The 72,089-nt window shown below is 45.3% G+C and overlaps 1 protein-coding gene and 2 non-coding genes across 3 annotated transcripts; all 3 read right to left on the bottom strand.

Annotated features, from left to right (window-relative positions):
* Positions 1-4,728: 4,728 nt before the first annotated feature.
* Trnay-gua (transfer RNA tyrosine (anticodon GUA)) lies at positions 4,729-4,818 on the bottom strand. The gene is given in 2 exon segments: positions 4,729-4,764; positions 4,782-4,818. It is a non-coding gene; the product is annotated as a tRNA-Tyr (tRNA).
* A 1,990-nt stretch (positions 4,819-6,808) lies between these two features.
* LOC126456325 (uncharacterized) lies at positions 6,809-50,731 on the bottom strand. The gene is made up of 3 exons (XM_050092074.1): positions 50,715-50,731; positions 45,052-45,671; positions 6,809-7,071 (listed from the first exon to the last, which is right to left on the bottom strand). Exons 1-3 carry the CDS (start codon positions 50,729-50,731, stop codon positions 6,809-6,811), a joined length of 900 nt encoding a protein of 299 aa, XP_049948031.1.
* A 16,604-nt stretch (positions 50,732-67,335) lies between these two features.
* Trnay-gua (transfer RNA tyrosine (anticodon GUA)) lies at positions 67,336-67,425 on the bottom strand. Its single transcript is given in 2 exon segments — positions 67,336-67,371; positions 67,389-67,425. It is a non-coding gene; the product is annotated as a tRNA-Tyr (tRNA).
* Positions 67,426-72,089: the final 4,664 nt, after the last annotated feature.

Genomic DNA, 72,089 nt, shown 5'->3' on the forward strand with positions numbered 1-72,089 from the left:
TTCCCATACGGTAAACAAAACAAAACACGTACACGTTTCACTATTATAGTTAGGACGTGTACTTAAAAACTGAAAATGGCAGCTTTCGGGTAGGAAAGGTCGAAGCTGGCATAAAGGTGGGTCCGCTAGATGACGTGCACAATGATTGTTGGTAACAGTTCGCTCCAATTACAGGTTGGAGGTGTGTCTCATAATGTCGTACGGCAGTTATTTGTGATAATGCAGCGTGGTCAGCCTCACTGGGTGAAGAGCAAGCAAGTACTACGGCGTACAAAGAAATCGACATGCCTAATCGCCAGTCTGAAAAGAAATTAGAGCGTTCCAGTTCTGTTATTGATAATTTTGTCAGGTTGGGTGCACGCTATGGCAAACATGACCGGACACGAAAACTCACCATCCGATACGCGTTTGATTATGCGCAAAGCAAAAGTCGACGGCTTGTTTCCTCCTCAAATCATTTCCAGACGCGATAGACATATCCTGGCTCAAGGCGCTAACCTGGCATTCAAGAAACGGCTCTGAAAGCCACCTTCAAACAATGCGCATATGGAGGCTCGGCCGAAGTTTGCGGAAGAACATATGTCATAGACCGCAGAATGGAACAAAGTAATTTTTAATGACGAAAAGTAGTTTAATTTGGATGACCCAGATGGTTTTCATGATTACTGGCATGGTCTCCGTACAGAAGAACACGTTCGGTGAATCTTTGGCGGTGACAGTGTTGTTATCTGGACAGCATTTTGCACTGAAGGCACGTACAACATAGCATGGCTGTACCCCAAAATTAAGTCCGATGATTATACGGAAGAGCTGGAAGCTGAATTGGTTTTTATGTATGAGGAATTTGACGATGATAATACACTATTCCAACGCGATAACGCTGGTATTCACAGATCTGCTAAGACAAAATCGTAGTTTCAAGATAAAGGTATTCTAATTCTGAGCTGGCCATTGAGAAGTCCGGGTTTAAATCCCATGCAGAATCTACGGGAGGGGGGGGGGGGGGGGGAGGGAGGGGTCCTAGCACGACGTGTTTATCGCAGAATCTACGGGAGGGGGGGGGGGGGGGGAGGGGTCCTAGCACGACGTGTTTATCGCAGTGGATGGCAGTTTCATAGTGTGGCCGAGCTGAAAACTGCAATTCGAGTGGGGTGGACTTCAGTCTCCGAAGAAGAGATCACTGCCCTTATACAATCAATGTCTACGAGGATTTTTGCAGTTATTAGGGACAATGGAGAGTCGACTAAATATTAGGTTATAGTTGTAATCTACCGACAATACCTCTCACAGTTTAAGAATATTCTCGCGGAAAATGGCATTTTTTCGAGGGTATGCCACCTAAAATTTTTCAGTACTTTCGTTACACAGTAGCTTGTCAAGCGACATTGCCAAATCGGATCACTCTCCTTTGCATAAGGTCGATGTCCTCTGTTCGTCCAACCTTATTACAGTTCAGCAGTACAGAAGCATGAGCCGAAAAACTTTCCATTTGGATTTTTTTTTTTGAGAAAAATAGCAGATGCTCAATATCCTACCAGCGAGCTATAATTTGCTTTACCTGCAATTGAACCCCTGCTTGTTCTGTCACTACAAACTGCCACTCCATAATATTTGTGTCTCAACAATCCTGCAGTGAAGTTGCCGCGCTTTTGCATTTTGTGCAGTGCCTAATCGCTTTCATTATATTAACGACTGTTTAACAATCTGCACCATGCTGTAAGTTTGTTAGTGTTTAACTTTTTAATCTTGAAGTGATTTTCAAAGGACAATTTCCTCACAGGTAACTGCGTCCTCTACAAAACTTTCTAGTCATTTGGCAGGTGCATACTTCATCACAACTACCACACTTCCGGGTATTGAATTTAATATTTATAACCTTTAATCACATTATCTATTGTGTTTCAGCCAATTTCCAAGCGTTTTAGTGACTTTAAACCAATCTCTTGAATTGTGCATGTGAAGGCATTGGCACTATTTTTTCAGAAACGTATGTTGTACGTCACTGCAACACGTCATGTTTTCTCTTCATTGTTTTTATTGTCAACTCATAACAGATGTCTGAAGATTTGTCGTAAATGCCCGCTTTTACTTTCTTATCCAACTTGTCGATAATATTCGACTGATAATTTGCTATTGCGTTTTTGAAAATCTTCTGCTGCCATGGGTGACTCGATTTTGCGCTAATAACTGCGTCAGTGGTAGTCTGCTTCCTACACATTCCCTACTCCTATTCTCCACTGCATTCAGTAATCATCACGCGAGGGAAATTGATTTGATGGTTTCGATATCAACGATAAATCCGATATTTGCACCTATCGAATCATCATCTTCGCCACTTCTTTAATGTCTTCTGCACTGCCTGCATACAAAGAGTCGTCAACATAACTATACTAATAAATAAGTATTTCAATAATGTGTGGGTGTGGTTTAAAAACAAAAGTTAAAGGTAATTGTTAAAAATTTTCGCTATAATACTGGCAAGACTGTTTCCTACTGCCAGCCCTTCTTTATGAACGAACATTTTCCCTCTGAACTTCGAAATGTTGCAAGAGATGATAAAACTCAAAATCTAACAGATTTCCAATATTTCCCAAGTACTCTTTTTTATGGCGAATTATATTACCTTTAAAGGATAATGTGCCAGGTTAGTGTTCCGATCAGGCACACATTTTTAGTCTGCCAGTAAGTTTCGAATCACCACAGTCTCCACTGCGAAGCCATAATTCGCTCCAGACCTTTAATGATATTTATGGTTTTGTATAAAGGTTCGTAATGTTGACATAAACTAAGCAACATGAAGGTGAAATTTTAACTTTTCTGTTCGAGTTTTCAAACCTGTGTCTTTTTGTAAGCTATGGGACTGAATGTGTAAAGTTACTTAGTTTCTTATTTTTAATTCGCGTAGAAATGCGTTCTCAATTTTTACTGCAATGCTGTTCCTCATGCAATTTTTTAACTTAGCCACTGGAGTTGCTACGTTGCCTTTATCACTAATTTTCTTTATATTATTACTTCGAGATATGACATTGTGTGAACTGCCCCTTTCACAGATAGCAGGCCAATTCGAGGTTCACAGTTTCCCTGTGAAGTAAAAGACTGTACATTTTATCCAAATCCTCTATTATCCTCGCTACACCTCATTAGATTAGCGACCACCTCTGCCCTTTAACCCCCGCCCCCCTCTTCTTAATTTCGAATGTATAATTATCGTCAAGTTATATGTGGTGTAATGACCTATCTAAACGTACGTTGCAACACAGGATAACTTTTCAGAAGTTAACTAAAGAATTACATTGAAAAAAAAACCGTACGTTCAACAAAACTTGTTTTCAAAATATTTCATCCTCTTCTGATTTTAATGATCGTTTCTAAAAATTGAATATAATACAGTAGATCGAAGTGAAAGTTTAAGTAATTGTATTTATGCAAAAAAATACCTTTTATTTTAAAATGGCCCTGAGCACTATGGGACTGTGGTCATCAGTCCCCTAGAACTTAGAACTACTTAAACCTAACTAACCTAAGGACATCACACACATCCATGCCCGAGGCAGGATTCGAACCTGCGACCGTAGCAGTCACGCGGCTCCGGACTGAGCGCCTAGAACCGCGAGACCACCACGGCCGGCTTTTATTTTAAAATTTTTATTTCGTATAACAAGTATAACGGCGCCACAATCTCCCAGTAAGGGCCAATAGGAGGCAAACGAAAGAGAGTACACAACAAAGAATCGAGATTTTTTTCAGAAGCACAGGCAGGAGGAAACTGAATCTCCTTCTGGGCTCGGACGCTGCCGGCGCGAGCCGAATCATGATGAATAACGGCAGGTACTTTTCTCAGTTGTTGAATTCTTACACTTGACAGTTTCTTGTGAATATCGAGACCACGTTGGAATACAAAATTAACTGTTCCTCCTATGGACCACCACTCCATAATTCTCTCTACAGCCTTGGGAAGGACACCTATCTTTCTTATGATCTGGCCGTGCGGTTAAAGGCGCTGCAGTCTGGAACCGCAAGACCGCTACGGTCGCAGGTTCGAATCCTGCCTCGGGCATGGATGTTTGTGATGTCCTTAGGTTAGTTAGGTTTAACTAGTTCTAAGTTCTAGGGGACTAATGACCTCAGCAGTTGAGTCCCATAGTGCTCAGAGCCATTTGAACCATTTCTTATGATCGGGATCCTCCGATGTCGGACACCAAATTAGGCCCACTTCAGTGATAACTGAAAGCAAACGCTGTAATGAGCACTTTGCAAGAATTGCAGGCTGCACTGAGTGTACAGCAAGTTATTTTGAAAATGTGAGATAAGCAAGACGGTGGTGGGACTTCAGTGGCAAGGAACCGTAGTTGCGGCTTCAGCCAATGGTGTTTATCAGCCATGTCTGTATAGTACCTGTGGAAGATTTACCATTATTTATAATTCGACCCAATTCAAATGCATTCTTTAACAAATGTACGTAAAAATATCGTGTATCATTCATAAATACACAAAAGCTGGATGATTTCATATTTTTATATCAATTTAATGATATTTGTGTTTTAGTATCCTACGACGATAATAAAGATAAAATGGAAACGTCACTTTAGCGATGTAAATGTACGTAGCATTTCCCAGCTCAGAGTTTCGTCTAGAAATTCATAATCATTTAGCGCAAATGGTGATACTGAAATGTGTCTTTTACTGAGCAGAAAGGAAGAGTCTAGCACATAAAAAAATTAAAAATATTCCTTCGGGCCGGATTTGAACCAGCGACCTATGGATTTCCGCATTTCATACCTCTACAGTCCACCGCTCTACCAACTGAGCTACCGAAGGAGTGTAGTGGTTGCGTCACATACAGAGCAATTGTGCAGATTCAACATTATGAAGTGTGATATTCTTATTGGTGGGTGGAGCATTTAGTGAGAACGTTCTTTTGCTTTATAATCTCTCAAACATATTATCGACGATTGTATTAAGAAACTTTACCGCCTGGTAAAGTTTCGAAACATGAAACGTGCAGTATATTTAACCTATCTATAGTGTGCCACGGGTTATTTGTGATTAAATGCATAATGCCACTGATGAATTTTGCCCATAGATTAGCCTTTTACTTAGCTTTTTTTAACGATGAATCAGTTTGAACTTTAATATACTCCATTCTTCCAAATATGTGAGGTAGTGTTGCATAAACTGTTAGCCAGTGTTAGTCTCAAAGTCTGTTTTCAGTTGTCCGAAAACACTAACTTGAAATCAAGCATAGGAACCTGAGGTGGTCAAGATGAATGGCACTATTCTTTCTTCTCTTCCGCAATGAAGTTTCAAGCACCTCTTAGAACGACATATTTAAAATTAGAGTTAACACGACTTGCAGACAACGAGACTAAACAATACTTTTCCGTTAGCTTGAAGTGGCCTGTCGCCATGAAGGTCACCCGCCAGAGAAACAAATGAAACGGCACATGCACGATGTGCGGGTGGGGAGGGGAGGGGAGGGGAGAAGAGAGAGATAGAGAGAGAGAGAGAGAGACGGGGGAGCGCATCCAACAGATTAAAAAAAACTTAGGGAAGGAGCGATGTATATACGTTCCAGGATCTTTCATTCAACATACACATATTTTATTAACAATAAAACAGAAGTAAGCTATCACGTATATTATTTGAATATTTAAAGTTTTTTATTGATTTGGTCTTCACAAACCCATATGTGATTCATTGGTATGACTTTCCCGGATTGTTACAAATTCATATTTTCGACTTTACTATAATTTTACATTAATATAATATGAAATACGAAACGTGACTATAATTCTAAGTGGAGCATATTAAGTAAGTTCAGAGCACAAGGGGATTAGTGAGCTTGTTAAAGAGAATACTCATTAGGCGAAACACAAGCAAGCACCTCTTCATATCAAGATTGTTTCTCTGGTGACATAGATAAAATACTTGACATTAAGAAACTGCCACCGTATTTTTCATTGTTTGTGGGTATTCAACTTTTTTGTAAATGTAAGACTAAATAAAAAACAACATACACAGAAAATTGCTTTACAGACTTATTTAGAGGTTAGAAGGAGGAGAGCGCAAATCACTAATTTAACAAATGGATAAGCATGAAACAATACATAGATGTGCATATCTAACTAAAATAGCTCTTCACTGGCTACATGGTGAAAACAGTAACTGGAAAATAACGAGAAAAATAAACTGAAAATCCACTTTCTGCGGCTCTCTTCACAGTTCCCCATCACTATCAGTATACACACTGTATACATTCTTCTTGTATCGGTGTTGATTAGTGGCTGGAGGAGCAGAGTGGGGTGGTAGATGTCAGCTTCAACTGCACGAATTTGGGATGGTGGTTGCATGGCTCCATCTGAAGGGATTGCTGTCTTGAATGTTGCCATGGATGTGTTTGTAGTAAGTTTATGAATTCTTGTCGGTGGTTTTGGCAATCATGGCCTTCGCTTCTCTTCTCGTGACACATCTAGTGCGCACACGACACGACGCACTTCGATTATTTCGCGCCGCGAAATGAAATAGTGCACGGCCCCTTCTATTGTGTGTACTCTTTCCTTAGCGAGTAATGATTAGTTTTAAAGTCGCATTGCACAGTTTTCTTCCTTACTGTAAGTGCACATTTCTGCTCTATTACGGTATGAGAAAGATAGACCTGTGAATTTTCACTGTTTCTTTTTATTTCCTTTTCTCCTCTTCCAGTGTTCATACTCATATCTTTTGACGGTTTCAATATTTTCATCAGTTTTGTACAAGTTCATTGGTGCACTGCTCGTGGTTCTGTTCTGATGTGTTCACTTTCTCCGCATCACATAGAATGGTGAGTTATCGCTAGTGACTGTATCTGCCTTGCAACGGCATGCACCGGCACGGCCTCTGAGCGGTTCCTTTTTCCCTGGCAGCCTGGTGCGGCGGCGGCGGCGGCGGCGGCGGCGGCGGCTTTTGACACTGCAGGTAGAGCTGCCGCCTGCCGTGTTGTCACGTCTGCGTCTGCCGTGCAGGGGCCCGCCGGACCGTTGCTTCTCTTCTGCTTACCGCCCGTCGCCGCTTTTACTCCCAGGGCCGGCAACTCTGTTTCCGAACACATCATGGCACTGGCGAGTGCTTTGTCCCTAGCGAGGCGGGCAGACCGTCTCCGCGGGCACATGCTTCGCATATGATCAACGGCGTCACAAATGGAACAGGTTGGCGGCTGCCCACTGTATTTAATAAAAGCTCGGTACCCACAGATTATTTTGAAAGACGGGACGTGTTTTCTTAAATTGATTTTCACGGTACGCACACCATTTTCAACGGGGAATCTGAATGTTTTAGGCCACTTATCTCTTGTAACTGTCAGAACCCTGCCGTACATGTTTAAACATTTGCTAATTTCTTCATCCGGTATTTCGAATGGCAAGTTAATTACCTTTATTTTCCTAATACCAAAACCTACGAGCATTACAACTACATCGCTCACCGCACCGTCTATATGGCGAAATTTCAGAATTCCATTGCTCTCTCTGGCTAGTTCCTCGCACTGTATGGCACTAGACAGTTTTAGGAATAGAGAGTTCTGCGCGAAATCAAATCGGACGTCTTTCACATTTTTTTTCTCCAACTTAATTTCTTCAAAAATCCATTTGTGAATTTCGAGAGCAGAAGGCGTTTTAAAGTTCCTATCGAACGCGCACTGGACTGTGTTCACAATGCTATCAGCTGACATTGTATCAGAAAATGAAATTCAAATCAGTAGAAGGGTACTCGCCAAGGCGACGACTGTGTAGCCTGCAGGTGTCCTGTGCGTCCTCGGTCCCGGCTAACTGGCTCCGCACGCGATGGTCACAGGCTGGCCGCCAGGCAGCTACTGACTCGCGCACCCTCTACCTGCCAGAGCGGAGGAGCGGATGAAAAAATTACGTCGGCCTTTTACTTAAACTTACACTCTTGTCAAAAATTAAAGTAACAAACTGCTATTTACCCGTCAAGTGTCTAACTCACGATACTATCATACAGACTCTCAACACATGTCTGTACGATCGTTTTCTGCACGGAAGACGGCAATCCGGTCAATAGACAATCACGCCAACGATGACGTCATGGCACCTACCAACGGGCTAGTGTTTGCAGCGTAGCCCTACATCCACAATCGCTGTGTACACACTCATAGACGGTGCTGTATGACAGAGAAGACGCCTACCACACATTCTGCGGTGGAGGGCCATAGGAAGAATAGAAGCAGGGCAGTCGCAAATTCATGTGACCCAATGGCTTAATATGAATCGTTCTCTTTCTCGAATGTGGCAACAGCTTGTAGAGACCGAAACCGTATCCCGAAGACGAGGTCAGGGCCGACCACGCATGACATCAGAAACGGAGGACCGTTATTTGGCTGTAAGGGCACGATGGTACAGCCTTAGCACTGCACGGCAACTAGCATCTGACCTTGTAGCATCCACTGAACGTGTTGTATAGAAGCAAACGGATTACAGAAGGCTTCGGCAAAGCGGCCTTCATTGTCGGGAACCTACTGTATGTCCTCGCAGAAGTGAGCGTCTAGAGTGGAGTCATCAACATGCCACCTGAACGATCGAACAGAGGGCCAATGTTGTTCTGACAATGAGTGCCGGTTTGGTCTTGAGAGTGACTCGGCGGATTCGCATCTGGAGGGAACGTGGAATAGGATTTCGGGACCCAAACATTGTAGAAAGAGACCGATATCGTGGAGGATTCGTAACGGTGTGGGCAGGGATTGTGTCGACCACTAACATCTCTTCATGAAATTGTATGGGTGCACTTGCAAGGTTTAACGGCTGTCAGTTATCGTGAGGAGATATTGGGACTTCCAAGTGCGGTTATTGAAAGATACTGTGGGCCCAGACTTCGGGTGATACCCGAACTCAAGAGCACTGGTGGGTGATGTTTTCTTGGAAACTGAAGATATTGCACGCATGGCGTGGCCTGCTTACTCTCCCGATTTGAATCCCATATAGCACGTCTGAGATGCCCTAGAGAGACGGGTAGCATCATGTCAGCATTCATCAACCACTCCCCTAGACTTGCAAGCAGCCCTGCCGGAAAAATGGGCATTATTAGCTTAACACGTGGCAGATGACGTCATTCACAGCATACCCCGTCGTTGTCAGGCCTGTATTGCTGCCTGAGGTGATCACACCCATACTGAGCACATTAATCAGTTGCCGGAATGTGTGTGCAAACCCGAAGAACATTTTTGCCTACCTTGATGCACGTTGCAGTTCACGTTCTGAATTCTTTACATTGTTTCTACCTTACTAACGTTTGTTGCTTTAATTTTGGACACCAGTGTATTTACTAAAATAACGGAAAATGCTAAACAATTTTAAGTGTATTGTTGAAACAATAAGTAATTTTATTCACACGACCATTTCATTTTCAATCTCTGTTGGTTGTTATTTAGTATTCTTTGTTTTTGTTTCTGCCGTCTTTATGCGTTTATTTCAGAGAATACATTTAGGAAATACATCAAATGCATACCAGGCAGGCCAAGTTATGCTATAGAGCAATTAATATATGAAGAGTGTATTCCAAACGCGAGGGAGGGGAAAAAGCAAAAGGATGTTCGACATATATAGATACACTGTAAGGTGACTATACTGGCACCAAAACGAAGATAACAAGTCTAAGTACTGAATTCGGTCTTCCGAAACTGTTTCACCGGAGAAGATCGTAATACGGCCCCTCCTCTCAGTCACAGTTCGAACGTCGAAATGGCATACACTGAGAACCGACTGCGGAATAGAAAAGCAGTACACTCGCTTGGTAGTGGAAAGGCATCAGAACTAGATGAGATACCTCTAAGACTACGCAAAGGAACTCGCTCGCCATCTAGCTGCAGCTTAATGTTAGATCGCTGGGGCAACGAAGGGTACCAAGCGACTGGGGAAAAAAAAAGAGCACGTCATTCCAGTTTTCGAGAAGGGTCGTAGGACAGATGCATATAATTCTAGGCCTGTATCGTTGACGTCAATCTGCTGTAGAATCATGGAACATGTAAAAAAAATTTAAAAAACGAGCCTACCGAGTATTTAACAGATTTGCGACTACACGATATTGCAGTGCCTGTGTTGTTAAGATAGACGCTGCAATATCGTATTTCTCCGCTGATACTAGACAGCGACTTTCAGTTACAATGTCCTCCCCTGTATGGAAATTATATAATGTGTGTAGAGCAACTGTTTCAGCGTGATGATTCAAAAATGGTTCAAATGGCTCTGAGCACTATGGGACTCAACTGCTGTGGTCATAAGTCCCCTAGAACTTAGAACTACTTAAACCTAACTAACCTAAGGACAGCACACAACACCCAGCCATCACGAGGCAGAGAAAATCCCTGACCCCGCCGGGAATCGAACCCGGGAACCCGGGCGTGGGAAGTGAGAACGCTACCGCACGACCACGAGATGCGGGCTCAGCGTGATGATCGGCCTCATCTTAATGCTGCTGTTGCCTAGTTAATATGGGCGTTGATGGCGGAGACATGGCTCACTCTGCAGTGGTGCCAGATGAATCAATCAATAAATCTAGTTCCACTAAGCATGGCCCGCCCTTCAATAAGTATGGGACGGGGAGGCTGACAAAGCTTATAGGTGACAGTAGTGGGATCACTCATGGGAAATTCCTGTTGTAGTTGGTGTTAAGACCTGCACGCGTTTGAGACTTAAGTCAGCTGGTAGGTATCGCTGCTTGAAGGAAGTCCCTCTAATAAAGGAATCGCCTTCAAAGGAGGCCAGATATCCAAGTAGTGAAGGAATTAGCATATTTCATCAAAATGTAAGAAGTATTAGAGATAAAGTAAGTGAACTGCTTACAAATGTTGACTGACATTCTTGGTATACAGGAGCACCACTTAAATAATTTGACAATTCAGAGGCTTCCTTTACGGTACAGATTAGCTGGCTGTTTTTCGAGTTCTTTGTGGAGTGGGGGAGTGGCAATGTACCGGTACGTAAAAAACAGTATTCCATTTGGTCCCTAGACGTATCTCGGCACTGCACTGAACAGGTACTTGAATGTTGTGCAGGGGCAGTTGAATTTAGTGAAACTAAACTTCTAAATGGCTCTGAGCACTATGGGACTTAAAATCTGAGGTCATCAGTCCCCTAGAACTCAGAACTACTTAAACCTAATAACCTAAGGACATCACACACATCCACGCCCGAGGCAGGATTCGAATCTGCGACCATAGCAGTCGCGCGGTTCCGGACTGAAGCGCCTAGAACCGCTCGGCCACCACGGCCGGCAACTAAACTTCTAATTGTTGCTAATAGGTCCCTAACTAACTTCAGAGCACTTCTGCTCAAGCTAGAGAGGGTTCTTGATCCGCTTTATCGGAAATACCAGAAATTAGTTACATGTGGTGACTTCAACATTAATTTTAAATGTGACCGTGCAAGAATAAGAATGTTGGAAGATCTCCTAAATTCATATGATCTAATGTAGATTGTGTTTTTCCAAACAGGATGCAAGGGAACTGTAGCATAGCAATAGACATTTTTATTCATTCCTCATTACTAGATGGTCAGTCTCTTAGTAAAAGGGTGAATTTTTTCAGACCATGATGCACAAATTTTAACACTAAAAGGTTTTTGTACTCAAACAACTGTTATATATAATTACAAATTATGTAGGAAAGGTAATGCAACGGCAAGAGAGAGTTTCATAAGCCTCGTTAAAGAACAAGAGTGGCTGGATGTTTATAGTGCCGATAACATAGATAAATATAATGCTTTCCTTAACACATTTCTTACGCTCTTTGAAAGCTGATTTACATTAGAACGTTCTAAACAGGGTGCTAGCAATAAAAGGCAGCGTGGGTGGCTGACTAGTGGGATAAGGATATCATGTAGAACAAAGTGGGAATTATATAAACAAGTTAGAATTAGTCACAATCGACCTGCAGTAACCCATTACAAACAGTATTGTAAGATGCTTAATAATGTTATTAGGACGGAAAACAGTATGTGGTACGCAAATAGAATAGCTAATTCACAGGATAAAACTGAAATCATATGGTCAGTTGTGAAGGAAGTGTCTGGTCAGCAGCACAAGGGCGACGATATAAAATCAGTTCGTAGTAAAAATATTTCTGTTACTGATTCGTCAGGTGTATGTACAGCATTTAACAATCTTTTCTGATAATTGCTGGTAAATTAAATAAAAACTTAGTTTCTACAGGGAATCATGTAACTCTTGTAAAATGCCTTTCCAAGACTGATGTCTGAAATACTCCTCTGTGATACTTGCAAGGGGGAGATTGAGTCAATAATTAAATCAATGAAGACTAAGGACTCTCACGAATATGATGGAGTACCTTGCACAATATTGAAGTACCGTGCTGCAAATGTTAGTCCTGTACTTAGCCATTTTGTAATGTTCCCTTTAAGAATGGTCAAATAGGTGGTGCCCAGGGATTTATTTATATAAATGGTATGCCCCCTAGTATTACAGGTGATTCTAAAATACATACATTAAAAAAAGTTTTGCATCACCCCGGTTCCCAGAACTCGGAAAGATAGATGTTGACTGTGGATACTGTATCACAGATACAGTCCCTTTGACTGTTCAGATATGTCACTGAACTCACCCAAAGATGTAAACAACCACGCATGAGCAGCGCCTATTAGACGAAAGGGGTCCGACAGCTGATCAGTTCCAGTCATTCCACCAGGAAGGAGGTACACAGCTCGTGTTGCCTGTACTTCAACCATGCCTAGACGGTAAATACCGCGGTTCGATCGCGTCCGCATTGTTACTTTGTGCCAGGAAGGGCTCTCAACGAGGAAAGTGTCCAGGCGTCTCGAAGAGAACCAAAGCAATGTTCTTCGGACATGGAGGAGATACAGAGACAGAAACTGTCGTTGACATACCTCGCTCACGCCGCCCAAGGGCTACTACTGCATTGGATGACCGCTGGCTACGGATTATGGCTCGGAGGAACCCTGATAGCAACGCCACCATGTTGAATAATGCTTTTCGAGCAGCCACAGGACGTAGTGTCACGGCTCAAACTAAGCGCAATAGGCTGCATGATGCGCAACTTTGCTTCAGATGTCCATGGCGAGGCCCATCTTTGCAACCACAACACCATGCAGCGCAATACAGACGGGCCGAACAACATGCCGAATGGACCGCTCAGGATTGGCATCACGCTCTCTTCACCGATGAGTGTCGCATATGCCTTCAACTAGACAATCGTCGGAGGCGTGTCTGTAGGCAAGCCGGTCAGGCTGAACGCCTTAGACACACTGTCCAGCGAGTGCAGCAAGGTGGAGGTTCCCTGCGGTTTTGGGGTGGCATTATGTGGGCCCGACGAGCGCCGCTGGTGGTCATGGAAGGCGCCGTAACGGCTGTACGATACGTGAATGACACCCTCCGACCGATAGTGCAACCATATCGGCAGCATATTGGCGAGGCATTCGTCTTTATAAACGACAATTCGCGCCTCCATTGTGCATATTTCGTGAATGACTTCCATGAGGATAACGATATCGCTCAACTAGAGTGGCCAGCATGTTCTCCAGACATGCACCCTACTGAACATGCCTGGGATACATTGAAAAGGGCTGTTTATGGACGACGTGATCCACCAACCACTCTGAGGGATCTACGCCGAATCGCCGTTGGGGAGTTGGACAATCTGGATCAACAGTACCGTGATGAACTTTTGGATAGTATGCCACGACGAATACAGGCATGCATCAATGCAAGAGGACGCGCTTCTGGGTATTAGAGGTACCGGTATGTACAGCAATCTGGACCACTACCTCTGAAGGTCTCGCTGTATGGTGGTAAAACATGCAATGTGTGGTTTTCAAGAGCAATAAAAAGGGCGGAAATGATGTTTATGTTGATCTCTATTCCAATTTTCTGTACAGGTTCCGGAACTTTCGGATCGGAAGTGATGCAAAACTTTTTTTGATGTGTGTATTTCTGTTTGCTGATGACACTACCTTGATAGTAAAGGATATTGTGTGCAACATTGGCACTGTTTCCAATAGTGCAGTTCGTCACATAAGTTCATGGGTGGTAGAAAATAAATTAACAGTATATCACAGTAAGATTCAGTTTTTACATTTTCTAACACGCAATTCCACAAAACTCGACGTTTAATGAAACTGAACAGTTCAAATTTCTTGGTGTTCAGATAGTAAACTGTCGTGGAAAGCCCACGTTTAGGATCTTGTTCAGCGACTTAATGCTGACATTTTTACTATTCGAACGGTATCTTAACTGACAGTTCGACACGAAAAGTAGTCAACCTTGCTTATTTTCATTCGCTTGTGACATAGGGTATTATGTTTTGCGTAATTCTTCCCTGTCTCAAGGGTCATTTCTGTCTCAGAAACAGGCAGTTCTAGCAATAAGTGGTGTCAATTTGTGAACCTCTTGTGGGCCCCTGTTCACTAGTCTGCGTTGTGTGTCACGGAGAGGTCTACTGTTGAAAATTCGAGTGTGCATTTTCCGAGAAGAATCGGACAACATATTACTTCCTCCTACACACATCTTACGAAATGACCATGACAAGAAAACGCGAGATATTAGAGCTAATACAGAGGCTCACCGACAATCATACTTCTCACGCGATGAGAAAGGTATGAACGAAATTTTCCGAAGCAAACACACACTCGGATAGCCATGAGCGTGGACTCGCAAAAATTTTACGTTATGGGCATGTTACAAACGCATCTAGTTACGTGAAACCAGGGGCATCTATGCACGAAATTACAAAAAGCATGGGACCGGAACTTCTTCAAATGCAAATGAATGCACAGTGATAGTGGGGGGGGGGGGGGGGGGGAGGGGGGGGGAAGCCAATGATGTTCACAAAAATGAATTATCGAGTGCCGTCAAAAACAAAGGAAATACTGGATACCAATAAGAGTAAAACAATGATCATCATTGTAATTCCGCATAGACACGACCTCATTAAACATTCGTGCGTAAATAAAGAAATCATGAAAGCCAACAAACAGTTCGAGGACATATGCAAAACGCGTGAAAACTCTCAATTTCTGCCAGTTAACCACCTAAGAGAGAGAGAGTTTTACAAGACATGGTATGCACTTAAACGGAAAGGAAAAGAGACTTCTCAGCTCTAAAATTATGGAGATGTTGATGGCAACAGCAGAACCAAGATTACCATGCAATAATAATAGTACAGCAACCACCAACAACTATAGCAGTGAACCCATCAAAAACTATAGCAAAAAAAACAACAAAAAAACACTATCAACATCAGAAACAAAACCACCATCACCAGCTGATACAGCACAGCCCTTACCAGCGACAGAAAAACTAGCATCGAATGAAGCAAGACAGTCCTCAGATGTGGCAGGAACTACAGATGCAGCAACATCATCTCAATCAACAGCAGAGCCACCATCACAGACAACAACAGCCGCTATCACAAGTAATGGCAGCTTTTTTTTTTTTTTTTTTTTTGGTAGGGTTTAAGGGCGCTCAACTGCTGAGGTCATTAGCGCCCAGTCACTGGTGTTAGAGCACATGGAATCTGCTAAAACTCAAGGGGATGGGGGGACACCAGAAGGACCTGACAAAGATGAAGATAAAAGAAGTAAAAAGGTTAGATGTCTTTGGACAAACCAGTCAAAGTTATAAAACGCAGAATACGAGCAGCTGCTCGAGCGTCATCAGCTAAAACATCCGGTAAAGTAGATGGCAGGGACAGGATAACACGAAATTGACTAAAACGGGGACACGACAATAAAACATGGCACACTGTTAATGCCTGACCACAAGGGCACTGCGGGGCTGGGTCACCGGAGAGCAGGTAGCGGTGGCTAAACCGGCAATGCCCAATCCGCAACCTGGTCAGAAGGACCTCCTCGCGCCGAGATGGTCGGGAGGATGTTGTCCAAGCAGTTGGGAGCGGTTTTACTGCTCGGAGCTTGTTTCCTTGGAGGGATGACCAAGCATCCCACCACAACGACACAAGCCTCTTACATACATCCCCACGAACGTCAGATGACAGGACACAATGGGAGGCTGGCCGAGGTAGGAGGACTGCAGCCTTGGCTGCAGCATCCACAGCCTCATTCCCAGGCACTCCTACATGTCCGGGAACCCAGAGAAAGCTGACAGAACCACCATTATCAGCGAAAGAATGGAGGGACTGCTGTATCCGTTGAATCAAGGGATGGACCGGATAGGGAGCTCCAATGCTCTGAAGAGCACTGAGTGAGTCAGAGCAGAGTACATACGATGAATGGCGGTGACGGCGGGCATACTGAACGGCCTGATGGAGAGCAAAAAGCTCGGCCGTAAAGCTGGAACATTGGTCGAGGAGCCGGTATTTAAAGGTGGCGGCCCCGACGACAAAGGCACAGCCGACACCATCGTCAGTTTTGGAGGCATCAGTGTAAATAAAGGTGTGACTGGCAAGTCGAGCACGAAGTTCGACAAACCGTGAGCAATACACTGCAGCCGGAGTACCCTCCTTCGGGAGTGAGCTGAGGTCGAGATAAATAGGAACCGGAGCCTGGAGCCAAGGTGGTGTCGGGCTCTCACCCTCTCTGAAGGTGGTAGGGAGGGCAAAATCCAATTGTCGAAGCAGGCGACGGAAGCGGACTCCGGGGGGCAGCAGGGCAGACACATACAACCCGTACTGACGGTCGAGAGAATCGGCGAAGAAGGACTCGTAAGAGGGGTGGTCGGGCATAGCCAACAGCCGGCAGGCATACCGACACAGCAGTACGTCGCGCCGGTAGGTCAATGGTAACTCGGCAGCTTCAGCATAAAGACTCTCCACAGGACTAGTGTAGAAGGCTCCGGTCGCAAGACGTATCCCCCGATGGTGGATGGAGTTGAGCCGGCGTAAGAGGGACGGCCGAGCGGATGAGTAGAGGAAGCTCCCATAATCCAGCTTCGATCGGACTATGGACCGATACAAGTGAAGCAGGACAGTGCGATCCGCTCCACAAGATGAACCGCTAAGAACTCTGAGGCAACGGGCCGCCAAATAAGAGACATGTGGAGACCAACACAGTTTCCTGTCCAACGTGAGCCCTAGAAACTTAGTTGTGTCCACGAATGGGAGAACAACGGGACCGAGATGTAAGAATGGCGGAAGGAACGCTTTATATCGCCAAAAGTTGATACAAACTGTCTTCTCTTCAGAGAACCGGAAGCCATTTGCCACGCTCCATGAGTAGAGGCTGTCTAGACAATGCTGAAGGCAGCGCTCCAGGAGGCATGTTCTCTGGGCACTGCAGTAGATCGCGAAGTCATCGACAAAGAGAGAGCCTGAGACATTAGGTGGAATGCAATCCATAATTGGATTGATCGCGATGGCAAAAAGGGCTACGCTCAAGATGGAGCCCTGAGGTACTCCGTTCTCCTGGAGGAAGACGTCGGACAATACGGAACCCACACGTACCCTAAACTTTCGATCCGTTAAAAAGGAATCAATAAAAAGGGGCAGGCGACCGCGTAGGCCCCACCTGTGCATAGTGCGGAGGATACCTCCTCTCCAACAGGTATCATAAGCCTTCTCCAAGTCGAAGAACACGGCTACCGTTTGGCGCCTTCACAAAAAGTTGTTCATGATGAATGTCGACAAGGTCACAAGGTGGTCAACAGCGGAGCGGCGGCGACGAAAGCCGCATTGGACATTAGTAAGTAGTCGTCGAGATTCAAGAATCCAGACTAACCGAGCATTAACCATGCGCTCCATCACCTTACAGACACAGCTTGTAAGAGAAATGGGGCGGTAACTAGAAGGAAGGTGTCTATCCTTCCCGGGTTTGAGTATAGGAACAACAACGGCGTCACGCCAACGCATGGGGACTTGACCTTCGGTCCAGACACGATTGTAGGTACGAAGAAGGAAGCTTTTGCCCGCCGGAGAAAGGTGTGCCAGCATCTGAACGTGAATGGCATCTGGCCCCGGAGCAGAGGACCGGGACAGTGCAAGCGCATGTTCGAGTTCCCGCATAGTAAAGGGGGCATTATAAGTTTCCAGATTCAGCGAGTGGAAGGAAGGTCGCCGAGCCTCTTCTGCCTCTTTCCTGGGAAGGAATGCAGGATGGTAATGGGCGGAGCTTGAAACCTCCGCGAAAAAGCGGCCAAAGGCGTTGGAGACAGCCACAGGATCAACAAGGACCTCATTACCTGAGGTCGGGTCAGGTACCGAGGAGTGGGCCTTAATGCCCGACAGCCGGCGCAGGCCACCCCAAACGACAGAAGAGGGAGTAAAACTGTTAAAGGAGCTGGTGAAAGAGGCCCAACAAGCTTTTTTGCTGTCTTTGATGACTCTACGGCATTGCGCTCGGAGTCGTTTGTATTCAATACAATTCGCCAACGTAGGATGGCGGCGAAAGGTACGTAAAGCACGTCGTCGAGCACGGATAGCGTCCCTACAAGCCTCGTTCCACCAGGGGATGGAAACGCGACGTGAAGAAGAAGTAGTACGAGGAATGGAACGTTCGGCAGCATTGATGATAACAACCGTGAGGTATTCGACCTGACTGTCACAACTGGGAAAATCGTGGTCCGGAAAGGTCGCCAGGGAGGAGTAAAGTCCCCAGTCAGCTTTCAGTATGTTCCAGCTCGAAGGACGTGGGGATGGGGTGTGGTGCAGGAGACGAACGACACAGGGGAAGTGGTCGCTCGAATAGGTGTCAGAAAGGACATACCACTCGAACTGACGGGCAAGAGTGGTAGAACAGATCGAGAGGTCCAAGTGGGAGTAGGTATGAGTAGAGTCCGAGAGGAAAGTCGGGGTGCCGGTATTGAGGCAGACAAGATTGAGATGGTTGAAGACATCCGCCAAGAGTGAGCCTCTTGGACAGGACGCAGGAGAGCCCCAAAGGGGATGATGGGCATTGAAGTCGCCAAACAATAAAAACGGCGGGGGAAGCTGAACGATCAGGTGCATCATGTCAGCCCGACTAACAGCAGATGACGGTGGAGTGTAGATGGTACAAACTGAAAAAGTGAAAGCAGAAAGAGTAATGCGGACAGCTATTGCTTGGAGTGGGGTGGTCAATGGGATGGGATGGTAATAAACATCGTCCCGAACGAGCAACATGACCCCACCATGAGCTGGGATACCGTCCACAGGGGTGAGGTCATACCGCTCCGAGGTATAGTGGGTAAAGGCAATACGATCAGTCGGGCGCAACTTGGTTTCCTGGAGACCAAGGACGAGCGGACAGTGCAGGCGGAGGAGCAGTTGTAATTCCTCTCGATTAGATCGAATACCTCTTATGTTCCAATGAAACAACGCCATCGCTAGTCAAAAGGTTGGGGGAACGAGACGGGGGAAGAGCTGGTCACCTCGACGGCCGCAGAGGGCCAGGTTGCGAGGGAACTACGCTACAACCGACGGGAGGCGGATCCGGTTCCATCGACTCGTCGCCAGCTGCGGCCGCTGTCCCTGGTTGTGTAGGACGGGCCGCATCATTTGCCGACGAAAGGCCGGCGAAGCGCCTGGCAGCAGAGCGTCCCGGCGAAACTGAGGACGGCCGGGAGCAGCGACTCACGGATGGAGCGTCAGACGAAACGCGCCGGGGTGGAGAGGGGGATAGAGACTTCTTCTTGGAGGCCTTCTTGGAAGGCCGAGGAGGCACAGGGATGGTGGACTGGATCCGAAGAAGGTCCTCACACGCGGGGTCCGTTTTGGAAAGCCGGACCTCGGAAGCTGGGGTCCGGAACGTTTCCCCGATGGACGCCTGAGAAGAGGATCTCTTCTCAGGTGGCGTGGGGGGAGGAGGAGAAGGAAAAGTGGCCCCTGGGGCAGAGGGGGTGGGGGCCACGGGGGAGGAAGATTTGGAAGGGAGGGATTTGGGAGGCGGAGGCAGAGCCCCCTGATGGGCGGAGGAGGCAGAGGGGGGACAGGATAGGGGTGAGGATACTGCGGAAGGAGTGGACACAACTGAGGCAAACGAAGTGTTCAACGGCACGGGATGGAGGTGGTCGTACTTCTTCCTGGCCTCAGAATAAGAGAGCCGATCCAAAGTTTTGATTTCTTGTATTTTCTTCTCCTTCTGATATGCGGGGCAGTCTGAGGATCTAGGCGAATGGACGCCAGGACAATTAACGCACCGAGGTGGTGGGGTGCATGTATGTTCCTAACGAAGAGGACGTCCACAATCGCCACAAAGGGGCTCAGCCTCACACTGTGACGACATGTGCCCAAAGCGCAAACACCTAAAACAGCGCATAGGAGGCGGGACGTAAGGTCGCATGTCACACCGGTAGCACATCACCTTTACCTTCTCCGGGAGAACGTCCCCCTCGAAGGCGAGGATAAAGGCCCCGGTGTTGATGCGACGGTCTTTGGGGCCGCGCTGGACTCGCCGGACGAAATGCACGCCTCGGCGCTCCAGGTTGGCCCTGAGCTCCTCATCAGATTGTAGCAGGAGGTCACGATGAAAAATAACCCCCTGCGTCCTATTTAGTGCCAGATGTGGGACAATGGATACTGGGATGTCCCCTAGGCGGTCGCACGCCTGCAGCGCCGCCGACTGTGTGGCGGAGGTGGTCTTGATAAGGACAGACCCTGAACGCATCTTGCTGAGAGCCTCGATTTCCCCGAAGACGTCCTCAATGTGCTGAACAAAGAACATGGGCTTGGAGGTGGCGAACGTCCCCCCATCGGTTCGAGAACAGACCAAATAGCGGCGGAAGTACTTCGCCCCAAGCCGGCGGGCCTGTCCCTCCTCCCATGGAGTGGCCAAGGGGGAAAGGGCAGGAGCACCAGAACTAGAAACGGTACCTTTTCTTTTGAAAGACTCGGCCGCAGAGCGACCTGATACATGTTGACGTTTCATCTGCGAAACGTCTGCCCCGATACCACCCACTCCGACCAGGGGCTGTCCCCACGGGCGCCACCCAGCCGCAGCAAGGGCCACCTGGCAGGATGACCATTGCCGGGAGTCCTGATGCCCCAAGGAGACGGGCATCTACTCCTTGGCCGACGTGGGGAGGGTGCAGCTCAGGTATCGGCAGTACGATCCCTGTGTTGTCAGGGGGCTACAACCTAGAAGGTACATGACGACCCCACCACAACGGGCTGGCTACCGTGCTGGATTTCTGGTGCCATGGAAAGTCCATCATGATCGCTGGTGCAGATGGAGATGCACTATGGGCGTAACTTGGACAACCCATCAGGCGTTTAGGCCCAATTTGAGGAATAGTGGGTATGGTTACAACGCCGTTACAATGCTGAGTGCCAAGGTCTTAGTGCACTTAGGACCAGTGGTACACCATGTAAGGTGTCCTTCCCCAAAAGGCTCGTACTTCTGTAGAATTTTGAAAAATGGAGGTTAAACCCCAAGGGGGACCATTACATGGAAGGCCGAAACGGTTGAAACTCCTTCTAGTCGCCTCTTACGACAGGCAGGAATACCTCGGGCCTATTCTTACCCCGGACCCGCAGGGGGGGGGGGGGGTAATGGCAGCATCAGCATTGGCAGAATCAGGACTATCATCACATGAACAAGCAACAAGGGAAGAAGCAACAACAGAAGAACGAACATCAACATAACAAGAGAAAAACTTCACCACCATGCCATTTTAAGGATTTTTTTAGTAGAAACTTGGGAGAAAAAACATTAAGATAAGCAGTCTACAAAAATTTGTGTCTGGCCAGGTTAGAGCAGACAATTTTGATGACATCACATCTAGAATAGCAAATAATAATCATATTATGCATTTGAATATTGGAGTTTTATCAAGTAATCTGGTCAGTAAGCTTTACGACTTAGAAATATTTATAGAGAGAACAAAATGGTCTGTAAAGGTTGTTTACTTAAGTGAACAATGGCTCAGAGATAAAAATATAAATTTATTGAACAAAGCAAAATTTCAATAATTTAAATGAAGAACGCACATTGGAGAGTTGCTACATAGAACTCATCATATATCGTACCCCTGGATACTCAATCTCCCGCAGTTTTTTGGTCAAACTTGAAAATTCACTCCAACTCAAAGCTGAAAAGTTATGTAAAAAATTGTTGTTTGTGCCGATTTTAATATAGATGAGCGAAAAAATGACAAATTTGCCTTTAAGATGAAGGAGGTGATGTCCACACATGGCTTTATTCTAAATTTTGTAGAAATGACGAGGGTAACTGCTTCGTTGGCATCCTGCATAGATAACATTGCTAGTAGCTTAAACTAAAGAGTAACAGAAAAATGTATAGAAAGCTTAGGAATCTCAGACCACAGTGCTCTATTGATGCCATTGCCCTGTGTTAGACCAAAGCACACAAACAAGAAAATCAGAAATTTTAGACAAGAAAATATAGAAATGTTCGTCAATAAAATCAGCCCCATCTCATGCTAAGGCCTCAGTAAATGAAAATTTCAATAACTTTCTGGAGGCCTTCTTGATGGTGTTCAATGAATGCTTTTCTTTTATAACTATAAAAACTGACATACCTAAGAAGGGTTAATGGATAACAAGGGGGTATTCAGATTTCAAGCATGAGGAAAAGAGAACGTCATATGGAGGCAAGTCAATCGAGACCCAGAATTCGTAAATTATGTAAGGCAATATAAGAAAATCTTTGATAAGGTTGTCAGACAAGCCAAAAAATTGGAGAATAATAATTACATTTCAAACGCTAAAAATAAATAAAGCAATATGGACCATTGTAAAGAATGAAATAGGTATAAAAAAAGGCAGACAACGGAAATTTGAGCTGGTGGTTCAAGGTGAGACTGTTTGGGACCCTACACAAATCTGTGAAGCGGTTAACAGCCACTTCATATATCCATGTAAAACTGATGAACTTTCACAGCCAACCGTGCACCCTGTTTCCAGTTTACGTAACTCCACTAAATTTAAATTCACCCATAACATCCTACTCTGAAGTAGCTGATATCAAAGTCCTTGAAGATTTTAAATTCTGTAGTCTGGCATGAAATTCCTATAAAAATAAAGGCGGTCACCCATGGTGTTGCACATCCTCTGTCCCTTCTAATGAATCAATATTTCGAGGAAGGATGTTTTCCCGATAGACTGAAGTACGCTGAAATACGACCCATTTACAAAAAAGGCAGACAATGAAGTGAGTAATTATCGACCAATCTCATTGTTAGCAATATTTTCCATAATATTTGAAAGAGTTGTGTAACCAGATAGTTAACTATCATAATCTGTATAATATTATCCAGAACAATCAGCATGGTTACCAAAGAGCACACTGCACTGTGCAAGCCATTAATGAACTTATTAAAAAATTAGTAGTAATCTAGATAAAAATATGAATGTATCGGGCATCTTTTGATCTAAGTAAAGCCTTTGACACAGTAGATCCGCAAACCACTACTTCACAAGCTACAAGCACATGGTTGTAGTGAAAATTCGCTGAGATGGATGTTATCTTACCTATTAAACAGAAAACAACGAATAGTAATAGGAGAAACTGGTAAGAGATTCTTCTCAAGTTGGAAAAAGAACAAGGTGTGCCACAAGAACCTATCCTTGGGCCAATATTGTTATTGTATTATATAAATGACCTTTCAACTAACAATTTCAGACACTATTCTTTATGCAGATGACTCTACAGCAACAGTCTGTTGCAAGAAAAGTGAAAATTTAATTAGTCATCTTCAGCAGTCTCTGGCTGAAATTGAGTCCTGGGTGAGAAATAATAGTCTGAAATTAAGCCTAACAAAGACACAAATCATTCACTTTACCACAAAACATGCTGTACATGATATACTAGAAATACCATATGAGGACAATCACCTTGCCACCACAAACTGTACCAATTTTCTAAATGTAACGCTGAACAAGAATTTGTCATGGATACACCATGTAGATGCCATGTGTCACCGTCAAAATAGGCTAATATTTGCAATGAATGTTATAAGCAGTATAATAGAAACACCAGTCAAAAAAACTGTACATCATGCGTATTTTGTATCTGTGATTAGATATGGTATAATTTTTTGGGATCAGAGAAGACAAACTTACAGGGTGTCTTTAGGCTAGAGAAAAAAATCATTAGGGCTATGGGAGGTGCAGAAGAAAGACAAACGTGCAGACCTCCGTTGATGTTACAGCTGTTCCTGGCCTCTATGAGACAATTAAGTTTTCTAAACAAAACACGCAACTTTTTGAAGATACCCTGTTTAAGCATGATTATGAAACAAGAAACAAATATCAGTATAAGTTACCAACTCATAGGCTAAAACTGCTGGAGAAGACACCTTACTTCATGGGTATGAGGATGAGAAAAAGTCTGAAAAAATTAAAAATTATGAACCAGAAGAATTTGAACATGTTAAAAAACACCTAGCAAGTGAATATTATTACAGCGTAGAAGAATTTACGACTGTCTCAAATAACTGTCCTGATGTTAACATTTTATTCTGTCATGCTAAAAATGTACTCTAAGTAAATACTTATTCTTAATTTTACTTTATTTTCAACATGATTATTTTAAATAATATTTTGGAACTTAAAATTGCAAAATACCTGTAATTATTCTGTATACTTACAATTAGAAATAGCTTAAAACTTATGAGTCACCTATGTCTCAATCATCTGATTGTATATGACATGTTATGTGACAAAATTTCTATTCTATAAAAAGTCCTTTTGGTACCATGCATTTTAAAGAACTTGTGACTAAGCAGTGTACTGCAGCTAAACTACTCAAAACAAATTTGCAACACCTGCTGATGTACAAATGGAGATAATTCCAAGGTGTGCCAGAGAATGAAAGAACAAGTCTTATGAAACTAAAACAAATCTTTGCTGTGCAAGCAACTATGATAAAGGCAGTCTGTTCGAAATCGCATATTTGTGAAATCAAAATATGTTGCTGCATAATAATCGATTCCGTACTGCGTCATCACATGCATCGTAAAATGCTTGGATCCTCCTTAGCATACCTCCCACAAGATGGTCGACGCTTGGCTGCTGACTCTTGCTCTGCTCTTTGACAGTGGCCCTCTTGAGGTGATCTATCATGTGAGGAAGGTTTCTGCAACGGCGCAGTTCAAGTTTTAACTGGTCACAAGCATCCTATATTGGGTTCAAGTCGGCAGATGCAGCAAACCATTCTATTACGTATACTCTTTCTCCTATTCCAATATAGGAACCTAATAGGAACGAAAACCGATATTGGTACTATGTACTCCCCAACTAACACTGTACAGTGGCTTTCTGAGTATGTATGCAGATTCTGATGTTCGGTTGATTCCTGCCTCATGAAGGAAGATGTTCACAAGGTGGATGGAGGGTGCTCTAACGCATCACCAAAATGTTGACCGCAGGGCTAGACAATAGTTGCACGGGCCTGCCCAGGTACAGTACAGCCTATAAATTCCCTCGATAGTGACTAGAGGCGTCCGACACCTGTACAAGAGTCCGGCCCACTACGAGACTGAACTAACTCCTTACCGATTGTGGGGCTGCACACCAGTGTCATACATCTGTACCCGACCGCATCTACTTTCTCCGACAATCGCCAAGTTTCAGGCAAGTCTTGCATACGTCGATCAATACAATCATCGTCATCAATCGAGGTTCCAGTCAGGTGTTCCTTGATTACTTTTTCCATGAAGCGCGGTGCTGGGGTTCGCACTGTTATTCGTAATGGACAAATCGATCTTGTGGAGACCGTCTGGGGCAACGTAGCCCTCCCATTTCCCTCCAAAGAAGAAGCACGCAGTTCCCTTGCTGTTTCCTAGGCAAACTAACTTCCACATTTTCAGACAATTTTCGGAGAATAAACTAGCCTGAAAAATAATGGTCTCTAAAATGGAAAAATTCTTTAACTTACAAGGTATGTTTAAGACAGCTTGGTGCAGGGAGTGGCAATAAACCGTCGACGTCAATATAACTATTGCATATACAAAGACTATTTATTGTATGATTACACGATTGCAGAACAACCACTGGAAGCAGTTACTTTCATAAAATATCTGAAGTATGAGAACGGAGTGATTTAAAGTGGGATGACAAAGAAAACATTGGAAGAACCCTCAGGAAGCGTTGACCATCCACGAAGGAGGTAGCTTACACAAAAATCCTTCGACCACTACCTTAATACAGCTCGTCAGTCTGGAATCCATACCAGATAGGATTGATGGAGGAAATAGGGAAGATCCAAAGGAGGTCAGCGGCCTTCGTTACAGGTTCACTTAGTAAGTGCGAAAGAGTCACAGAGATGATCAGTGACTCCAATGGCAGACGCTGCAGGAGAAATCTTCACCATAACAGTATGGTCTACTGTCAATGTTCCGAGAGTGTACATAGCCAGATGAGCCAACCAATATACTACTTCGTCCTGCAAATATCTCGCGAAAAGACGATGAAAATACAATTAGAGATTCGAGTCCATACGGAGTCTTATCAGCAATCTTTCTTCCCACAAACCATTTGCGACAGAAATAGGAAAAGGGGGAAGCGACAGTAATACAGATTGTAAGATCGTTTCAGAGCATAGACGTAGATGCATATTTTGCAGTTGCCTGCCCGATGGCTTGCGCTACCTCACCTAAGATGACTACCACAGTTTTTGTATCCTAGGCGACCCGAATGCAAAGATCTTGCCCCAGTTAGAGGGCGAGGTAAGTACTGATAGCCCACTGGGATCTCACGTTGTTATTCTACCCAGTGTCGGGCAGTGGGGAGGCATGGACTGCGACCCTACTTGCAGGGAGCTACTGATTCGAATGGATACTGGGGGAAATGTGGTAGAAAGCGCAACACAAAGATTCAGAAAGTGAGACAAAGAGATGTATTCGGAAATTAGCACAGAACAACGTACTCTTGACAGAGGGCAGCCTCCACTTACAAGACAACAACATATAGAAAAAAACATTCACCTATATCTACACAAGTTGAACTTAGAACACTTCGGAGAGAGAATACTGAACCACGAGAACTAGGTTTCGGCAACAAACCGAGGGGGTGGCAGACCTCCGTGAACCTTACGGAACGCCTGCTGCTGCTCTCCCGTAGTATCGCGAAATACTCGTGATTGCCAAACGCTGAAACGACGATCGAAACTAAGCATCATTACTTGACTGTAACCGAAGTAACGAGCAGTTAAAGTTTCCGTAGCATGCCGGATAGTACTTATCGAGAAGACGTTGCGGGCGAGACGGCAACTGGGAGACCTGCCAAGACGTTGCAACTTGGACCAAAGCGTCGATGCTCAGGGATTTTGTTAGCTCGTCAGTACCTCACACTAGTGCGCCTACAACTGAAAAAAGTAATTCTGGTGCCAACTTAATGGTTGGTCAGGCGGCCAGCTGTCGCCTGGTGGGACACAGAATTCGCCGCTTCCTTTTTGCAGCAGAGGTTTCCTAACCTGGCGCAGCGCCGCCGTTAATACCGTCGTCTTTCCCGTGTTCGTGCGCGCTCATATTGAACGAATTATAATCCCTGTCATTTTTGCGGCAGCCGGAATCTGTTTACAGATTTAGGTTCCTTTGTGCGTAGGTAATTATTAAGATTTCTTTCTTTCATGCAAGTATTTAGATGCGTTAACTCGTGGCTGCATTTTTAGACACTTCGAAATCAAATTGAGAAGCAAGTTATGAATGCAGTAGCGATTTGTTCCTCATTAAAAGGTCCCTGATTGTCACCTGCTTCCATATTTATTAATTACTTGTCGACGCATCCTTTGTTTCCAGCCTTGCGCGGCCACACATGCACTCATCACGGCACGTTACGTTCTTGGGAGGGTACGTAACACGATGTGTTACAGGCTTACCTCGCGGCCTGGCCAGCTACAGGAAACATTCCACCCAAGTGAAGGCGGCCATTCACAAGTTGACTGCTTCTGCAGCCAGTAATAAATCTGCAACGGTACACAATCCACAGATTCATTAACTTACGTTAATTTTATATTTCTATTCCGAGATACCTCAAACACTAATTCCAAAGAAACACTGTGGACCGAGGAGTGTTATTGCGTGACAATCAGAAATTAGAAGTCCTGGATAACCGACAACTTTTGCCAGAAACATACAGAGGTCACGGTATATTGAACATTCAGTCACGTAATCGGAAAAACACTGTTTCCAATATGATCTAGCATGCAGACAATTCCAAGTAACGTAACTATGCTTTTGTTAAGTATATTAAAGAAGTGCACAGACCGAGTTGGGAAACAAGGAAGATAAGTAAAGAAAGAATCGTAAATATCAACCGCTAAGAAAGAAAAACGTCTCCCAAAAGTAGGTGGCAACTGCTGAATGCAGCAACCTTCCCTGTTACACACTCGCTAGGCCTATCTGCACACCTGTGTTCTTAATCTTACAGTTAGTAGTGAGATACCGATAATAGCAAGTGCACACTTCGATTTTATTATCATGTAAAACACGACTTTGTCGAAGTACGTGTGAGATCAAGCGATGTGGCTCAATGGCACAGTAATGTACTAGAAATCGGGAGGAGAGCGATTCAAATCACTGTCCAACTATCCAGGTTTAGGTTTTCCATGGTTTTCCTAATACCTAAAGCCGGATGCCAGGATAGTTGCTTTCAAAGAGCATGGCCTAACTCCTTCGCCATTCTTCCCCAGTCGCAGATTGCGATATATGTGTGGTATATTGTGGAACTGCATCCCAACACCGCTTCGTACATTGTGCGTGGCGGATACACCTTGAAAACCAATCCCGTGCATGGCATATTGTGGATCTGCATCCTGACAACACTCTGGATATAACGCTCGGCGGTACCACACTAACGTTAACTCTGGTCTACTGCAGGTCCTTCCGCAACACATGCATATGCACAGACATACGGGAAACAGAAGAACCGCTCTCCAAATGTGGAGGGGACTTGATACAATCGAGCACAGTGCTCTCTCTCTCTTTCTCTCTCTCCCTCTCTCCCTCTCTCTCCCCTACCAGAACCTTCGATGCACCGATCATGGACTCTAGAACAATACTTTACACATGATAGATTGGATATTTACTTAAAATGTATCGAACTACGTTGTGTATAAATATCGCCCCGTTCTTGTTCTTCTTAACTGTATGCTATTAAATTAAGGCACTTTGAGATCTGTTACTATAGATCGTTATGGTGTGCTAAGCTTCAAGACTTGGTTACATTTAGAGAAATGTGGTGCACTTGGAGGGGTTAGGACTAGGAAAGCTCTATTCAGCCAAGAGAGGTGGAGTGTAGCTGTATTTGTCTGCTCGGTTGAGGAATAATTGGGTAGCGATGTTGCCGGGTAGGTTGGTCAATGGCGAGGTGAGGATGATCTTTTAACATAAGAGGACTAGATAGCTCTGTGACTGCCATATGTAGAGAGATTGATCGAGTACTATGCGCGAGGTCTTAGAAAGAAATATGTATAGCGTTGTCTGGTATAATTTGATCGTCTTTATGTGTTCGAGAATTAAGTGTGACTGGACGTGCTGAGCAGTCACCTACGAATGTTCGCAATGACACTTGCAAAGTAGAGGATGTATGGTTTAGCTATGATACTGAAATTAAGAAAACAAGCTGTCACATGATTGGCTAGTGTTGGACTTACTGTAAAATTTTTCGCGATATCAACTGTGATAGATAATATTACAGTAGATCGGTGGTGTCTTATCCATCGCATCTGTGCATTGGGTATGACATAATGATTGACTGACAATGCTTGCTTCATTTGGGGGCCAAATTTTGGTTGATGGACAGCAACTTCCGGGGTTCCTACACAGAAAACGGTGATCCCGTACTTGTGTGAGGTCGTGTTTGGGGGGAAACCGAGCAGAGACTTTTGGTCGGTTTGGCAGCTGTGGGTGTTTGGGCGCGTCTGTTGCACTATTTTGCGAGCATGTCTGCGCACTGTGCTGTGCTTTATTTGGAGAGTTTAAGAGTACAGAGCTCGCCTGCTGATATTGCGTACTGCATTATTTAAGAGCTGTTTGCTATTGTGTGGTGAAATTAGGAGCTGTTTACGTGTTTGTGGGCTGTGTCAGATGACCACAGTCGGATCAGTGTGGGTGTTTTGTGACAAATATACTCCACGACTAAATAAAAGGGCTGCAAATAAATAGAGTGCAGTCCTTCCCTACTTCCCCGAGCAGCACAGCGCAGTCTGAGCGGTTTTTGCGCAAAAATGGCAATCTGGTCAGACTGTGAGTGAGTCGACAAATAACTGGACCAATTTATCTGTAGAGGAGTTACAGGTCTGGATTGGAATGAATATCTTGATGGGTGTGGCTGTGTTGCCAAGTGTAGTGCACTACTGGAGTTCAGAACCTGCCTTAGGTCAGCCTTACATATCAAAACCTATGAGAAGCAAAGTTTCAAAAATATATGTCGCAAATAAATAAAGTACATTCGTTCCTCCTTCCATCAGCCTATGCACTGAAATTATTTCCGAAAATTAGCAGGTGTTTGGCTATTTGGACATTGCATTATTTACGAGCAGTTCGCATGTCTGTAGGCTGTGGTGTGAGTTATTTTTAACTGTTTACAATTAGCAAGCATGTGTCTAGAGCATTATAAATGAGTTATGTAGGAATGTTTTGCAGGTCTGTATGGTGTGGAACATGTCGGCATTCCTAAATAAAGTAAATTAGTTCCTCTATCCATGGACCTAGTGCAGAGTGAGTCCTTTTACCCGAAATGTGTACGGAGAGGCTGAGTGCTGGTGGCTTAGTTTAGCGGTGATTAGCTTGGTTTGCAACAATTTTCTTAGGTTGGTGGCGAAAGCGCCAGTGAGCTTTGTTTAATGGCAGATTCCAAACTTGGCGCTGGTTCCTAGGAGGACGTGCCGGTCGGGTTGCTGATGTTAGTAAAAGTGCCCTTTATTTACAACAATTTTGTTAGGTTGGTAGAGAAAGCAGAAGTGACCTTTCTTTACTGCCAGAATTCAAACTTGGCGCTGGTCCCTAGGAAGAGGTGGCTCTCTGGGCCTCGAAAAGTAGTTGAAATTAGGTAGTTGAACACCTTTGCATACGTATATGAAATTGTAAATTGAATTTAATATGATTAAAAACGAAATGGAATTAAGTACTTAGGTATTTACAGAAGACTAAATGATAAACAAAAGTAAGGTTTTGCAGCCATTATCATATTGGAATTTGAATTTGGAGGGAATTTTCTAGTGGAGGCAGGTCAATAATAATAAATGATAATAAATAATAATACATGATAATAAATAATAATAAATGATAATAATAATGAATAATAATAATAATAATTAATAATAATAAAAGAGAAGTACAGTTTTGCATGCATTATCCCATTGGAATCTGAATTTGGCGCCTATTTTTTCTGGAGGCTTAGGTTAGTGGATATAACCCAATTGGTCTATTTAAATAATAATAAATGATAGTGAATGTTAATAAATAATAATCAATAATAATAAAGACAAGTATGGTTTTGCATGCATTATCCTGTTGGAATTCTAACTTCCCGTCATTTTTTCTTCTGGAGGCTTGGATTAGTGGACATCGCACAATTGGCCTATTTTCCCGCCAAAATTGAAAATTCCCGCCATTTTTTCTGGTGGTTAGGTTAGTGGACGTAGCACAATTGGCCTATTTTCCCGCCAAAATCCGCCATCTTGGGTGACATCATGAGCTGTTGCCAAGTCTACATGCCGCCATCTTGGATGACGTCATCACCGCCATCTTGAATAAATTTGGCAACAATGCAGTGTGAGCCGACACCCCCCTTGTCCCCCTACTAGAGGAATCTGAGAAAACATCGACATGGAAGCGAAGGGAATCAGGAAAGCAGTCAATTTTTTCTGTCGAAGTAGCATCTATTGAGGTACCAGTGATACAAGCGAGTTCATTGCTGTATCTGATGTTTTTCAGAAGACATAGAACCATCCACCTCTAAACTTACTTGCATCTGTGTTAAAGGATAACAGAGTGGACAGGGTGATCGACTGAGATGGAGCTGTAACGAGGTACGATTTAATGGTAGACTGATGATGCATTCTAGAGAGGGGGAAGTTGTTGCATGTCAATTTTCCACTGTTGTCAGGACGCATCAGTCACATGACATAGCCTGCATTCGTCTCGTATACATCCACGTGTTCTGTTTGTGGTTTAAAGCATTGTCTACTTGCGATCATTAACGGTAAACCTGTCGGTCATCAGAGGACTTCTGTCTCATGTGTGATGAAACGTGGCACATTCCTCTAAACGAACTTTGATTTATGCGATGTACTCCATCCCCCTGTCGTATCTTTGGCATAAAATCGGGACTGCAGCTTCATAACTGCACTGCAATCCCCATGCATATATTGCCTGACAGAGGTGCTGTTTACAGAGTTAGTGGTGAAATGACTTACCTTTCACATGCCGGACGCTGCTGCTATGAGTTTATCTGTTTCGCCGTTACTAACAATCATTTCATACAGAGCTGGTGCAGGCATTGTATAATTTCTGAACCATGATCAGATGCGAACAGTGGGCGCTATACATCTCCGGAAAGCTACATTGTGCTCGTATCATGCAGAGCATATGTTTAAGGAAGTAGTTTTTTTTCGTTTTACTGTTTGATAACATAGTTTATCGTAAAGAAACTGGGAAGAAGGATGTATGTCATCCGCTTGAAATATATTTCTTACCTTGGAATATTAACAGCGCTACAGTCTATAAGAATGATAGGTTGGAAACGCAGGAAATCTAACATTATAGTCTGTTTTAAGTGCAGAATGTTGTAGGCTTAGGAGTGCGTGTGTGTATGTTGTCTCTTACTGATACCTTCCAGGTACCGATCCTAGACTCTAGAACAATACTTTAGAGTTGATAGCTTGGTTGATGCTTTGAACTCCATCCGTCTGGAGCGCCATCGCGCATAAAAATCACACGTTTCTTGTTCTTCTTAGCCGTCTGCTATTACATAACAACACTTTCAAAACTGTTACTATACATCGCTAAGGAGTGCTAATCTCCTCGACATGGGCGCATCTTGAGAAATCTTGTGCACTTAGATGGGTGAGGACTCGGCAAACTCCATTCACTCACAAGACGTGGAATGTAGTTGTCTACTTCTGGTCGGTTGCAGATTAAATCGGTAACGGTGCTGCAGGGTGGGTTGGTCAATGACGGGGGGGGGGGGGGGGGGGGGTTCTTTCACTCTCTGATTTTACCCTAAGACAGCGAGAATGCTCGGTGACTCCCATACACAGAGAGATACATCATAAATTAAGCACTATGATCGAGGTGTTAGATATATGTAGAGCGCTGTCTGATATACTTTGATGGTGTATGTGTTCGAGAATTAACAACTGCACAGCCATCTATCCACGTTCGCAATGATACAAAATGGAGACGGGGTGGTTTAGCTATGATACTGAAACTGGGATACATGCTGTTACATCATTGGTCGGTGTTGAAATTACTGTAAAATTGCTAAAATTGTTCGCACTATCAACTGTAATGCTTATTATTAGAGTACATCGATAGTATCTTTTCCATCCCATCTGTCCACTGGCATGCTGTTGATTACCAAATAATGATTGACTGACATCGCTTGTCTGAGTTGGAGAAAGAGTTTTGTTGGATGGACAATACCTTCCAGGGTGGATAGCACCGAAACAGTGATCGCATACATGACTGCAGTATGATGAATCATCTAAACAGAACGTAGATTCATCAGCTATTCCGTGACTATGACAGATGAGTTTAAATGTAGTTTGGAAACCTATGCCAACGCCGTAAAACTCTTCCTGTTTCCTTATGGTGTAACACACTTTTATTTAAAATCATCCACTGTGTGTGGTGTGTTATGGTAGCCACAGTAACAATATGATTTACACTCTGACGTCTAGTTGTCTGCGAGAGGCCGTGGATCAGAACGTCTTAATGTCAGTTTAGAACCTGACACAGACCTCGAAGTCGTGGCAGGAAAACAAAATATATGGCAGTGTTGGTTGGTTGGTTGGTTTAAAGGCGGGAGAAGGGACCAAACTACGAGGTCATCGGTCCCTTGTTCCTAATAAAACAATGCCACAAGTAAGATAATAAAACGGACGAAACATATAACACAAAACGTAAAGAAAGGAAAAGCTACAAGAACGAAGGGGAGGCAACGAACATGAAAAGGAACAAGACAAGAAAACAACAGAGACGCTAGAAACAGAAGAGTAAAACATGAAAGCAGGTTACAGTGACTAGCCAACTAAGAGAATAAAACGCGAAAGCCAGCCACTCTGCAACACATTAAAACCTCCACCCTACAAGCACTAGGGTGGAGGACACGGAGGGACAAAGGACATGTGCTAAAACCTATATAGAAGTATAAAACCCACTCTCACCGATAAAACGTAAAACTAAAGCAGCTGCGGAGGTATTGTCGCCCAACACTGAAGCCAGGGTGCTGGGAAAGTTAAAAGTCTGCCACAGAGCGGCTGAAAGTGGGCAGTCTGGCAAGAGGTGGACGACTGTCATGTGGGAGCCACGGCGACACTGAGGTGGGTCCTCGCGACGGAGTAGGTAACCATGTGTTAGCCAGGTATGGCCAATGCGGAGCCGGCAGAGGACAACTGATTACCTGCGAGTGGCCTGTATGGAAGACTTCCACAAATTTATTGTCTCCTTAATGACACAGCTTCTTGTGTGTGCTGTTATGCCATTCCGTCTCCCAAAGCCCTGCAGTGTAAGACAGAACGCAGGTCAGCTGCGGAGATGCCTCTCTCCAGAAACGGTTTCCGCATCGCCTCTTTGGCCAGCCTGTCGGCAAGTTCGTTGCCGGGGATTCCAACGTGTCCTGGAGTCCACACAGACACCACAGAACGGCGGGAATGTTCCAGGGCAAAGATGGACTGGATGGATGCTACGAAAGGGTGGCGAGGGTAGCACTGGTCGATAGCTTGTAGGCTGCTCAATGAGTCAGTACACAGGAGAAATGACTCGCCAGGGCATGAGCGGATGTACTCAAGAGAGCGAGATATAGCCGCCAGCTCTGCAGTGAAAACACTGCAGCCAACTGGCAAGGAGTGCTGCTCAATATTTCCTCCATGAACATATGCGAAGCCTACGTGACCATCAGCTATTGAGCCGTCGGTGTAAACCACTTCAGAGCCCTGGAACACGTCAAGAATCGAGAGAAAGTGACAGCAGAAAGCGGCGGGGTTAACAAAGTCCTTAGGGCCATGCAAAAGGTCTAGACGAAGTTGCGGCCGAGGCGTACACCATGGAGGTGTACGTGAACGGACCGCAAGTAGAGGTGGTAAAGGGAAGGACTCCAGTTCAGAGAGAAGGGACGGCACGGGAACCGCAATCGTTAGCTCCGATCTGGGCCGCCGATGCGGGAGATGGACTGCCGCGGGTGGGAAAATGAGACGGTAATTGGGATGCTCAGGGGACCTATGAATGATTGCTGCGCAACTGGCGAGCAGTCGTGCACGTCTGATCTGCAGTGGAGGAACACCAGCCTCCACTAGTACGCTGGTCATCGGACTCGTCCTAAAAGCTCCTGTCGCTAATCGAACCCCACAGTGGTGCACAGGGTCGAGTAAATGCAACGCTAAAGGCGCTACTGAACCATAAACCACACTCCCATAGTCCATTGTGGATTGGACAAGGGCTCTGTAGAGCTGCAGCAGCATACAGTGATCTGCACCCCAATTTGTGTTGCTCAGGCAACAGGGGGCATTGAGGTGCTGCCCAGCACTCCTGCTTAAGCTGACGAAGGGAGCCAAGTCAATCTAGCGTCAAAATCCAGTCCTAGGAATTGATATGTCTCCACTGTAGTGAGTGGATCGTCATTAAGGTACAGTGTGGGTTCCGGATGAAAGGTAAGACGCCGACAGAAGTGCATGACACATGTCTCTGCAGCTGAAAACTAGAAGCTGTGGGCTAGAGCCCTTGAATGTGTCTTGTGGATGGCTTCCTGGAGGCGCCACTCAGCAACAACAGTACTGGAGCAGCAGTACGAAATGCAGAAATCGCCTGCATACAGAGATGGTTAGACTGAAAGCCCTACAGTTGCTGCTACACTGTTAATGGCCACTAAAAATAGAGAGTCAATACAGAGCCTTGCGGGACTCCATTCTCCTGCATATGGATGCAACTATGGAAGTCACCAACTTGGACACGGAAAGTACGGAACGACAGGAAGTTTTGGATAAAAATCGGGAGTGGTCCCCGGAGACCCCACTCATACAATGTGGCAAGGATATGGTGTTGCCAAGTCGTGTCATTTGCTTTACATAATTCAAAAAAGACGGCAATCAGGTGTTGCCGTCTGGGAAAGGGTGTTCGGATGGTAGACTCTATGGACACAAGATTATCAGTGGTAGAGCGACCCTGCCGGAAGCCGCCCTGACATGAAGCCAGCAAGCCACGTGACTCCAGGACCCAACCCAACCAATGACATATCATACGTTCCAGCAGCTTACAAAGAACGTTGGTGAGGCTGATGGGCCGGTAGCTATCCACATCAAGGGGGTTTTTACCGGGTTTGAGCACCGGAATGATGGTGCTCTCGCGCCATTGCGATGGAAAGACGCCATCGCACCAGATCCGTTGAAAATGACGAGAAGACATCGCTTGAAGTCAGATGAGAGATGTTTAATCATCTGGCTGTGGATGCGATCAGGTCCAGGAGCTGTGTCAGTCCAATGTGCAAGGGCACTGAGGAGTTCCTACTCTGTAAATTGGGCGTTATAGGATTCACCGCAGCGTGTAGTGAATGAGAGGACGTTCCCTTCCAGCCGCCGTTTGAGTGTGCTAAAGGCTGGGGGTTAATTCTCCGACGCAGAGGCTCGAGCAAAGTGCTCAGCAAAGTGCTCGGCTATCGCGCTCGCGTCGGTACATAACTCGCCATTTATGGTAACACCAAGGCCAGCTTTTGGAGCCTGGTACACGAAAAGACGTTTGATCTTTGCCCAGACTTGGGAAGGTGACATGAGGCACACAATGGTGGAGACTTATCTCTCCCAACATTCCTTCTTCCATTGTTTGATAAGGTAGCGAACACTGGCACAGCCATTTAAAGGCCGTGAGGTACTCCAGGGAAGGGTGCCGCTTATGCCACTGTAGAGCTCGCCGACGCTCCTTAATTGCTTCAGCGACTTCCGGCGACCACCAAGAGATTGCCTTTCACCAGGGGCACCCTCAAGAGCGAAGATCGTCTTTTCTGTCACAGAAACGATTGTTTTAGTCACCTGCTCCACCATCACATCGATGTTATCATGTGGAGGAGATTCAATGGTGACAGCAGAGATGAAAGTTTCCCAGTCCGTATTCTTTAAAGCCCATCTGGGCAGGCGTCCGTGGGCCTGATGCCAGGGCAGTGACAGGAAGATGGGGAAGTGGTCACTACCACACAGGTCATCATGTGCCCTCCAGTGGATAGATGGGAGAAGTCCTGGGCTGCAAATTGATATATTAATGGCCGAGTAACTTCCATGAGCCACAATGAAATGTGCAGCGGCCTTGGTATTTAAGAGACAGAGGACGAACTGGGACAGTAAAGTTTTGTCATCTCTGCCTCAGCCAGTAAGCACAGTGCCACCCCACAAGGGGTTATTGGCGTTAAAATCTTCCAAAAGTAGGAACAGTTTAGGGGGTTCAGCAATCAGTGCAGCTAATACATTCTGGGTACTGCACCACCTGGAGGAAGATATACATTGCAGATAGTTATTTCCTGCATCGTCATTCTTACAGGCACAGCTTCAAGAGGGGTTTGAAGGGGCACAGTTTCACTACAGACTGAGTTTAGGACATAAACGCAAACTCCACCTGACACTCGACTATAGTCGCTACAGTTCCTGTAGTATCCCTTATAGCCATGGAGGGCAGGGGTCCACATTGCCGGGAACCAGGTTTCCTGGAGGGCAATGCAGAAAGAAGGCGTAAAGCTTAGCAGTTGCTGTAGCTCAGCCAGGCGATGGAAAAAACCGCCGCAATTCAACTGGAGGATGATGTCATAGTGAGACTGGGAAGATCACCTGCTGCCACCGACATTTTGCCTGAGCAGTCTATATCCGGTGTGTCTGAAGGTCTGGCGAGATCTAGGTCCTCAGCAGATGCCAGAATCTCCACCTCATCCTCAGACGCAGAGCTTATAGGTTGCAGTGGTGTGGGTGCCACTGCAATTCCCTTTGTCTTGGGGATCTTCTTTCTGGATTTCTCTCGCTGCTCCTTGGGTTTCCCTGGCTGGGAGGACTTCACTGATTCCGTCTCTGGAACTGAGGATGAGTGGGAAGCCCTACAACCAGCTGCTTTTAGGCTCTTCAGCCACTGGCAGGTGTCATCTTTCCCACTAACACAAACCTGGGAAGGGAGTGACCCAAGGGACCCCATCCTAGTGAGAGGAGCCGAAGAAGACTTACGAATCTCTAGCTCAGAAGTGGGGACTGATATCCCTGATGGTTTGGGAGTGTTGCTCCAGAAGTAGATGGAGCGGGAGCAACAGGGAGGGAAGTGCCCCCACCATCAAGAGGACAGGTGTAGTCTTATGATTCTGAGAGGCGACAGTAATGTGAGTAACTGATGGGGCAACAACTGTTCTCATAGCAGCGGCGTAAGATTTCATAGCCACAGGATGTAGGCGCTCAAATTTCCTCTTAGATTCAGTGTAGGTCAGTTGGTCCAGGTTCTTATATTCCACGATTTTCTGCTCTTTCTGTGAAATCTTGCAGTCTGGCGAGCAAGTTCAATTATGCTCCCTGCAGTTGACACAGATGGAGATGGGGCACATGGAGTATTGGGATGTGATGGACGTCCACCATCTAGACATGTGATGCTGTAAATACAGCAGGAACACATATGGCCGAACTTCCAGCGCCTAAAGAACCGCATGGGGGAGGGGCATATGGCTTGATGTCACAGCAGTAAACCATCACCTTGACCTTCTCGGGCAATGTGTCACCCTCTAAGGCCAAGATGAAGGCACTGGTGGCAACCTGATTATCCGCTGGCCCCTGACGGACGCACTGGACGAAATAAAAACCTCGCCGCTCTAAATTGGCGCGCAGCTCGTCGTCAGACAGCGAAAGAAGGTCCCAGTGGAATATAAGACCCAGGACCATATTTAAGCTCGTATGGGGTGTGATGGTAACAGAAACATCCAACTTGTCACAAGCGAGTAACACCTGTGACTGGGCAGAGGATGCTGTGTTTATCAAGACTGATCCAGAGCACATTTTTGACAAGCCCTCCACCTCCCCAAACTTGTCCTCCAAATGCCCCACAAAAAAAAACTTCATGGATGTAAGTTTCCCCATCAACTCTCGTACATACAAGGTATCAGGGCGAATAAGCTTCACTGCCATCCTTAGCGTGGTGTTCCTCCCATGGTGTGGCCAGGGAGGGGAACGATTTGGGGTCATATTTCTTACCACTGAAGTTAGACTTTGCCCACTTAGAGACTACTAGCGGCAGACCACCACCAAGAGATGATGTGCTATGCTTCATGGTGTCTCATCCAACCTGATGGCACCCACTCTGATCAGGGGCCCTCCCCACAGGCGCCATCCAGCCTCAGCTAGGGCCACCTGGCAGGATGGCCATTGGTGGGAGTCCCGATGCCCCAGGGAGATAGACATCTACTGCATGACATATCTGGTACCGCGCGCCGCGGAATTTGAATCCCCGCCAGACGTCATGGACGTCGAAGACCCGTAGAGGTCTCTGTACCGTAAGCCAGAAGCTGTGGCGGCGCGCGCCTCCTGGCCCGCATTTAGACTGATGGCGCCACAGTGGAACACGTGGTTGCAGCGGCCAATAGCGGCGTTCAGGATCGAGTACTTAAGCGTCTGCCTGTCGCTCAGCCTGCCAGTCTAACCTCATGTGCGTCTCAGAACATATCACCTCGCATTAGACAATGTATTGACTTTCGTGTCGCTTTACGAGTGGACGTGGCTGTCTTGTTTGGTTCGTGACTCTGTTGTCTGTTCTTGTTTTGTTTCGGAAGGTCCTTTGTTGGTCGTGTCCGTCCTCTCCCGTTGTGTTATTGTTTGCGGGCCGCTCCGCAGGTCCCGCCGCGTTTCCGTCACTACAACCCCGCGACAGTTCCGGTCGCCGTTACAACAGCATACATGGGCAGTTAACGGCGCAGGCATCAGCAGAGCGATTCCTGTGTTGTCAGAGGGCTACAACCAACAGGCTACATGGCGGCTACACCACAATGAACTGGCTACTGTGCTGGATATGAGGTGCTAAGAAGTCCATGGTCATCGTCTGTGCAGAAAGTGACACTGCATAGTGCATGGTGGAAAACGCACCCAGGAAAGTGTCCTCGCCCAAGAGATGGAGAATGAGTAGACTGCAATGCGACAACGAGAAAGTGACCTACAGATCTCAATGCACGATGGACATTATGGACTAAGTAAGGTGTCCTTCCCCAATTGGCTCACCTTTCAGAAAAATTTAGGAAGATGGAGGTCAGACCTGACAGGGGACGGGCAAGTGTAACATCTAAAGGGATTAGAGAGAAAGTGGATCGACGAATTTTTGCTTTTCAAATCTGAGGATATGTTTTTCCATAAGGTCCATTGCCACCAACACCTGTGACAACACCAAATACCAACAGGAGAAAAGGACCAGCATATCAGAAACCTTATCTGATATTTAGACAGCTCCAGCCAATTATGGAAGATTTTATTAACCAGCAGTTACTCGACACGATAACATCGGAGAGTGACAGTCCATGGGGTGCAGGAATTGTGGTAGTACCAAAGAAATCGTCAGATGGCTCAAAAAAAAAAAATACAGGTTCTGCTGTGATTAGCGTGCCAAGAACAGGAAGGCTAATTGATGTATATCATATCTCCAACATTACTGAGACCATGGATAACGTGGGACAATGTTGATACTTTTCAAGAATAGGTTGGATTGGTTACCATTGATTGGAGGTTGTTGTAAAGGACTGCCTGAAGCCAGCATTCTTGGTACCATGGGGCATTATCAGTTCAATACAATGCCATTTGAAATGAAAAATGCTCCTGCAACATTTCACACATTAATCGACGGTGCACTGAGAGCTCTGAAGCCACACCAGTGTCTAATTTACCTAGACATGTAGCAGAATAGACACATCTGAAGGAAGAGATTTAGGGCTGCATGTTTCATGAATGTAACATATTTAGGACATGTAATTAGAAAATATGGATTAAGGACAGACACAAGATTAGTCCTAGCAGCAAGAGAAGAGAGTTCCAAGTGCACAAGTTCATTAAAGTACAGCAGTCTTTTTTTGGGGTCTCAAATTACTACAGAAAATTCATTTAAACGTTTGACAACATAGCATGACCAATCAATCACTTTCTAAGTATTCAACTATTAGTTATAGTGTCTTTTTTGTTGGCAGTCTGACGAGAACAGTCCCATTTATCTTCCAGACAAAATGATTGCACCATTTGAACCTGAGCTGCTTCTTCAGGATGACCATAATAGGGATTTGGTCTTCCAAAGGCTCCTTTTACATACCCCACATTCCTTGATTTGTCTACCATGTACTTTGATATTAATGGAACGTGGTTCAAAATTGTTTTCTTTGAAAATGTCTCTGAAATAATAGTTAAAACTTGCACAATATTCAACAGCCAAATTGATGTTTGTGAAAAATTCCTGGCAAGAGGTGCAAGAGTGCTTTGGTTCATTTTCTTCTGAAGATGGAATTTCTACTTTTGAAGAGTGTGGTCAGTTTTGCTGCGGTGTATTCATCCATAGCTTTAGTAATTTCTCTGCACTTTCTTGATGCACAGAGCTTATGACTCGACTTCACTGGCCAGGTTTCTTAACAGAACTAACATGTGCATCTGTAGTTGACTGATTCAGGGTATTTAATTCTCCCTCTATTGATGCAAAATCTGCACCATGTGAGGCTTCATCTTGTTCAGATACTATCACTGCTGTTATTCTTTCCTCATAAAAACTCACTGCATGGTCACAGGTTTCTTAGAAGCCTCTTCAATAAACAACTACAGTAGAGAAACCTGAGAGAGAGAGAGAGAGATAGAGAGGGGGGGGGCAGAGAGAGAGAGAGAGAGAGAGAGAGAGAGAGAGAGAGAGAGAGAGAGAGAGAGAGAGAGAGAGAGAGAGGAGGGGAGGCAGAGAGAGAGAGAGAGAGAGAGAGAGAGAGAGAGAGAGAGAGAGAGAGAGAGAGAGAGAGAGAGAGAGAGTGGGTTGGTTGGTTTGTGGGATTGAAGGGACCAGCCTATTAGGGCCATCGGTCCCTTTTTCCACGAACTTTAAACATCCACGAAGAATAAGAACAAACAATGGAGATGACGAGAGAAGACACAAGACAAGACATACACAGTACACAGACAGATGCCAGAAAAAAGGAACTAAAATCACACCGAGTGTGTCAGTGGTTAGTCGACCACAGAAACAAAAACGGAAAAGCCAACCACCAAGAAGCAAGTCTAAAATCATAGGCCAAAGGTCACACTCAACACAAGAAAAAGATAATCACTTACATCAAGCGATAAGAAGCCCCTGCATGAATAAAACTCAAAACTAAATCTGCCATTGCAGCGTCATCTGATAAAAGTGCAGGAAGCATATCAGGCAGTGCACACATCTGCCTGAGCGGAATTTTAGAAGCGGTCAGTCCAACAAGATGCGGACCACAGCCAAAGCTAACCCGCAGCGATATAAAGTAGGGTCCTCACGGCGCAATAAATAGCTGTGTCATCAAGGTGTGGCCAATGCGCAGCCGGCAGAGGACAACAGAGTCCTTGCGGGAGATCCGCAAGGAGGAGCGCCACGCACCTGTATCCTCCTTGATGGCCCAAAGTTTGTTGGGTGAAGGAAGGGCGCGCCATTCTTCACCCCAGGTATGAAGTACCTTCTGCCACAAAACTGACCTGAGGTCACTCTCCAAAAGGCCAATTTCCAAGGCTGGTGCATCTACAGCCTGTTTGGCCAGTGTGTCAAGATGTTTATTTCCCAGGATGCCTGTATGAACCAGGGTCCACACAAAGAACACAGAGCAGCCGCAACGGGCAAGAGTATGGAGGGACTCCTGGATAGCCATCACCAGACGAGAGCGAGGGAAACACTGGTGGATAACTCGTAAACTGCTCAGGGAGTCACTACAGATAATGAAGGTCTCACCTGAGCAGGAGCGGATATACTCTAGGGCGAGAGGGATGGCGACCAGCTCGGCAGTGAAAACGCTGCAGCCAGCTGGCAATGAGTGTTGTTTATAATGACCCCCTAGAGTAAGAGCATAACCGACACTCCCAGCAACCTTCGAACCATCGGTATAGACAACGTCAGAGCCTTGAAATGCGGCAAAGGTTGAAAGAAAGCAGCAACAGAGGGCCTCAGGATGGATTGAGTCCTTCGGGCCCTGTGCCAAATTGTGCCAAAGGCATGGGAGAGGCACACACCGAGGGGGTATATGCAGAGGGGCCCAGAAAAGAGGTGGAAGAGGGAAAACCTCAAGCCCAGAGAGAAGAGCTCTGACACAAACCGCAATCGTACACCCTGACCAAAGATGCACGACCAACTGAGGGACCAGGATGCCCGGGCAAGCTACAAATGTGTGTAGCATAAATGGCCAGTAATCGGTGGTGCCGAAACCGCAATGGAGGGACACCTGCGTCCAAAAGTATGTTGTTGACAGGCCATGTCCAGAAAGCTCAAGTCGGGAGTTGGATCCCACTTTGAAGAATGGGGTCCAGCAACTGCAATGCAGAAGGGCATGCCGAACCATAAGCCAGACTCCCATAATCTATATGGGATTGAATTAATGCCTGGTACAGCCATAGAAGGGGAGACTGATTGGCACCCCAGCTGGTGTGACGCAAGCAACAGAGAGCATTAAGGTGCCACCAGCACGTCTGTGTAAGCTGCCGAATATGAGGGAGCCAAGTCAACTGGATATCAAAAACCAATCCCCAAAAACCGATGTCTCCACCACAGCAAGAGGTTCGCTGTCAAGATAAAGCCGTGGCTCAGGGTGAACAGTGAATCGGTAGCAGAAATGCATAATGCAGGTCTTGGTAGCTGAAAACTGAAAGCCATGCCCAACAGCCCAAGACTGCGCCTTGAGGATAGCGCCCTGCAGTTGCTGTTCAGCAGTTACAATAACAGTGGAACTAAAGTATAGGCAGAAATCGTCAGCATACAAGTTAGTTGACACAGGCGCTCCCACTGCTGCAGCGAGCCCATTCACTGCAATTAAAGAGAGGCAGACACTTACGACAGATCCTTGGAGGGGGTCGAAGAAGCGAGAGGGGGCGGCCCAGAGGCGAGGGGAGGCGAAGAGGCGAGGGGGGGCCAAAAGGCGAGGGGGGCGAAGGGGCGAGGGGGGGCGAAGGGGCGAGGTGGAAGTGAAGGGGCGAGGGGGGAGCGCGGGGAGAGGGGGGAGCGAAGGGGGCGAGGGGGGAGCGAAGGGGGCGAGGGGGGAGCGAAGGGGGCGAGGGGGGAGCGAAGGGGGGCGAGGGGGGAGCGAAGGGGGCGAGGGGGGAGCGAAGGGGGCGAGGGGGGGAGCGAAGGGGGGCGAGGGGGGAGCGAAGGGGGCGAGGGGGGGAGCGAAGGGGGCGAGGGGGGAGCGAAGGGGGCGAGGGGGGAGCGAAGGGGGCGAGGGGGGAGCGAAGAGGAGAGGGGGGGCGAAGAGGAGAGGGGCGGCGAAGAGGAGAGGGGGCGGCGAAGAGGAGAGGGGCGGCGAAGAGGAGAGGGGCGGCGAAGAGGAGAGGGGCGGCGAAGAGGAGAGGGGCGGCGAAGAGGAGAGGGGGGGCGAAGAGGAGAGGGGGGGGCGAAGAGGAGAGGGGGGGCGAAGAGGAGAGGGGGGGCGAAGAGGAGAGGGGGGGCGAAGAGGAGAGGGGGGGCGAAGAGGAGAGGGGGGGCGAAGAGGCGAGGGGGGCGAAGAGGCGGGGGGGGGGTGTGTTGGATGCGAAGGGTGTGTTGGATGCGAAGGGTGTGTTGGATGCGAAGGGTGTGTTGGATGCGAAGGGTGTGTTGGATGCGAAGGGTGTCTTGGATGCGAAGGGTGTGTTGGATGCGAAGGGTGTGTTGGATGCGAAGGGTGTGTTGGATGCGAAGGGTGTCTTGGATGCGAAGGGTGTCTTGGATGCGAAGGGTGTCTTGGATGCGAAGGGTGTCTTGGATGCGAAGGGTGTGTTGGATTGCGAAGGGTGTGTTGGAGGCGAGGGAGGGGTTGGAGGCGAGGGGTTGGGGTTGGAGGCGAGGGGGTTGGGGTCGGAGGCGAGGGGGTTGGGGTCGGAGGCGAGGGGTTGGGGTCGGAGGTGAGGGGGTTGGGGTTGGAGGCGAGGGGGTTGGGGTTGGAGGCGAGGGGGTTGGGGTTGGAGGCGAGGGGGTTGGGGTTGGAGGCGAGGGGGTTGGGGTTGGAGGCGAGGGGGTTGGGGTTGGAGGCGAGGGGGTTGGGGTTGGAGGCGAGGGGGTTGGGGTTGGAGGCGAGGGGGTTGGGGTTGGAGGCGAGGGGGTTGGGGTTGGAGGCGAGGGGGTTGGGGTTGGAGGCGAGGGGGTTGGGGTTGGAGGCGAGGGGGTTGGGGTTGGAGGCGAGGGGGTTGGGGTTGGAGGCGAGGGGGTTGGGGTTGGAGGCGAGGGGGTTGGGGTTGGAGGCGAGGGGGTTGGGGTTGGAGGCGAGGGGGTTGGGGTTGGAGGCGAGGGGGTTGGGGTTGGAGGCGAGGGGGTTGGGGTTGGAGGCGAGGGGGTTGGGGTTGGAGGCGAGGGGGTTGGGGTTGGAGGCGAGGGGGTTGGGGGTTGGAGGTGCGGGGGGGTTAATGACGAGAGGGGTGATGGAGGCGAGGGGGGTGTGTTGGATGCTAAGGGTGTGTTGGCGGCGAGGGGGCGTTAAAGGCGAGGGGGGGGAGTCTGGCGAGGGGGGGGACAGGCGAGAGGGAGGGAATCCGCCGAGAGGGGGGGCATCCGGCGAGGGGGTGGAATCCGGCGAGGGGGTGAAATCCGGCGAGGGGGTGGAATCCGGCGAGGGGGGGGAGTCCGGCGAGGGAGGAGGGACGTGGGCGAGGGACGTGGGGGGGGAGAGAGAGAGACCCGGGGGGGGAGAGAGAGAGACGTGGGGGGGGAGAGAGAGACGCGGGGGGGGAGAGAGAGACGCGGGGGGAGAGAGAGACGCGGGGGGGGAGAGAGACGCGGGGGGGGGGGTTGAGAGACGAGGGGGGGTTGGAGAGACGAGGGGGGGGGGGGAGAGACGAGGGGGGGGGGGAGAGACGAGGGGGGGGGGGAGAGAGACGAGGGGGGGGGGAGAGACGAGGGGGGCGGAGAGACGAGGGGGCGGAGAGACGAGGGGGCGGAGAGACGAGGGGGCGGAGAGACGAGGGGGCGGAGAGACGAGGGGGCGGAGAGACGAGGGGGCGGAGAGACGAGGGGGCGGAGAGACGAGGGGGCGGAGAGACGAGGGGGCGGAGAGACGAGGGGGCGGAGAGACGAGGGGGCGGAGAGACGAGGGGGCGGAGAGACGAGGGGGCGGAGAGACGAGGGGGCGGAGAGACGAGGGGGCGGAGAGACGAGGGGGCGGAGAGACGAGGGGGCGGAGAGACGAGGGGGCGGAGAGACGAGGGGGCGGAGAGACGAGGGGGCGGAGAGACGAGGGGGCGGAGAGACGAGGGGGCGGAGAGACGAGGGGGCGGAGAGACGAGGGGGCGGAGAGACGAGGGGGCGGAGAGACGAGGGGGCGGAGAGACGAGGGGGCGGAGAGACGAGGGGGCGGAGAGACGAGGGGGCGGAGAGACGAGGGGGCGGAGAGACGAGGGGGCGGAGAGACGAGGGGGCGGAGAGACGAGGGGGCGGAGAGACGAGGGGGCGGAGAGACGAGGGGGCGGAGAGACGAGGGGGCGGAGAGACGAGGGGGCGGAGAGACGAGGGGGCGGAGAGACGAGGGGGCGGAGAGACGAGGGGGCGGAGAGACGAGGGGACGAGGGGTGGCGAGAGGGGCGCGAGGGGGGTGAGCTGAGGTGGGTTGGAGAGATGAGGGGGGAGATACGAGGGGGGAGAGACGAGTGGTGGCGAGAGGGGACGAGGGGAGGTGAGCTGAGGGGGGTTGGAGAGACGAGGGAGATGGGGGGAGAGAGGGGGGAGGGGGATAAGGGGGGAGAGAGAGGAGAATGAGGGTGGGGGAGAGAGAGAGAGAGAGAGAGAGAGAGAGAGAGAGAGAGAGAGAGAGAGAGAGAGGAGGGGGATGGGGGAGAGAGAGAGAGGAGGGGGATGGGGGGAGAGAGAGAGGAGGAGGATGGGGGGAGTGAGCAGGGGATGGGGGAGAGAGATTGGTGGGGGGATGGCGGGAGGGAGAGGAGGGGGGATGGGGGGAGGGAGAGGAGGGGGAAAGACCGGAAGGGTGAGGGAGGAGGGGGAGAGACAGGAAGGGGGAGGGGGAGAGACTTGGATGGGGAGGGGCAGAGAGGAGTAGGGGGAGGGGGAGAGAGGAGGAGGGGGAGAGAGGAGGAGGGGGAGAGAGGAGGAGGGGGAGAGAGGAGGAGGGGGAGAGAGGAGGAGGGGGAGAGAGGAGGAGGGGGAGAGAGGAGGAGGGGGAGAGAGGAGGAGGGGGAGGGGGAGAGAGGAGGAGGGGGAGAGAGGAGGAGGGGGAGAGAGGAGGAGGGGGAGAGAGGAGGGTGGAGGGGGAGAGAGAGGAGGATGGTGGGGGAGAGAGAGGAGAGGGGAGAAGGGGGAGATTGAGGAGGGGGAAGGGGGAGATTGAGGAGGGGGAAGGGGGAGATTGAGGAGGGGGAAGGGGGAGAGTGAGGAGGGGGTGGGGGAGAGTGAGGAGGGAGGATGGGGGAGAGTGAGGAGGGGGGATGGGGAGAGTGAGGAGGGGGGATGGGGAGAGTGAGGAGGGGGGATGGGGGAGAGTGAGGAGGGGGAGAGGAGGGTGGAAAGAGGGGGATAGCAGCTGTAAATAGTTATGCACTATATTTGTTGAACTTCCCAGACTGGAATAAGGAAAAAACCTTATAACCGACGACGTTTTCTTCAAGAACTGGGACGACAGCTCATGCAACCACACATTGAAGAAAGGGCTACAAATATTACAGGACCGCCAAATCCTGTAATTTCAAGTATTGACGTATTCTCGGGCGGAAAATCAAGCAGAACTGCGGTGCAAAGGTAGCTCATGGAGGTAAAGGTGGATGTCATTTGTGCATTGGTGAAAGCCATTCAAAAGCAGAAAAGTTCGATAAAGTGAACAAAATAACAATAATCCGCAACAATTGTAAGAGATACCCATGTGGTAAACAGCAGAAAAACTGTTGTATGTTCCAAAAGTGAAGTATATTCCAAAAAAAGTGGTGAATGATTCTTCTCACAAAATTATGTTACCTCTAGTTTTTGTAATTTTTTAATTCTATTGAAGTGTACTTCAATAATACTATAACGACTTTTACTACTAATTTTTCACAAGATAATGAGACCTAGTAAACTTAAATGATGTAAGTGAAAGATATAAAACACATTTTTGAAAAGTTTTAAAAAATATTTTCAGGATCCAGATCCTGATTATACATCAATAGTTCTTTGAAAACTATGTTATTAACTTAATTCAAGAACAGTTAATGAATCATATTTTTTTAAATTTTTATGGTGTGAACACAGAACCCCCCCCCCCTCATTGGTAATACAAGTTACTGAAAACTGCTTGGTATTGCGAGAGTTAAATGTCTATATTTCGGTTTTCAGATTTCATCTCCGATAAGTATGGGAAATGAAACCTAAATCAGAAACACAGTGGGTCGGACTTTTATTCTCTTTATGTGCCACAAGAAACCATCACGGAATCGTCTAAAAAAAATAAAAAAAGGGCATTTAATCCCACGCGCAGTCGCAAAAGACCAACTTGTCGGACGAGTGACACGATAGCGCTACACTACACAGCACAATTTATAGGGTTGAGTGGTGTGTGTGTGTGTGTGTGTGTGGAGGGAGGGAGGGAGGGAGGAGTGTCGGCTGTGCTCTTACCCGTCTGACAACACAAGGAAAGCGCGTCAGTGGATCGGTCAAAACGCCTACACACATCCAGTTTGTCTGTCCGTTGACATGTCGGTTGCTGCGTGTGTAGGCCCCTTACATGGAAACGTTTCTCTTTCCTTCTCGCATAATGGCACTTTTTCCTTTCCCAGGCGAGAAAAGGGAGATCCCGTCAACAACGAAGTAGCTAGCGACGAAGCACAAATAAATCGACCATGCCCTTTGACAGGAACCATCCCGGCATCTACAATTACATTTTTACTCTGCAAGGCACCTTACAGGAGGGGACAGAGGTTTCTTTGTGTTACACTTATCAATTGTCCCTTTTCCGGTTCTAGTCGCGAAAAGCTCGCGGAAAGAACAGCCATTGTTGGTAAGCCTCCGTGGGAGATGGAATCTCTAGTTATATCTTCAAGATCTTTTTGCAAGATACACGTAGGTTGAAGCAATATATTTGTTCACTTTTCTAGACATACGTTCTCTCAACTTTTAACAGTAAACCAAACCGTGGTGCAGAACACGTCTTGCAGGGTGTGCCAGTGTAGATGGCTGAGCATCACCGTGTTCTTTCGTGCTAACTAAATGAAGCTGTAACCAAACCCACTGCTCTTTTTCGGGGATTATTTCCTGTGTTAGTCCTACCTGATACAGATCCATGACTAGCGATCAATATTCAGTTATTGGTTGCACAAAGATTTTTTGGAAGCTGTCTGCCCTGTAGGAGGACTACGTTTCCTGAAGATGCTTCCAATGGATCTCTGTTTGGCGTCTGCCTTAAGCGTCCTAGGGAAAACAGAGAAAACCTAAATCACGATAGCCGGGCGCGAATTTGAACAGTCATCCTAGTGTGCAGAACACTACAGTACGATTTATACTTACACAGTAATATAAATTACGCCCTCACATAGACTGGAATCTGATTACGTAGTAACTACCCTCCAACTTTACTCCTAATATTGCATTGGAGAGAATATGCAGTACTACAGTGCTGCTAAAGATTCAAATACTCTACCAGGAAAGAATCTGATTCCACAAATTATTAATGAAGATTAAGTCCATCGTATTGTATTCTCTGCAATGACGATCACGTTATTCGACATCAATAGCCTGTTTTTTTTTTTTTTTTTTTTTTTTTTCTCTACACCTGAATATCACAGATTACATAAGAGTCGAAAAAACAAAATTACGAAACTATAAGAAACTCAATACACACAACCGTCTGTCTGCGTTATCTTATTAAAGTGTCTTCGTTTAATACCATACAAAATTAGAGAAATTACTTTGTTTTACGGGCACACACATAGAAAATAACCTAAGTAACATTACAGACCTAAGTCATGTACTAATGTAACTTTATGCTAATGAAAGAAACACTGTGTTGAATTATAAATCTGTCAGGTGCAATTTACTCACAAACCCTTGTCGTGACATTGGTTGCAGTTGTCCCGCTTCGTTAACTTGTGCTGATTTTCTGGGTACCTCTTGTCTCAATAAAAGTCCTTCATATCTCCAAACCGGACTGCGTAGTTTACAGGACGGTCAAATCCAACCTTTTGACATTCGTAACCACTGTTTGAAACTAGTTCGTAAATGTTCCACAAGAAGCGCTACCACAGCCCGCATTTTATGTTGCCAACTTTCCAGCCGTTGATACTAATACATGAGTTTAGCGTTCGTAGCAACAGTGTGCGTCATTTTATTTCTTTCCTGTACTTAAGTAGATTATGGATCTTTTAAAAATAGAGCGATACGTACTAATATTCAATTTTACTTGCTGTAGCTTGAGTTGCTGCTTCGTATGCGTAGCAGTATTGTGGCGAACTTTCAGTTTTGCAGTACTACGTGACACAAATTGGTTTACAATAACATTCCACTGTTTATGTTCTTACCTCAATCTAGCTCTCATAGCGCAACATACTTTGGCGTTTATAATTGCACCAAAGTGCGTCACTCGTCACCTCATTATAAACTCTACATAATAATCCATTTTGCAGTAATTTGTTTTCTAATCGTAGTAGCTTCACATTATAAATCTTTTGATAAGAAATTAAAAAAAATTACGACGACCATAAGAATGATAAACGAACTTACATAACAATTCTGTGAATACATTCTGCAGTTTTGCGCAACCGACATTGCGAAAGTAAGGCCCATATTCTGCATAATTTATTTATTTGTTGATAGTCCTGTCAATACAAGGTGGCGCACGAAATGTGTTACCAATTGTTTCTTTCACAATTTACGACGCACATTAGATATCCCGCTGGGATCTCCACAGCTGTACCAGCAGAGCTTGGAAAAACAAATGAGTTACGAAATGACGTGTAATTCACGATACTGCCGCTAAGCAGCAATGGCTGACAATGGAAGACTGACGACACAGCAACGATCGGCAATTGTGTTACTTTTTCATGAAACGAAAAGCCTTGTTGTGACTCAGAGGCGTTTTCGAGAACAGTTTAACACACGATGGGTCCCTTGCAAAAAGACCATCCACAGGTTGTACGATAAATCTGTACAGGAAGGAACAGTATTGGAAGTGAAGCGACCTCGGCCTAAGCCTGTTTGTTCACCGGAGAACATTGAAGCGGTACGAGTTGCTGTACACAGAAGTCCCGGGAAATCGTGTAGAAAGGCAGCAGTGCAACTGGGAATATCCAGACGCTCCGTTCAACACATTCTTAAAAGTGACCTCCATATGTACCCATACAAGATGACCTGTGCACAGAAGCTCACTGAAGAACACAAGCAGCAGAGACTACTGTTTGCTCAGTGGGCGGAGAATAGGGAAGAAACTTCAGACGAGGCGCATTTTCATTTAGACGGAGTGGTTAACAAACAAAATGTACGCTTTTGGGCCACTGAAAACCCACAAGTGTTTCAAAAATGACAACATTATGCTCCGAGGATTCCAGCGTGGGCAGCAATTTCCAGTCACGGACTTATTGGACCCTTTTTCTTTGAAGAAAGTGTGAACAGCGAGCGTTATTTGAGCATGCTTCGCAATAAATAGCTTCATTCCACAGCTTGTTGCTACTGCCTTGCCATTCAACACGCAGTGGTTCATGCAAGATGGAGCAACGCCACATACTGCAAACACTGCGTTGGAGTTTTTACACGACCATTTCGACATGCAGATCATTTCACTTAGGTTTCCAGGTCGCTTCAGTGATGGACAAAATTGGCCCTCCAATAGTCCAGACCAATCCATGTGACTTTTTTCTTTGGGGCACCTAAAGGAAAAAATTTTCCCGAAACGTCCACGTGATTTAATGGAGCTCAGAAGACTTATTCTTCAAGCTTGCAGCGAAATTACGGAAGACATGTGCCGTAGGGTAATCACTAACTTCAGTGTTCGTTTGAAGGAAGTTAGGAAACAAAATGGTGGACATATTGAGCATGTGCTGAGTTAGAACAAATCTCCATGGTCGGCTCTTCATTGTAGTATACGTTCCTTTCAGATTGTATTGGCAATAAAGTTTATATTAAAAAACAAAATGGTAACACATTTCGTGCGCCACCCTGTATTTGTAATAAATATGTTTCGTGTCCTTTGTGAATCTCATAAAAATCTTAAAGTGTGTACCGCCAGACCCGTACCGAGTTGATACTGCGCCCTTGGCAGAACCGCCAGGTGCTCCCTCCCCCGGCCGCCTGTAAAAGTACATTCTGCAAATTTCATAACTTTGCAGCCAGGTTTACAAAAAATAAAACATTATTGAAAAATATTTGTCATATTGAAGCAAAATATTGCACACAACACATTAAATGTACCACTACTAAATTACTAACTACCATTACCATTACTGAATCACCATTACAATTACCCTTACCATTACTAAGTCACTAGTTGCATAAACTTTCTAAAAAGAATTGAAATTAAAACAAAATATGTATTTTACTGTTTGTGGCAGCTGTCATACGTTGATTTTAATGTGACATGTGACATATAACAAAGAACAGTTTTGATTTCGTGTCATACAATATTAACCTTTGTACCACAAGGCGGTGTCGGATCCGACACTTCTTGTTCGTTTTCGTTTGCACAGGAGATATACGAGTATATTATATATTTTCTTCCACTTGTATTTATGTATGTATATCGAATGAACGTGATTTATAGGGGTAAAACAATTCTTTTTACCTAAGTGTCGCATACGACACGGCCGTGTGACATGTATCCCGATATTCCACTTTGTGACAGCAAGGTTCATAATAAAAATTACTGATTAGAAATGAAAAAGAGTTACAACTAAGGGTTGACAAAATATATTTGTCCAGGAACTATATTTTTATCACAAGTCTACTTTGCGTTTCCTGGTTTTGAGTGAAGCAAACTCATTGATTATGCCATTGAAGTCAAGTCTAGCACCTGTGTTGTATTCTGTCGACAATATACATAAATTTATTCGTCTGCTTTCACCAATATACGAGAGTAAGCAGTTTTTTTTGTCACCTACAGATTGCTGTTAACTCCGATAACAAGTTATGCAGCCACTAGTGAAGTCATACGTATCCTCGAACCAATTTAAATGTTTGGGTAAACATCTTTTTGAACAAAAAAATGTAAATATGCATACGGGAAGCCGCATCAATGTTCTTCATCGGCTCCTACACTTCGAACTTAGTAACAGAAAAAATAAAACATTATTGAAAAATATTTGACATATTGAAGCAAAATATTGCACACAACACATTAAATGTACCACTACTAAATTACTAACTACCATTACCATTACTGAATCACCATTACCATTACCCTTACCATTACTATGTGCCATATTTTGGCACCAAAATCAGCTGCACAGTTTTCAAGATAAGATTCAGAACTTTAATTTAAGACATCTACTGATAGGAAATTACTGTCTGATGAAACGGTATATACGTGACATCTGTTTTGCTTTTCACTTATTATTCTATCAGGTTTTTTGAAGCATTCTAGTTTAAACAGTTCCGCTCGTCCTCAGTCGACAGAAATCAACAAAAGGCATTCGGTCATATTTGCTTCAGTGTCCATTCGCCGTCGACTGAGTTTAAGACCCTACATCCTACAATGCCTCTATGGGCGAGTTGTACACGCAGCAGCTATGTGACCAAATGCACTGTTGCCACGTTAGCGGCAGACGCAAGGATAGAAGACTGTTAGGAAGCTGTCGTTGCTTTATGGTGTTGCTTCTATGAACTGACAACACTGTAGAAATGAGACCGTGACAAAAGCGTTCGTTACAGTCGCACGCAGAGGAAAAAGGCTTCATCTGGTTTTTTTTTTTTGGTCAGTTGTTACCCTTTGGTAGGTCCTGTCTCTCAGCGCCCTGTGCACTGCCACTTACTTTTATTGTTACCTTAAATAATTCCATTGCCGCTGTTGCCTTACTTCTCTGCCACAACCTAATGAACATCTTCAAAATGTCACTGCTAATTCTGCCTAGTTTGCCGCGAGTGTGGCAAATATATGTTCACTATACATAAAAAATAACGGTATTTTTTCTGTTTTGTAACTAACCGACGATGCGTTTATAGAGAATGTAATATGACATTGGTATTTGCATATAGTCAGCAAAAATGTCGTATAAATCGAGAGGCAGTACACACACACACACACACATACACACACACACCGTTCAAAGTTGGAAACAAACACGTCAGAATTCAATCCAAGAGAAGGGTGGGGTGAAGAGGAGTTTGGGGGGGGGGGGGGGGCGTCATGACCAATGACATTGTTCAAATCTGGCCATCCACATTTAGGTTTTTCGAAATTTCCATAAACCGATCCAGGCAAATACCAGGACCATGCTGTTATTTACTGTCTAGCAAAGTCATCAGAAGGTCGAAACCAACTGCAAAGTGATTTAAACAAGATACCTGTACGGAACGATAAGTGACAGTTGTTTCTAAATAATGAAATGTCTGAGGTCATCCCAATGGCCACTAGAAAGAGTCCGCTACATTTCTGTTACATGATAAATCACACGGATGTAAAGGCTGGGAATTCAGTTAAAATAATTAGGGATTACAATTACGAATAACTTACTGGAACGATCTCGCATTGCGTAAAACCCAGGAAAGAAATTCTACGTAGCCGGTGTGGACGTCAAACCACGCCGCTCTGTGCAACGAGAACCAAGTTCTGCCCTTTGTCGGTACATCCAAAATGGTTTGCACTCTTCTTGGACGGCTTTTATCGGCAGTCCCCGGCTCTAGCAAAGGGATGTTACAAGTTTAAATTGTGTATCTGCCTGCGGCATCGTAGCTCCCAAACGAAAGGTCCGATTGTAACGCAGTTTTTTTAAATTGAAAGCTGGTTTACGCGGGATGGTTCTGAGCTATGTTCCTTGAAAGTCTGTTCACCCTTTTAAATTTCATCAGCTAAACTGACCTTCTAAATACCGCACGGCGGCAGAGAGTGCGGCAACACCAGTATTCGCGGAAGTACGTGTTAGTCCTCAGTCCGCTCATTTTCTGTTTATAGGAGTTCCCAGGTTCGTCCTTCCCCCAAATATTGCAGTGTCTATCCGCTGTTTCCTTGTATAGTCTGCGAGAAACTATCTGTTGAACTGAAAACATCGCACTGGCGGCACTCCATATCTCGCGCGGTCGATCATGTACGTATCTACTTTGTCCTATCTCCTTTTGCTTTTCCCGTTGTTTGCGCTAACTGTCGCAGCACTCTGCAAATAAGTGCAATGCACATAATTACGTCTTTGCTCCCTGTTGCTTTTCTAGGAATCTGGACAATATACACGATGGAGGTATACCTGAAATACTTCGGGGGCCGTCTGAGGACGAAGATGAAGGGTTAGAGCATCCATGCGAATTCACCGATGAAAGTTAAGTGAAGGAATAAAGTGTGAACATGGATTGCCATCATAGAGACTCAGAACAATCCGTGGACGAACATTCCAATCCATTAGATGATATTCAAGGCAATGATTACTGTTCTTACAAGGCAATGACTAACCGTTCTTACGTCGGAAAAGATGAGGACACACTTTGGATAAATCAAAAAAACTATAAAACTATTATCAGGCTCGACCCGCGCGGGCAGAAATATTTCATCGGAACTGGAATCGTTTATGAGATTCATTCCGAAAAATATTATACAAGGGAAAGAGATTCTATGTTTGCTTCTCCGGAAATAAAAGCTCTTTGTGGAGCTCTGTTCTTGACCGCTCGCAACAAAAGTAGCCGCGTGAATAACCGAAGAGCTTGGAAATGTATTGCTACAGGAATGGTGGCTTGCCGAGATGCGTTTGCCTATGACAGATTTATGTTTCTACTGAGAAGCATCAAGTTTGATGACAGGGCGACCAGGGAAATACGAGAGAAGTATGATAAATCAGTAGTTTAGGAAGATATACAGGGACTTTGAAAGTAAGTGTAAAAACAATTACTCCCTATCAGAATATGTGACCATTGATGAAACGTTGCTTCCCTTTCGAGTCGGTGAAGTTTCATCCAATACATGCCTGTCAAGTCGGTGAAGTACGGCCTAAAATTGTATGCCACGTGCGACTGTAGAGCATATCTGCACAGAGTTGAGACACTGCGGCAAACAAAGGGAATGTCCTTACCTTACATCGGACAAACCGTTCGACATAGTCAAGCGACTGGTTCAGCCGCCTTAGATTCTTACAGAAATGTAACTACCGGTAACTATTACACTAGCTATCCACTGTCGCAGTTTGTTCTGGAGAAAAGTGTTAACATTTCTTGGTACAATGAAAAAGAATAAAAAAGAAATCCCCTCAGACTCCCTGGATCGAAATCTCGAGAAAAGAGCTTTTCGCTATTTCGATTCCTGGACGATTGCACCTTGGTATCCTATATGTCAAAGAAGAAAAAATGTGACCTGTTATCTACAACGCATGATTGCGAGGAAATAGGCACAGGAACTGGAAAACCTACCCCAATAACCTACCATAACTATACAAAAGGGGGGGGGGGGGGTGTGGATACAGTTGACCGAAAGTGTTCGCTTTATTAGACTTCAAGAAAGACGAAAAGGTGGCCGCCGGCAATATTCTTCAGAATTTTGGACATGGTCAGAATAAATGCACACATGTCGTGGATGTGGAATAATATAGACCAAACATGTAGTAGACAGGACTTTCTGGAAAATATGGCATTTGGGCTACTTGAAGAACACTGCTATATATATATATATATATATATATATATATATATATATATATATATATATATATATATATATATATATATTCAGGGTGGTCCATTGATAGTGACCGGGCCAAATATCTCACGAAATAAGCATCAAACGAAAAAACTACAAAGAATGAAACTTGTCTAGCTTGAAGGTGGAAACCAGATAGCGGTATGGTTGACCCGCTAGATGGCGCTGCCATTGGTCAAACGGATATCAACTGCGTTTCTTTAAATAGGAACCCCTATTTTTTTATTACATATTCGTGTAGTACGTAAAGAAATATGAATGTTTTAGTTGGACCACTTTTTTCGCTTTGTGATAGACGGCGCTATAACAGTCACAAACGTGTAAGTACGTGGTATCACGTAGCATTCCGCCAGTGCAGAGGGTATTTACTTCGTGACTCATTACCCGTGTTAAAATGGACCGTTTACCAATTGCGGAAAAGGTCGATGTCGTGTTGATTATGGCTATTGTGATCAAAATGCCCAACGGGCGTGCGCTATGTATGCTGCTCGGTATCCCGGACGACATCATCCAAGTGTCCGGACCGTTCGCCGGATAGTTACGTTGTTTAAGGAAACAGGAAGTGTTTAGCCACGTGTGAAACGTCAACCACGACCTGCAACAAATGATGATGCCCAAGTAGGTGTTTTCGCTGCTGTCGCGGCTAATCCGCACATCAGTAGCAGACAAACTGCGCGAGAATCGGTAATCTCAAAAACGTCGGTGTTGAGAATGCTACATCAACGTCGATTGCACCCGTACCATATTTCAATGCACCAGGAATTGCATTGCGACGACTTTGAACGTCGTGTACAGTTCTGCCACTGGGCACAAGAGAAATTACGGGACGATGACAGATTTTTTGCACGCGTTCTATTTAGCGACGTAGCGTCATTCACCAACAGCGGTAACTTAACCGGCATAATATGCACTATTGGGCAACGGAAAATCCACGATGGCTGCGACAAGTGGAACATCAGCGACCTTGGCGGGTTAATGTATGGTGCGGCATTATGGGAGGAAGGATAATTGGCCCCCATTTTATCGATGGCAATCTAAATGGTGCAGTGTATGTTGATTTCCTACGTAATGTTCTACCGATGTTATTACAAGATGTTTCACTGCATGACAGAATGGCGATGTACTTCCAACATGATGGATGTCCGGCACATAGCTCGCGTGCGGTTGAAGCGGTATTGAATAGCATATTTCATGACAAGTGGATTGGTCGTCGAAGCACCATGCCATGACCCGCACGTTCACCGGATCTGACGTCCCCGGATTTCTTTCTGTGGGGAAAGTTGAAGAATATTTGCTATCGTGATCCACCGACAACGCCTGACAACATGCATCAGCGCATTGTCAATGCATGTGCGAACATTACGGAAGGCGAACTACTCGCTGTCGAGAGGAATGTCGTTACACGTATTGCAAAAAGCATTGAGGTTGGCGGACATCATTTTGAGCATTTATTGCATTAATGTGGTATTTACAGGTAATGACGCTGTAACAGCATGCGTTCTCAGAAATGATAAGTTCACCAAGGTACATGTATCACATTGGAACAATCGACATAAAATGTTCTAACGTACCTGCTTTCTGTATTTTAATTTAAAAAAACTTACCTGTAACCAGCTGTTCGTCTAAAGTTGTGAGCCATATGCTTGTGACTATTACAGCGCCATCTATCACAAAGCGAAAAAAGTGGTCCAACTAAAACATATTTCTTTACGTAACACACGAATAAGTAATAAAAAATGGGGGTTCCAATTTAAAAAAAAACGTAGTTGATATCCGTTTGACCTATGGCAACGCCATCTAGCGCGCCAACCATAGCGCCATCTGGTTCCCCGCTTCAAGCTAGACAAGTTTCGTTGTTTGTAGTTTTTTCGTTTGACGCTATTTCGTGAGATATTTGGCCTGGTCACGATCAATGGACCAATAGGCAAGGGATATATATACTCTTTGGCAAATTCTTAAGTTTATATACTCCCGAGAACCAACTAATACCGAATCGACGAGACAATCAAATGAAAAGAGAGTAGGCCCGTGCCAGGAAGATGGCCCACACAAGAATAACAAAGACTGCTGTACATTGTTTGACATGCAAACATTTTGTATTTAAAATCACTCGACGCGCCAAGTAGTCTGCGATTGATATTGTCGAAGAGAAGATGGGGAAATGGAAGGGTAGAGAGATTGATATTTGGTGTTTTCGTATTTATATATGTTGTAATTTTTAATATCATTAGTTACAGTTAAAATGAGAAATACATGTATATGATTCATACTGTAATTATTCAGTATTGTACATTATTAAAAACAACAGAATTGCTATTATAGTATGAAGCATAGTTACGTATTCATTTATCTTCATCCCCTAAATTGGTAACGAAGTTAAAATGAATATTATTTTTCTGTGACGTTTGATGTTCCTATTTTGTACTGACATTTAAAGTAATAATACAAAATAAATTTCCATTATTCACGTCTATGGTCACAATTTTTTTTTTTTTTTTTTGTCGTCAGTCTAGCGGTTCGGTGTATAATGACTATCTTTAGATCTGCAGCAAAATATGGGAAAAACACAAATACACTAGCATATTGGCTACAGCTTAAAACAATGAAATAGACGATAATGAGAAAATATATATATAAATAACAGCATATGCAAGAGTCATCTTGTCAGTAGCACTGATGTTCAACAGTAGCCACAAAATGTTTATGTTGCAAGTTCGCCATAGACCCGAAGTAAAGGAAATTTATTCTATATTCGGGTCACTGTTTAATTCGCGACTATGCCGCAGCTTGTGATAATAGTACAAAGATGTACGGATGCTACCATTTTGGAAACGCGGCACCCAGGTCCTCGCTGTATCTCATGAGACTGTGACGCACGCGGTATTTAGAGGGTTAAGTAGAAACTGAAGTCTTCGGCCAGGCGTTCTCTTTATTTGCGCTACACATAAGAGCTATAACAAGTTACGTAATACCATACCGCAGAGCTCAAAAATACCTAAAGAGAACATATGTTCTTTTACGGTTGACCAACAACGATGACTTTTGTCTTTTGAAGACGCCAGTTTCAGCACCTAAAAAGCAGAAAAAGGGTGATTGTGACTCAACTGTAAAAGATAAACATATGCTCTCGGAGACTTTTTTGTAGTTTTCTTCGATGTCTAGCCCACTTTCTTCCGACTTGATTTAGAATCACCGCCACCGCTTATTGCTTATGATATCTAATCTAGTTAAATATATACTAAAACATATTCAATGAATAGATGCGTGAATTAAAAAAAGAAACACGCAAATCACATAATGGTAAAATACGATGATAGTGTGCATTGCATTTTAATTACTGATAATAATAACAGATGAGAACTGCGAACTATTCTAAATGTAACAATATTTTTAAATAATGAGTACAGTATGGTATGGATTGTATTGTACGGTACAGACTACAACAAAAAACAAAGAAAGGTAAAAAACGATGATAGTGTTTAATGCATTTTATTACTAATAGTAGCTTCAAGCGAGAATTTCATAGTATTCTAAATATAAAAATATTTCTAAATAATAAAGTACGACACTTGGGAGTAGAAAATTAGAGCACGGAAGTACTGCTTCTCAGTCTTTGCAGCCCTGGTAAAGCCGAACAGTCATGAGGATTATTAAACAGCTTTCTTTGACTGAGTTCGCAAATAGCACCACCCTGCAAGCTTTTTACGCGAATTTTGCAGAAGTGCTTTAGCCTAAATAAATGACACTTTTTCTAAAGTGGTCCCTCGCAACTTATGGATAGTAACAGCCCAACTCAAAATTATGAGAAACATTATTGTTTCGATATGTTGCCATACCTTGAACGTTTTAGGGGAGATGAGCAATAACTGACGATGATTTTAAGGGAGATTTAAGGAAGATTTAGTTGTAATAAATTTCAACTACACAACTACGACACATTTTCTTGGAATGCCCACTTTTTCTCTATTATGTTGTACCCTATCATATCTTGCGGTAGCTCCACAAACCGATAGAAAGTTTTTAGAATGCAAAAGCATGTAATAAGACTGATTTGTGGAACCCGGGCGCGGGAAGCGAGAACGCTACCGCACGACCACGAGCTGCGGACTAAGTGTTACACTCAAATGTTCTAAATATGTTTGTTATGTTATGTTTTCTGGCATGTTCCACACCTATGAGCATCTCCTCATTTTGGCGTCTATGGAATGAAAAAATGAATCTGGTTCAAGCAAAACAACTTATTTCTTTATCTCATATAATATACAAATATAATCACAATTAAATTTAAGAAATTTGCAAATATATAATTATTATGTGTAGCTTACAACTATTTACTTACAGACGCTGCAGAACTCTGTAATCTTCTATCTGACTGTGCAAATTTAAAAAACTCTTTACAGTTATAACCAAATCGATTTCAAGCAAAAGCTCTGACTTCATCTACATCTACATCTACATGATTACTCTGCTATTCACAGTAAGGTGCCTGGCAGACGGTTCAATGAGCTGTGCGAGCCCTGATTTCTCTTATTTTATCGTGATGATCATTTCTCCCTATGTAGGTGGGTGTCAACAGAATGTTTTCGCAATCGGAGGAGAAAACTGATGATTGAAATTTCATGAGAAGATCCTGTCGCGACGAAAAACGCCTTTGTTTTAATGATTGCCACTCCAATTCACGTATCATGTCTGTGGCACTATCTTCCCTGTTACGCGATAATACAAAACAAGACTTAATCAGTCAGCTGCTGTTTCTATGAACAGTCCGCTTATGGGTATTGTTCATAAGAGAAGAAAGTCTTTGGAAGGGTTCGAAATGTTCTTGTATTGTGCGAGACAGTTGAGAAATAAACAACGTAATGGGGGTGTTTAAACATGAATCTCTCTATAATCATCTTTTGCGAATCCTTGTTACTTCTGTGTGTTATTTGTACCACAGCTGCTGTTCAGTACGAGGCGATTGCATTTGTAGGTTGCCAGTAGCGACTGAGAAACAAGTAAGTATCCCGCCTCTTACGAACACCTAGACGTGTAGGCTACATATTATTTTCCAGGTCCTCGGATTCCCTTGAGTCAAACCATCTTCTTTTCATAAAAGCACGAAAGGAAGAAAGTCTATATGTGTCGACAATAGCGTTGGATATTATACCAAACTTTTTCTGATCTGTCGGTCAGGGAACTTGAACTATCGATAGTACTTCGCGGAAATAATATTTACAACATTGGTCACAGGATATTGCGGAGACATGGCTTAGCCACCGCCTGAGGGATGTTTCACAGGAGAGCTTCTGTAAAGTTTGGAATGTAGGAGGCGAGTTACTGGCAGAAGTAAAGCTGGGAGAACGGGGCCTGAGTCGTGCTTGGGTATCTCAGATGGTAGAGCACTTGCGCGCGAAAGGCAAAGGTCCCGAGTTCGAGTCTCGGTCCGGCACACAGTTTTAATCTGCCAGGAAGTTTCATCAAAGGTCTTGTTTTCTCCCTGACCATTAACTCCTTTCTCAAATTCCTTCTGTTCTCCTTTACTGCTTGAATAACATAGGGAGTAGGCTACAACCCTGTGTCACCTCCTATTCAACTACTGCCACCATTTCATGTCTTTCAGCTCCTATAATTGCACTCTAAGACGCATGAATCTGTCGGAGACTGGAGAATCAATAAGAGGTGGTGCTCAGTAGGCAGTAGTACAGACGACGGGTGCAGCTTACCGACAATTTTTTATTGGAGGTAATAAGTTTGGTGTAGCAATGTATATACATGGTACCGAAAGATGCCTTGCGTGAGTAATCCTCACTAGCTTAACGTATTTGATGTGGATCCAGTTGGCTGCAGATCCTCGGACAGCTTTCCGTGGTAAACACATTAATCAGAACTATTATAGCTTGTTTGCAAAAAAAAAAAAAAAAAAATGTGGTTCAAATGGCTCTGAGCATTATGGGACTTACCTTCGGAGGTCATCAGTCCTCTAGAACTTAGAACTACTTAACATAACTAACATAAGGACATCACACACATCCATGCCCGAGCCAGGATTCGAATCTGCGACCGTAGCGGTCGCGCGGTTCCATACTGTAGCGCCTAGAACCGCTCGACCATTTCGGCCGGCGCTTGATTGCAACTGATTATTGAAATATTTGCGGAGGAAGTAGTTCCAGAATGAATCTCCCCTTCTGCTGCGGCGTGTGGCGCTGTTAAGAAGGGATTCAAACCTGTACCGTTTGCCTTTTGCAGGCCATTGTGTGATCGTTTTTCGAAGAGTGTTTATCTAGGAAAGTATGGCGGCGTGCGTTTGAGTTTGGAAGGGGAAAGAGAAATGGTGGGCAGACACGCTTAAGTTATTTTTAAATATATTTTGTATTCCGACAACGTCTTACCTGCTACGTTGTCACTCTGTTAAAAATGTAAACTGCAAACTTTAACGACCGTAAATGTTACACTTATTAAAATATTCTAAGCTGTTACGCAAGGGTCGAATGTATTTCTTGAAGAAGCACAATGTTTCGTCCCCATCTGTGGAGGACATCTTCAAGGGAGGTTGTAGCTTATTTGGAGGTGTTACACACTCTCCGCTTCGTTACTGATGGAGATAACATTTCGTTCGCGAGTGCTTCCTCGAAGAGTCGTGACGTCTCATGTTTTCAAATCTCGAGCGCAGTTGGCCGTTGTCGGCCGCTGTCATCAAATTAGCGCTGTCGCTCCACGATGCAAGACTGGCACACACATCTTTTCAGCACCGTAATCCATATACCAAGCAGTTTCGCACCTTCCTCCTTCCGATGACTGGCGCGTTTAATAATCTCTGTTGCTTTCGTGTACAACCTAACAGCTGAAGAATGGAATGGTGACATGGAAATTTGTGCATGACTGTGACCCGGATTTCCCGCTTATCGCAAGCCATCGCCGCACCATTTGCCTATCCATGCGCGACTCACATCCACGCCCAAAGTTCCATATTTCGTCAACCGTACGTCTACGACCTGTACTCTACATCCATTATGTATATTCCCATACACTTCAGACGTTGCACTTCAAAGTCGCTTACCCTACATACGGAATGTGCATAGTGGATGTCCGAGTACAGGTCGCAGACTCTTGGTTGACGACATATGGAAGTCTGGGGGCTGGCCGTGAGTCTTGCACGAGTGCTAATGGGCTGTGGGATCCCTATAAATCCTATTTTATTTGGACCCTTACGAATCTGAATATAACCCAAAACCTTCCGCTCCAACAAAGTTAAAAAAGCAACACTAATTAAAACACAAATAGGTAATAAAAGAAAATTTAAAATAAACATAAATAAATCATAAAGTATCAATACTATTTGTAGAAAAAATCTACATAAATGAATTCTAAATTCAACTCATTAATCTGTCAAAATAGTAAATTAATTAATATTAATCAATATAGTAAAAAATATTTTAACCATATGGTCCTTTCGTACTAATATGGATTAATAGTCTTAGGATAGAAACCGATCTGGCTCACGCCGGTCTGAACTCAGATCATGTAAGAATTTAAAGGTCGAACAGACCTAATCACTGCGCTCGCGATAAGCGGGAAAGACGGGTTGGGGTCCCGGTCCGGCACAAATTTTCATTGTCGTTATTCCATTCTATAGCTTCTACAGCTGATGGCAGTCGTTATTCGCAATTGCGAATTCATTTGATGTATTTCGTAACGGCTGTGGTCGCCGCAGTGCCTGTTCCTTTGGACATGCATACATCGTAATCAGAATAACACAGGCGCTGCAATGTTGTATGTGTCATAGTTACATGTAGTGGCAGCCAGGACCTGAGTAATGAAATCAAATGTGATGGTCTTCTGGTTGCAAAATGTGTCTCCCAGAAATTAATCTTGACGCTTATTTATTTTTTTAGTAGCCACATACACTTTTTCTCAGCTAGACGGTATCGTGGAAATTGCTGCTTTTTCTAGCGCTCTGAGGGCATTTTTGCCGACCTTAGGTGATCCAGAAACTTTCGGGTGGGGCTGAAAACTACGGCGATATTCTGTTTCTTCAGTATCTTCCCTATGTGGTCAGTAACGTCTATAATGAACTGTAGGAAAATCCTGGTTTTTGCAGACGACAGTTCATCACTGCGATCATCACTTGCCGGTCTTTATGCTCCTTTTATTTCAGAGAAAAGAAGGAACATTGGGTTTAACGTCCCGTCGACATCGAGGTCATTAGAGAAGGTGCATTAGCACGGTTTGTGTCAAGGATGGGAAAGGCAATCGGCCGTGCTCTTTCGAAGGGATCATCCCGGCACTTGCCTGGAGTGATTTGGGAAAATCACGGAAAACCTAAATCCAGACGGCTGGACTTGAGTTTGAACTGTCGTCATCCTCCAGAATGTGAGTCCTGTGTGCTAACTACTGAGCCGCCTCGCTCGGTCTTATTTCAGTGAAAACGTTTTATAATACCGCAACGTTTAAAATAAGCTGCGACCCCTCTTCAAGATAGCAGATGGAGACGAAACGTGGGTTTATCCAAGAAATTCACTCGACGGCAGCATAATACCTCGAAATATTTTAATGAATGTCTGTTAAACACACACCCTGCAGATTGGTTTTGCTCGTTATGAGCATTCGAGTGTGCTCTTAAACTAGAGTTTTAAATTGGTCTGGGTTAAAACCGGAATTCTTTTTTTTCCGCTTTGCACTATTCACCTGCAACATAATGAAAGACATGTGTAACTTTTTCCGACAATGTGAGAACTTGATTCCGTATTCATCCTGTGTTTCACCAATGAGAAATCTTAGTAACGACGACAAAGGAGCACAGAACAGCCAGAAATTACCTCTGAATTCGATGTTTTCCGATACATATCGTCACAGAAAACGGACGTAATCCACTTTAAATACACTACCGGCCATTAAAATTGCTATACCAAGAAGAAATGCAGATGATAAACGGGTATTCATTGGACAAATATATTATACTAGAACTGACATGTGATTACATTTTCACGCAATTTGGGTGTATAGATCCTGAGAAATCAGTGCCCAGAACAACAACTTCTGCCCATAATAACGACCTTGATACGCCTGGGCATTAAGTCAAACAGAACTTGGATGGCGTGTACAGGTACAGCTGCCCACGCAGCTTCAACACGATACCACAGTTCATCAAGAGTAGTGACTGGCGTATTGTGACGAGCCAGTTGCTAGGCCACCATTGACCAGACGTTTTCGATTGGTGAGAGATCTGGAGAATGTGCTGGCCAGGGCAGCAGTCGAACATTTTCTGTATCCAGAAAGGCTCGTACAGGACCTGCAACATGCGGTCGTGCATTATCCTGCTGAAATGTAGGGTTTCGTAGGGATCGAATGAAGGGTAGAGTCACGGGTCGTAACACATCTGAAATGTAACGTCCACTGTTCAAAGTGCCGTCAATGCGAACAAGAGGTGACCGAGACGTGTATCTAATGGCACCCCATACCATCACGCCAGGTGATACGCCAGTATGGCGATGACAAATACACGTTTCCAATGTGCGTTCACCGCGATGTCGCCGAACACGGATGCCACCATCATGAAGCTGTAAACAGAACCTGGATTCATCCGAAAAAATAACGTTTTGCCATTTGTGCACCCAGGTTCGTCGTTAAGTACACCATCGCAGGCGCTCCTGTCTGTGATGCAGCGTCAAGGGCAACCGCACCCATGGTCTCCGAGCTGATAGTCCATGCTGCTGTAAACGCTGTCGAACTGTTCGTGCAGATGGTTGATGTCTTGCAAACGTCCCCATCTGTTGACTCAGGGATCGAGACGTGGCTGCACGATCCGTTACAGCCATGCGGATAAGATGCCTGTCATCTCGACTGCTAGTGATACGAGGCCGTTGGGATCCAGCACGGCGTTCCATATTACCCTCCTGAACCCACCGATTCCATATTCTGCAAACAGTCATTGGCTCTCGACCAACGCGAGCAGCAACGTCGTGATACGATAAACCGCAATCGCCATAGGCTACAATCCGACCTTTATCAAAGTCGGAAACGTGATGGTACGCATTTCTCCTCCTTACACGAGGCATCACAACAACGTTTCACCAGGCAACGCCGGTCAACTGCTGTTTGTGTATGAGAAATCGGTTGGAAACTTTCCTCATGTCGCACGTTGTAGGTGTCACCACCGACGCCAACCATGTGTGAATGCCCTGAAAAGCTAATCATTTGCATATCACAGCATCTTCTTCCTGTCGGTTAAATTTCGCGTCTGTAGCACATCTTGGTGGAGTAGCAATTTTAATGGCCAGTAGTGTAAGTTATTGTTAAATAGCAAATATGAAAACAGACGTAAATTTTTTTAAAAAAGTTCCTTCGGGCCGGATTTGAACCAGCGACCTATGGATGTCTGCTGAAGTATCCACTACAGTCCACCGCTCTACCAACTGAGCTACCGAAGGAATGTACTCAATGCTTTCTAACCAGTGGCACACATCCAAGAAACCGGACTGCGCGCCTGGGCCGGAACGTCGACACAGCTTATGTAAGCGGGTTGTGGCGCTGCGCTGGCGAATTCATCCAGCGAGGGCTGAGCTTTATCTCGCCTCGCCACAGACTGTCGTCAAGATTGCCTTTTTTTATGTTGTTGCCGACAGTGCCTGTTTAAGGGCCAAGAGACAAGAGCCGCCACTTGGGGCTCCAAGCTGAGAGGGGCGCCAGAGACAGCACGACTGTGGTATATCCATACAGGAGATGAAACAGTTAACAGAGTCATTTGAGGCGCCCAGGTGCAAGATTTGTAAACGTTTGTATCGCAATTAGCAGCGAAAATCTACGCGGGTGAATGTGTACGCTGCGCGGAGTGGCCGTGCGGTTTGAGGCGCCATGTCCTTGACTGCGAGGCCCCTCCCGCCGGAGGTTTGAGTCATCCCTCGGGCATGGGTGTGTGTGTGTTGTCCTTAGTATAAGTTAGTTTCAAATAGTGTGTAAGTCTAGGGACCGATGACCTCAGCAGTTTGGTCCCTTAGGAATTCACACACATCTGAACATTTTTGAGTGTGTACGTGGGAAAAGGGGGCGCAAAATGATAAGTGTTCTTGGACATGCCTGATTGCCGACAGCCAACACTTCATGTCTGTTTAGGTTGCACAATGGACGTGTGGAGCTCATTAATAATACTCGGTTCGCCAAGTAAGGTGAGACAAGTTTTGTAAGAAAACAGTGTCACTCCTCATTTACCTCTAAGCAGTTCTCTTAGCATGCGGTGCATCTTCTCGTCTAACGTTGGTTCAGTCAGTGTCAATGTAGAGAGCTAAATATGCGCCATTATTCGCCACGAGTTATCCCGCTGTACAGGAATCTGGAACTGATGCGTATAGAAGAGATATCCTATAGAGCAGCTGCTCAAAACGACACTAGTCGTTAGTTCATTAGGAAACTAAGTAACACACATTAGTTATAAGCTTACTATAGGAACATTCTAACGGCCGGCCGCTTGTCTTACAGCTCCTGTTTAACTGGAAACTGTAAAGAGTGCAATTGTTCAGTGTTTAGTTTGTGATTTACATTCTAGTATTAATTAAAACAGTGGCAGTCGGAGAAGAGAAAGTGGTTCTCGGTACCGGAAAGTCGCTAAAGAGAAGGCAAAAAAGAAAGAAGACATTGTGAGAAAGCGCGCAAAAATCGACGTGTTATTTAAAAATTAAACAGTCAGGTATTCTAGCTCGTGTCTAGAAAGGTTAAAGTGTAATAATATGGTGAACAGTATCGAAAATAGTGCATCATGTGGTATATCTGAGTCAGACGTTTCCAACATTAGAAACAGTCCGCCCCTGGTAGCTGAGTGGTCAGCGTGACAGACTGTCAATCCTAAGGGCCCGGGTTCGATTCCCGGCTGGGTCGGAGATTTTCTCCGCTCAGGGACTGGTGTTGTGTTGTCCTAATCATCGTCATTTCACCCCCATCGACTCGCAGGTCGCGGAAGTGGCGTCAACTCGAAAGACCTGCACCAGGCGAACAGTCTACCCGACGGGAGGCCCTAGCCATACGACATTTCATCTTCAACATTAGAAACAATAACAATAGTGCAAAAACTATCTTTTAAGTTGACGGAAATCGTGCATATAAAGCGAATGACGGTAGTGACTCAGTATCTGACGATCCTGCGAAATGGTTAATAAATGATGTCTTTTGCGATCATATCGCTAGCAAGAGGTACTTCAATAAAGGTTTGTTTTTCAGAAGCACGAGGAATGGCGAGAAATAACAACGAATATTTTTAGTATATCGTCAAAGCAAGGGTAGTGTATTTTGGGCCACACGTTTACAGTACTGTTTAGTGGAACATCACAGTTTGCAAAACCTAATGAAGGCTTTAATGACTGGAAAAACTGTCAGTCCCTGCTGATTGCCTATGAAAATTCGGGAGAACGTCGGAAATGTATGGCAGCTCTAAAAGCTAGGGGATAACTATGGGTCTGCGTTAAAATATTGCGGAAATTTAGAGATGGTACTACAGCTAACAGTAGAATTCTACTCTTTTCCATTTAAAGAAATAGAGCTTTATGGAAACAAAGAAAAAAGGAGCACATCATAGCTTTCTTTTCAAACGTTTGAAGAGTTTATATAAATTCTGGCAGGAATGGTGCTGAATAGTATGCTGTAGATCAAGTGTAGGAAACTACTTAGTTTTTCACCGTGGTATACTCCATCCTTAGCTCTCTTTTATTCCAGGGTTTTTACAAAAGACGAATTTCCATTTCAAAGATTTACATATTTTGCCCCAAATTCAGGACACAGATCAGAAGAATCAATTGAAACATTAGTATACTTACTAAGTAAATATGTTTTAGACATTCACTTATGCAGGCGTCAGCCATATGACAATGCAAGCAATATGGCTGATAATCAAAATATCCACGGGTGTACTGCCGGTCTACAGTGTCCGAAGGGCACAATATTTCGGCGATCATACATGTCGCCATCGTCAGGTGAACTGACGGACTGAGCTCCTGTGAACGTGCCGGCACGGGGATCCGTACGCTATGGCTGCTCCACGTGCCGGCACGTTCACAGGAGCTCAGTCCGTCAGTTCACCTGACGATGGCGACATGTATGATCGCCGAAATATTGTGCCCGTTGGACACTGTAGACCGGCAGTACACCCGTGGATATTTTGATTATCAAATACGCCGGGAGAAACTCAAGAATCACAATACGGCTGATACTTACTTTGGTCTGCAAGTTAGAATTAAACAAATCAGCCCTCCGGCTGGGTATATTCCGTGTGCGGCTCACTCCCTTTTACTTAGCAGGATCGTGTGCAGCAGATTGTTGTCCTCAAGCTGTTTCATGTGCTGTTTATTGCAAAAAATTTACACTTTCTTCTCTGCTTCGATGAGTCATTCGAATATTTTGCAGTCAATTGGCTCTGAGCACTATGGGACTTAACATCTGAGGTTATCAGTCCCTTAGAACTTAGAACTACTTAAACCTAACTAACCTAAGGACATCACACACACCCATGCCCGAGGCAGGATTCGAACATGCGACCGTAGCGGTCGCGCGGTTCCAGACTGTAGAGCCTGGAACAGCTCTGCCACTCCGGCCGGCTATACGTACAAAGGTTCATTATTCGAACAGAGCTCTTATTAGTAAATATATTCCTCGCAAAATTGTACATGAAAAAGGTCTGTTCCATAGTTACCAAGTTGGCGTCCCACCATCTGTCTGTCACCTTGCGGCGGCGCGGTTTCCTTTCGTCTTTTACCTACACCTACCTGTGAACTCGTTGCAGCAGATCGCCGGCACGAAAGCCGAGCGGAAACCTACCGCACTGGGACGCGCACCAGGCTGCATACAACGTAACTATTTCAAGAATCGGGAAAAGGTCTTAATTTTGAATGGAAGGTGGAAATACTGGCAAAACATCGGTATATTCTGAACCTTGATATTGTGCACGTTCACTGCCAACCCCGTGCTAATATTAACACGGTCATGCACAAACCGTTTCATCCACGTTAGCAAGTTAGCAAGTTTATGGTAACGTATTTAACGTATTTCCTGAAACCTGAACAGCAACTAAGCATGGATTGTTCTTAAATGAAAATGCTCGCCATACTATTAAGTTTATCAGTGTCTAACGTGCTCAAGGTATTAGTCACAGGTTTGCTCAATATGCCACGCGGAATTACTGTTTTTTCTCATACATAAAATTACTTAAAAAAATTCGTACCTTCTAGAAAACACCGGAATAAATATGCCTTCACTTTAAAACACTTTTGAAACATGTAGCACGAATAAAGCCGGCAAATTATAACTTCCTTTGGAGCTCATACCACACGCGACAGTACCATTGAAAGGCTGGGCTCCGATCACTTTAGACTACTGTAAGCATTCTATTTCTCCAAGAGAAAAGACACGTGAAGAATACTCTGGTCTGATTGGTCAGTTTTCTTTAAAGCCAATGGAAAAACATCATTCTCCTGCATTAGTCCGCGCTTTCCATGACTAACCAATCAACAAATTGTGCTTTTTCCCGAAATAAATAGTTAACATTCTGATATTTTGTTCATACTGTACGTTGTTAACTATTTTCATTTGCACTCGAATTAGCTTTCATTTTACCATAAACTTATTTAACATGTTATGATACAAAATTCCCCGACGACTGCATTCACACTGTCTTAAAAATTTCTCAAGCTAGTTCGTACAGCGTTTATCAGTAGAAAAATAATCTACATATTTACTTTAGACCACATTCACGCATTATTCACACAGCTAAAAGCATATACAAAACTGTACAAACATAAATAAACAAAAAAGCCTTTTAGAAATAAACAGAAAACTTCACAAAAACATTCTCTTGTCCTGTTTCTAAAATATCTCTGTGCGCTATTGTCCTCTAGCAGATGAAAATTATAACTACGTACTTGACTGAACCCGCTTCAGACCATCTGTCACTATGCACGCATGAGTCATTCTCCCGATACACGGGCTCGGTAGACAGGAGCGATATAAGGCGCACGCCTCTCAACCTTTAGAGAGCAGCCGAGCATTTATCCATATTTTAACCGTTATCTTATTCGTCATTATGTAGCGATCTTTACTTGTAACTAAAGTTAGT

This window comes from Schistocerca serialis, chromosome 2, assembly GCF_023864345.2.
Source record: "Schistocerca serialis cubense isolate TAMUIC-IGC-003099 chromosome 2, iqSchSeri2.2, whole genome shotgun sequence".
In the NCBI taxonomy this organism is placed as follows: Eukaryota; Metazoa; Arthropoda; class Insecta; order Orthoptera; family Acrididae; genus Schistocerca; species Schistocerca serialis.

What these genes read in the sequence shown, in the direction of transcription:
- LOC126456325 (XM_050092074.1), bottom strand. An exon ending in GCCTCCAACCCCAACCCCTC is followed by an intron (nt 7,072 to 45,051) that starts GCCTCCAACCCC and finishes GTTCGGAAACAG; the next exon opens with AGTTGCCGGCCCTGGGAGTA.